This window comes from Salarias fasciatus, chromosome 14 (genome assembly GCF_902148845.1).
Source record: "Salarias fasciatus chromosome 14, fSalaFa1.1, whole genome shotgun sequence".
Classification (NCBI taxonomy): domain Eukaryota; kingdom Metazoa; phylum Chordata; class Actinopteri; order Blenniiformes; family Blenniidae; genus Salarias; species Salarias fasciatus.
In genome coordinates this window covers 3,799,202-3,870,972 of record NC_043758.1, presented here as the reverse complement: position 1 = coordinate 3,870,972, position 71,771 = coordinate 3,799,202, and the positions used below count along the sequence as shown (strand labels likewise).

General features: G+C 39.7%; 2 protein-coding genes across 5 annotated transcripts; both read left to right on the top strand.

Moving 5' to 3' along the window:
- Positions 1-14,784: 14,784 nt before the first annotated feature.
- Positions 14,785-40,774, top strand: LOC115400389 (uncharacterized). Of its 3 annotated transcripts, none has more exons than XM_030108231.1 (3): positions 14,785-20,292; positions 20,392-20,464; positions 39,927-40,774. In XM_030108231.1, exon 1 carries the CDS (start codon positions 14,920-14,922, stop codon positions 19,333-19,335), a length of 4,416 nt encoding a protein of 1,471 aa, XP_029964091.1. In that variant the 5' UTR covers positions 14,785-14,919; the 3' UTR covers positions 19,336-20,292; positions 20,392-20,464; positions 39,927-40,774. The 3 variants fall into 3 exon arrangements, with proteins under 3 accessions (XP_029964091.1, XP_029964090.1, XP_029964089.1); XM_030108230.1 differs by lacking the exon at positions 39,927-40,774 and adding an exon at positions 20,538-21,161; XM_030108229.1 differs by lacking the exon at positions 39,927-40,774 and adding an exon at positions 20,541-21,160.
- A 5,857-nt stretch (positions 40,775-46,631) lies between these two features.
- On the top strand, positions 46,632-56,665 carry LOC115400388 (uncharacterized). Of its 2 annotated transcripts, XM_030108228.1 has the most exons (4): positions 46,632-46,659; positions 48,555-49,350; positions 49,428-49,442; positions 49,510-56,665. In XM_030108228.1, exons 2-4 carry the CDS (start codon positions 49,186-49,188, stop codon positions 56,152-56,154), a joined length of 6,825 nt encoding a protein of 2,274 aa, XP_029964088.1. In that variant the 5' UTR covers positions 46,632-46,659; positions 48,555-49,185; the 3' UTR covers positions 56,155-56,665. The 2 variants fall into 2 exon arrangements, with proteins under 2 accessions (XP_029964088.1, XP_029964087.1); XM_030108227.1 differs by having other exon boundaries at positions 48,555-56,665.
- The last annotated feature ends 15,106 nt before the right edge of the window (positions 56,666-71,771 follow it).

Here is a 71,771-nt window from a genome sequence, read left to right as displayed (position 1 = left end):
TTGAAGTGGATGGGAAAACCCTTCAACTGACCGTTCAACTCCTTCAACTTTGAACCCTTAAAACTTTGTCATACTTTGGCGTAGACAAGTCATTTAACTTTTAAAACGTAGGCATTTTTGTCCTCTATTCAGGTATGTAATATCATTTCAAGATCTTTTACCAAATTTAAACTGTGAGCCTTCAAGTACGGAGAGAATTTCAGCCGTTTTTGGAGTTTACAATGGGTGTGTATTGGAAAAGCTAGAGTGGGAGAAAGGAATTTAGAGTGCGGGAGGCTCTGAATTTCAATCCCAAAAAAAATTATTTTCTCGTCCGTATGGCCACATTTCTGGCTCAATCTGCACAATAACCCCTCAAAACGTAGGCATTTTTCTTGTGACCTGTACAATTGAGTCACTTTGTCTCAATCTCAAACGGTTCTCTCTCCAGAGGCATTTGTTTGAGGAGAGTGCAGAATTTTCTCCCATCCGCTCCAATGCATTTTCGAGACGCATGAATCCGAAACTTCACTCGTGTTCGCACAATTGCCGTGGCTGAATGGATGATCCTACAGACATGATTCCTGCACCATTAAATTCATGAAAGGCTTCTGAATCTGACTGTGTGAAAATCTTTTGCAATTTCACATCTTGGTCCCCGAGAAATGCCATTTCTTCAACCATGCGCACTCCATTAAAAAGTGCTGATTCACTGTCATGGCTGCTGTGCAGCTGGTCTCCATAGCAACAGACACACCTGTTGTGCTGCTGCTGCTTGATTAGTCTGGATTTTTCCATTAAGACTGGAGCTCTATTGATCCTCTGTTACTCTGACACTGACTCTACTGATGTCTACTGCTTCTTTTTCAACTTTCTGCAGCGTTTTCAACATTTTTGAACCTTTTTCAACTTTTTGGAGCGTTTTCAACCTTTTTCAACATTTTTCAAGTGTTTGCAGCCTTTTCAAACTTTTTCAACCTTTTTCAACTTTTTGCAGCGTTTTCAAACTTTTTCAACCTTTTTCAACTTTTTGCAGTGTTTTCAACATTTTTCAACCTTATTCAACTGTTTTCAACTTTTTGCAGAGTTTTCAAACTTTTTCAACCTTTTTCAACATTCTTGCAGCGTTTTCATACTTTTTCAACCTTTTTCAACTTTTTGCAGTGTTTTCAACCTTTTTCAACTTTTTGCTGTATTTTCAACTTTTTTTTTAACTTTTTGCAGCGTTTTCAAACTTTGTCAACCTTTTTAACTTCTTTCAACTTTTTGCAGTGTTTTCAAACTTTCACCGCCTTTTTCTACTCTTTTCAACTTTTTGCAGCGTATTCAACCCCTTTCAACTTTTTGCAGTGTTTTCAACCTTTTTCAGCTTTTTGCAGCGTTTTCAAACTTTTTGACCCTTTTTCAACTTTTTGCAGTGTTTTCAACCTTTTTCAACTTTTTGCTGTATTTTCAACTTTTTTTTTTAACTTTTTGCAGCGTTTTCAAACTTTGTCAACCTTTTTAACTTCTTTCAACTTTTTGCAGTGTTTTCAAACTTTCACCGCCCTTTTCTACTCTTTTCAACTTTTTGCAGCGTATTCAACCCCTTTCAACTTTTTGCAGTGTTTTCAACCTTTTTCAGCTTTTTGCAGCGTTTTCAAACTTTTTGACCCTTTTTCAACTTTTTGCAGTGTTTTCAAACTTTCACCACCTTTTTCTACTCTTTTCAGCTTTTTGCAGCGTTTTTAACCTTTCTCAACCTTTTTCAACTTTTTGCAGTGTTTTCAACCTTTTTCAACTTCTTTCGAATTTTTGCAGCGTTTTCAAATTTTTACAATCTTTCTCAACTTTTTGCAGCGTTTTCAACCTTTTTCAACTTTTTGCAGATTTTCAAATTTTTCAACCTTTTTCAACTTTTCATCTTGAGCTTCTTGAGCTTTTTCTGCATTACAGTTTAGCATTTTCAGCTCAGCATTCACACTTGCAGTTTCTTCAGGAACTGCAAATTTTTTCTAGTTGTGTGAATGCTGAAGGCATTCACACCTTTATTTTCCTGTTTCTTTATTATTGTGTGAATGCTGAAGGCATTCACACCTTTATTGTGTGAATGCTGAAGGCATTCACACCTTTACATTCCAAATCTTTAATATTATTGTGTGAATGCCTGAGGCATTCACACGTTTATTTTCCTGTTTCTTTATTATTATTATTATTCTGACTTCTTCCGCCGTTTTTTGACACGCTTCTACTCCTTCAAATCTTGTCCGATTTGAACCATTCATATATCAAATTGTGCAGCTTTTTAAGGACAGCCTGGCAATGTTCTAACCTTTTAATATCTTTTCAACTTTTTGAAATATTTCAACTTTTGTGCAACTTTTTGCCCCATGTTAACGGATGGAGATTTTTTCAAACTTTGGAACCTTATAACTTCTTCAAATCTCAACCGATTTTAACCATTCAACTTTTAAAATATTCAACTTTTTAAACTCTTTCTTCAACCTTTTTCAACTTTTTCAACTTTCTTCAACTTTTTGAAATATTTCAACTTTTTAAAATTATTTTTAACATTGAAGTCAATGGGAAAACCCTTCAACGGACCTTTGAACTCCTTCAACTTTGACCCCTTACAACTTTGTCATACTTTGATGTGGACACTTCATTTTACTTGCAAAATGTAGGCATTTTTGTCCTCTATTTAGGTATGTTATATCATGTCCACATCTTTTACCAAATTCAAACTGTGAGCCTTCAAGTATGGAGAGCATTTCAGCCGTTTTTGGAGTTTACAATGGGTGTGTATTGGAAAAGCTAGAGTGGGAGAAAGGAATTTAGAGTGCGGGAGGCTCTGGATTTAAACCAAAAAAATAATTCTTTTCTCGTCCCCCTGGCCACATTTCTGGCTCAATCTGCACAATTACCTCTCTAAACGTAGCCACTTTTCTTGTGACCCGTACAATTGAGTCATTTTGTCTCTATCTCAAACGGTTCTCTCTCCAGCTGCATTTCTGTGAGGAGAGCGCAGGATTTTCTCCCATCCGCTCCAATGCATTTTGGAGAGAGATTTTCTCACTCAAATCCAAAACTTCGCTCATGTTCGTACCATCACAGTGGCTGAATGGATGATCCTACAGACATGATTCCTGCACCATTACATTCATGAAAGACTACTGAATCTGATTGTGAACAAATCTTTTTCAATGTCACCTCTGGGTCCTCGAGGAATGACATTTTCTCAACCATGCGCACTCCATAAGAACTGCTGGTTCACTGTCTTGGCTGCTGTTCAGCTGGTCTCCATAGCAACAGACACACCTGTTGTGCTGCTGCTGCTTGATGAGTCTGGACTTTTCCATTCAGACTGGAGCTCTATTGATCCTCTGTTACTCTGACACTGACTCTGCAGTTTCTTCAACTTTCTTAAAGTTTTTCCAACTTTTTGCAACGTTTTCAAACTTTTTCAACCTTTTTCAACTTTTTGCAGTGTTTTCAACATTTTCAACCTTTCTCAACTGTTTTCAACTTTTTGCAGTGTTTTCAAACTTTTTCACCATTTTTACAGTGTTTTCAAACTTTTTCAACCTTTTTCAACTTTTTCAACTTTTTGCAGCGTTTTCAAACTTTTTCAACCTTTTTCGACTTTTTCAACTTTATGCAGCGTTTTTCAACTTTTTCAATGATTTTCAACTTTTTACAGCGTTTTCAAACTTTTTCAATCTTTTTCAACCTTTTTCAACTTTTTGCAGTGTTTTCAACATTTTCAACCTTTCTCAACTGTTTTCAACTTTTTGCAGTGTTTTCAAACTTTTTCACCATTTTTACAGTGTTTTCAAACTTTTTCAACGATTTTCAAGTTTTTGCAGCGTTTTCAAACTTTTTCCACTTTTTTCAAGTTTTTGCAGCGTTTTTGAACTTTTTCAACGATTTTCAACTTTTTGCAGCGTTTTCAACTTTTCTCAACTTTTTACAGTGTTTTTCAACTTTTTGAAGTGTTTTCAACCTTTTTCAACTTTTTAGAGTGTTTCCAACCTTTTTTAAAACTTTTTCAACTTTTTGCAGTATTTTCAACCTTTTTCAACTTTTTGCAGCGTTTTCACCTTTTTCAAGGTTTTTCAACTTTTTGCAGTGTTTTCAAAGGTTTTCAACCTTTATCAACCTTTTTCAAGTCTTTGCAGTGTTTTCAAGCTTTGTCAAAATTTTTCAACTTCCTTTTCAACCTTTCTTCTTGAACTTCTTCTGCATTACAGTTTAGCATTTTCAGCTCAGCATTCACACTTGCAGTTTCTTCAGGAACTGCAAATTTTTCTAGTTATTATTATTCTTCTGACTTCTTCCGCTGATTTTTGACGCTTAACTACTCCTACAAATTTTGTCCAATTTGAACTATTCATATATCAAATTGAGCAGCTTTTTAAGGACATTCCTGCTATGTTCTAACTTTTTAATATCTTTTAAACTTTTTGAAATATTTCAACTTTTGTGCAACTTTTTGCCCCATTTTAACGAATGGAGATTTTTTCAAACTTTGGAACCTTATAACTTCTTCAAATCTTAAACAATTTTAACCATTCAACTTTTAAAATATTCAACTTTTTAAACTCTTTCTTCAACCTTTTTCAAATTTTTCAACTTTGTTCAACTTTTTGAAATATTTCAACTTTTAAATATTTTTTTTAACATTGAACTGGATGGGAAAACCCTTCAACTGACAGTTTAACTCCTTCAAATGTGGGCCATTATAACTTTGTCATACTTTCACTTAGAAAAGTCATTTTACTTTTAAAACGTGGGCATTTTTGTCCTCTATTATGGTTTGTAATATAATTTCAAGATCTTTTACCAAATTTAAACTGTGAGCCCTCAAGTATGGAGAGAATTTGAGCCGTTTTTGGAGTTTACAATGGGTGTGTATTGGAAAAGCTAGAGTGGGAGAGTGGCAGTTGGAGTGCGGGAGGCTCTGAATTTTAACCAAAAAAAAAATTCTTTTCTCGTCCGTACGGCCACATTTCTGGCTCAATCTGCACAATAACCCCTCAAAACGTAGGAATTTTTCTTGTGACCCGTACAATTGAGTCACTTTGTCTCTATCTCAAACGGTTCTCTCTCCAGAGGCATTTGTTTTAGGAGAGTGCAGAATTTTTTCCCATCCGCTCCAATGCATTTTGGAGACGCCTGAATCCAAAACTTCACTCGTGTTCGCACAATCGCCGTGGCTGAATGGATGATCCTACAGACATGATTCCTGCACCATTACATTCATGAAAGGCTTCTGAATCTGACTGTGTGAAAATCTTTGTCAATTTCACGTCTTGGTCTCCGTGAAATGCCATTTCTTCAACCATGCGCACTCCATTAAAAAGTGCTGGTTCACTGTCATGGCTGCTGTGCAGCTGGTCTCCATAGCAACAGACACACCTGTTGTGCTGACTGCTGCTTGATTAGTCTGGATTTTTCCATTAAGACTGGAGCTCTATTGATCCTCTGTTACTCTGACACTGACTCTACTGTTTCTTCAACCTTTGTCAACTTTTTCAGTGTTTTCAACTTTTAGCAGCGTTTTCAAACTGTCACATCTTCTTTCTACTGTTTCCCATGTTTTGCAGTGTTTCAAACTTTTTTAACCTTTTTCAACGTTTTGCAAAGTTTTTACCCTCTTTTAACCTTTTTCAACATCTTTCAACCTTTTTCACCTTTTTTTTAAAACTTTTTTCAGTGGTATTCAGTGTGTTCAACCTTTTGCAACGTTTTTGTGCTTTTTTCAACTTTTTGTAGTGTTGTCACACTTTTTCAACCTTTAACTTTTTTTTAACTTTTTGCAGTATTTTCAACCTTTTTCAACTTTTTTCAACTTTTTGCAGCGTTTTCAAGCTTTCTCAACCTTTTTTTTTAACTTTTTTCAACTTACTGCAGTAATTTCAAAATGTTTAAACCCTATCCAACTTTTTCAATCGTTTTCAACTTTTTGCAGCGTTTTCCACCTTTTTCAACGTTTTGCAGTGTTTTGCAATTTTTCAAATTTTTTTCAACGTTTTTGAACTTTTTGCAGCGTTTTCAAACTTTCTAAATAAACTTTTTCAAACTTTTTAAAGTTTTTTCAACTCTGCAGCGTTTTTAAACTTTGTCAACCTTTTCAAATTCTTTAAATTTTTTCCGTGTTTTCAAACTTTTTCAACCTTTTTCAAGTGTTTTCAACTTTTTGCAGCTTTCAAACCTTTTCAACCTTTTTCAACCTTTTTTAACCTTTTTTAACTTTATGCAGTGTGCTGACTGCTGCTTGATTAGTCTGGATTTTTCCATTAAGACTGGAGCTCTATTGATCCTCTGTTAGTCTGACACTGACTCTACTGCTGTTTACTGCTCTCTTCTGCTTTTTCAGGTTGTAACCTTTTTCAAAAATTTTCAGCTTTTAATAACTTTTTTCAACTTTTTTAAACTTTATCAAGTTTTTACAACATTTCTTCAACTCTTTCAAACCTTATCAACATTTTTTTTCGCTTTTCAACCTTTTTTGAGTTTTGTCAACTTTTTCCAACTTTTTTTAACTTATTCAAACTTTTTCAACCTTTTAACTTTTTAGACATTCAACTTTTTATGCAAATTAATGCATTTTTCACAGTATTTAAAAGTTTTATGTGCTGTTTTCTTTTTGTCAAGTTATTCAGGTTTTCCAGATTTTTATAACTTTTAATGTCTTTTGTTCCTTCATTGAACTTCTTGGAGTTTTCTTAAATTTCTACACTTTTTTTAAGCTGTTTTCACCTGTTTGATTTATTTCAAACTATTTTTTAACTTGCTAACCCTCTATTCTAAATCTCTATTCAGTTTTGTTCAACTTTGTCATTGTTTTCAAATTATTTGAACTTTGTTTTGACAATCACACTTTTCAAGGTCTTTATTTCTTTTTTCATTTTTTAATATGGTTTCAGATTTTCATGGATAATTGAAAATTTTAATTACGACTTTTATTACAGCGCAGTGATCCATCCAGGCAAGCTGGGAACAGAGACACCCGCAATGGAGTGCTTTGTTCCGGCTGCCGCTGTGGAGCCAACAGAAAGAAAGCCATGTCCAGATTCCTCCAGAGTGCGATCCGGGTCGCTCAGGTCTGCAGAGCAACGTTGTGATGTTTACAGCCCAGTGATTCCACTGCAAGCAGCTCATAACATCAGTATGTCCAATTTGGGCTCCTATGTCCAGGAGCACCTGTCCACAGAGGACCGGGGCTCAGCCTCCACCACGGACCGTGTCTGATGCTCAGAATAGCGAGCGCTCCGCAGGGAGGGACGCCATGACTCCTCCAACAGAAACTACGAGCAAAGTGACTGTGCTCCCTTAAAACTACAAGTGATGAATGAAACACCTGTTAACTTTACACAAAGAACCCAGACAGTGGAAAAACAGCCGGCATCAATGTGTAGAAATATCAAATCAACACTCAAACTTCTCCAAGCACGACAAAGCTCTCTCTCTCTCTCTCTCTCTCTCTCTCTCTCTCTCTCTCTCTCTCTCTCTCTCTCTCTCTCACACACACACACACACACACACACACTTGTCCGTGGTGTTGAACTCCTCTGTTTCATGATTTGAGCACTGTCTGAAAGTTGATAGCTATTAGTGCTTGTTTAGAAAATATCTAATATATCATCGATACAAAGATAGAAAGACAGATAGATAAACAGACAGACACACAGACAAACAGATGTGAGATCTCTCTCTCTCTTTCTCTCTCTCTCTCTCACACTCACTCACACACTCACTCACTCACTCACACGCATGCACGCACACACACACACACACACACACACACTCGCTGTCCGTTGTGCTGAACTCCTCTGTTTCATGATTCGAGCATGTGTCTGACAGAAGGAAGCTATTAGTGCTTGCTTTACAAAAAATTATAATAATGAGTGATAATAATATATTGTGACAGATGATAGATAGATAGAACACTAGATGGATAGCCAAACAGACAGATATCAGGAAATATAGTGTGTGTGTGTGTGTGTGTGTGTGTGTGTGTTTATATGTTCCTCATTTGCTTTGTGTAAAAGAAAAAGTAATGCACAGTATGCAGTCATCCATTTCCTGAGTGAAAAAATAAAAAAAATGATATTTGTAGATGCAAGCTTGACATGTGTTTTTTTTTCCATTAAAGTTTATCCATTTTCTGTATCTTTGCAATGTTTTATTGGACCAGAAAAACTTTATTTGGTTGAAAAAAGCCCAGAAACTGAATTTTTCCGTTGACGGTCTGTTGTCCAGAGCGTCCCTGAACGCACCGCGCTCCGTCAGCCTGTCACTCCGCTGCTGCAGCTGAGAGGTGAGTAGCAGCTCCTCTGAAAAACTCGGTCAAAACTCACTTTAAACTTCATAAAACAGCATGTGTCTCGCTTCCACTGACTTAAGAGAGCCTCTCCAGTCTCTGGGCTTTCTCTTGGGTCAAATGAATGAGAGTTATGTTTTCTCTAAAAGCGTGTTTGATGATGGTAATGACGGCTAATGCTCTAGCTAGCAGGCGCTGCTAGCAGAAGCTAAGTGGCTAACATGAAGCCAGCTTGGTGGTGTTAATTCATGTTTCAGGTGTGTTAAAGTGTTCATTCCTGTCTCTAAAGCTTAGCTTCATTGTGAGCTTTTCCCCTCAGCTGCTGTTGTTGGTATGAGCTGTCAACATTAGGGTTTAAAGGAGCATATAGCATGACTCAGCAGTTTTCTTCATCTGTTTCCTGCTGACCAGAGGTTTAATTCATGTCTCTCTTCACACAGAGAACTGTCTGCCTCTGCTGTTGGATTTGGTGAGTGTCAAACTTCACACAGATGACTGTTTAACAGTGCTTGAGTTATTTTTATTCAAATAGAGACATATTTTCAGTCTCTGCTCTGTGTGGCTCAGTGAGTCCAGCCTGCTTCAACACACCTGCTGCAGTAACAGGCTGTTAGTGGCTCTGCTGGGAGCTGCTGAGGACACAGTCATTAGACTCAGGTGTGTTGAAGCAGAGATTGAGCTGGAAGCTGCTGGGTAGAGGCTCTGCAGGAACAGGGCCACAGAACACTGGTGTGGACCAGGAAGACAAACAGTTTCTCTCTGGGATCAAGAAATAATTGTCTTCTATTGAACCAGTGAACACATTTCATCCTCTTTCTGTACTGCAACAAAAAAAAAAGCCCACTGCTCTTTGAGGCATGCTGGTGGAGAAAACAATGTCACCATCCTGAAGGGACAAGGTACCTTTTGTCAGTTTGATTTTTTTGTTAAATTGACATAATCAGGAAGGGAAATATGGCCAAATACTGTTATATTTCTTGTACCTGCTCTGGAAAGGAGAAACTCTCCAATCTCATTGTAGACTGTATAACAACAATGATAAGACCATTCTGACTATAATGGCTCCAGTTTCAGTGTTCATGTCATACGTGGAAATCAATTATAATGCGTCTCTGTCAGAAGTAGCATTTGACATGTGTATTGGAGCCTGCGTGTGTCTTGGTTTTTTGATACTTACAAGGTAAAAACATGAAAATAATATAACAATAATCTGGATAACTCCACTGTGTTTCTCCACTGATCACAGATGAAGAGGCTACAGTCCAGTGAGGCTGGATTAATTGGAAATAACTGCATGAGATGTTTTTATTTTTCAGCATATCAACAACTCTGTTGATTATTTCAGACATTAAATGTGTAAATTCGGAGTGATGAGGAGAGCAATACAGAGTGACCCCTCTGGTCATTTTTTTAACTGCTTTCATTTCGTCAAGAGTCGAAAAAATGCCGTTTAGCGTCGGACAATTAGAACCCAAGAGCAGCAACGCACAGAGTGAGCTTCTTCGTGTAACACTAATACAACTTTTATGAGTTATTTACAGTCCTGACAGGAGGTTGAGCAGCAGTCAGACATTTGCTACTGTGTTAGGAACAGCTTTACTTTGAGAGCGGCGTCACGCTGGGAACGCACTGGATGCGTACGTGTAGCAGAGGCGCCGCGCACGTCTCTGCGCCGGCGCTTGGCTGTTCGCACTGGAGGCGTATCTGCTGCCTGTGCTCTCCGCGCTGGTCACATGGACTGCACTTGGCTGGATCCGTCTGCTCTTGGTTTTGTCATTTGTTCCCTCTGTCTCGCTCTGCCAGCATGGATGTGTGTGTTCTGGTGACCTGTGGAGAGACTTTTTCTCCTCCTGTCCTCTTTTTTTTTGCATCACACGAGTCTCTGTAGGTGTGTGTGTGTGTGTGTGTGTGTGTGTGTGTGTGTGTGTGTGTGTGTGTGTGTGTGTGTGTGTGTGTGTGTGTGTGTTTGATTGGTTGCGTACGTGCATATGTCTGTGTGTGTGTCCATCTCTCTTGTGACCCAAGTGACAGACGGACGAGCAACACCATAACTAATCATCATTGAATTTATTTCATTTTAAAAATTCACTGGATTCTCTTGCCTTTTCTGTTTCTGACTTCCTGTCTGGTCCAATCTGCTTGATCCAGCTTGACAATTGCCGCTCGCGGCTCGCATAAAAAATATAACGAAGCAGAGTGGGCGCTGCAGAGCGCGAGCCGCGGCGCGCACGGTGCCCCCCTGCGCGTTGTGTGCAGCAGTCAGATAGGTTAACATGGGGGGCGATCAGAAGCGCCGTGTGCAGCGCTTCCGCGTTCAGGCCGTGAGCCCCGCCCACCTGTCAAACAGGAAATAATGAGTAAAAAATCTGTTTTGTCAGTCAGGACGGTAAAACGAGTTGAATTCTTTTTTTTCATTTTTGCCTTTTGGCAAAAAAGCGAGAAAATGGCCCTTTTATTGGAATCTGATTATGTCAATTTAACAGAAAATCAAACTGACAAAAGGCACCTCGTCCCTTCAGGATGGTGACATTTTCTCCACCAGCACACCTCAAAGAGCAGTGTTCAACGCAGCTAACAGGGATAATCTGATTGGTCAAAGCGAGCCGGCTGTCTATTGGTTGACAGCGTTGATACACAAAAAATCCGAGAGCAGAGCAGAGATCTGTGAGCACAAGTTCCGTGAGAGCAAGAGGAGGAGTTTGAGCGCAGGAAATCTGCACGAGCAGCATCGTGACCGATCGCGAGGACACAGTTTGAGCACGACAGGGCAAATTCGAGCACGAGAGCAGAGTTCTGAGAGACAATATAACGAAATCCGAGAATGAAATCGATAAATGCTGCCGTCAAATATATTTAAAATGCTCTTGAATTTTGATAGGGATTTCATTCCATAAGCACGGACTGGCGCATTAGGAAACCTTCCAGCATTATTTAATTCTCTGAATGCACACCACGTCCTCTGGCTCCAGCTCTTACTACTGCTCTCCTGACCACACACAGAAGTGTTGTACAGCGGCAACTGGTTCACTGGTACTGAGAACTCACTGGTTGACGTGTTGTCGGTATCGCTTGCTGTCATGAGCCAGTATTTAACGAGTATAGCAAAATAGGCCAGTATTGGAGCGAGTACATCCCCAGAGAAGACTCTACTGAAACGTACATGTCCTCAACTGAAGGTTAAATTATCCCTCTTGACTAAATATCACATTTTAAATCTTGGAACATGTCAAGAGTGAGAGCATGAATTCTGGGTTGTTGTCATGGTTTTGCCTTCAGTGACAGATTGTTCTGATCATTTTGTCTGCTGGTTCTGCTGTTTCCTTAAACAGTCTACTCATTTTATTGTTTCTGTCCTGCAGGTACCCGGATCAACTCCACTCATCTTCATTGAAGACCTCTTCTCCTCTACATTTCTGTCTTGCTGTCCATCTCCCCCTGTCCCTCTAATCTATCCCACTCTGTCTAAAAAACAATCTCTGTCTTTCCTGTCATTCTCCTGCTCTGTCTGAACACTCTATCTGTCCTGTCATTCTCCTCCTCTGTCTGGACCTCTGTCTAGCTGTCCATCTCCTCTGTCCCTCTCCTCTGTCCCACTCTGCCTGATTTTTTGTTTTATTTTTGTCACTTTTGTCTTGGCATATTAATTTTTTCTGTCAAGCTGTGCTGGCGGCAACTCAATTTATTGGGGAAACATACCGCCGTCATCTCAATTTATTGGGGCCCTTCTGAACTTGGGACTCGACCCGAATTTTGAGTGTCCCCCCAACAAAAAACCCTTCTATTTCAAAAACAAACAAACAAACAAAAAACTGATATCAAACTACTTGTGTTGACATAATACATTCTGTGTTGATCTACACTTGTCTGCCTTCTTTATATTTTCCAGTTTTGTTGTCACAATGCCTCGCACCAACAAGAGATCTCAAGCTCAGAAACGTCGGTTCCAGCAGCAGACTGAATCCCACGATCCAACTCCTGAGTCAGCAGAAGGTTCTTCTAATCTCTGTGAGAACATGGCAGCTGTCTCACTGGTTCCTGATGAAGTCAAAGATGTGAGCAGTGAGGTGATGATGACCCCATGTGATGAAGGTAATGTGATAATAACAGAACTGCCTTCTGAGATTCGCCTGTGTGCTTCCCGCAGCCAGAGCTCTGCCAGGTATGGTGACAATGGAAACAAACAGTGTACATGTAACTCTCTGACATTTCTGGCTTTCCTCCATGAGAACGAGACGATCTCAAAAGCAGACCTGGACCTTGTTCTGGATAAAGGGAACATTTTATATCAACAGGTTATAAACACCCCGGACATCCACACTGATGGTTCTGGACATTTGGCCTCTGATGAACTCCCTAACCTCGTTCCTTCTCGCAGCTCTACTCTCACAGCTGATCTCTCCATACTTCCTGTCTTTGGCACCTTTGGAAACCCACCAGCTGGATGTATGGATACCTACCTTTCCCTGTCTTCCAGGCTGAACTGTTTGACTGATGATGTGCAGTATGCTCTGTTGATCATGACGAGGTTGTGTATTGCAGTGTTCAGGACTCCCAGTGGCAGATATGGCTTCTTTGATCCTCACTCCAGAAAAGACGATGGTTCATACAAAGAGCCTGGAACAGCTGTGATGGTGACGTTCAAACATCTCCAAGACATGGTGAATCGACTCCTCCGCTGCTACAGAGAGCATGGCGCCTCATCCACGACCCAGTATGAGTTCAAACCTGTGACGTTTGTCAGCATCAGACCTGTAAGTCCACAACCTGCTGCTTCACACTCTGCACAGACACCTGTTGTTGATGAATCAAACTCACACAGTCTGAACACAACGACCACTGAGGTTTGTTTGGAAAGCAGCTCAATTCAAGTGTCAGTGTCCCTGAATCAACAAGTTGATGTCCCTTCAGTGCAACTAGAGAATGAAAGCCCAGCTGTGGTGAAAGAAACCTCTGATAAACTGGCAAAACATAGTAAACATGAAAGAAGAAAGATTCAGAGAAGGTTGGCTTCAGGAAAGAATTCTCTGAGAAAAGATGATCGAAATCGTAAACATAGAGAGATGTATGCTTCAAACCAAACATACAGAGAAACTAAAAAGTGTTATTCCAGAAGAAGTTATGCAACTGAAACACTGAAAGAGAGAAAGAGAAATCAAGCGAAAAAGTCCTACAGAAACAATCCTGCTGTCAGACAAAAACACAGAGATTTAATGAGAAATTTATACAGAAATAATGCTGTAATCCGACAAAAGAAAAGACAGTACTTGAGAGAACTCTATAGAAATGACCTTTTAATCCAGCAGAAGAAAAAACAATACATCAGAGACCAGTACAGACGTGATCCTGTTTTCCAACAGAAACAAAAACAATATATTAAAGACCTGTACAGAAGTGATCCAGTTTTCCAAAAGAAACATAAACAATATATTAAAGACCTGTACAGAAGTGATCCTGTATTCCAGCAGAAACAGAAACAATACATCAGAGACCATTATAGAAGTGATCCTGTATTCCAACAGAAACAAAAAGAATACATCACGTCACGTTACAGAATCTCTGAAATCTTCAGACAACGACAGAAATCTTATATGACACAACGTTATTTGCAGGACAAAACTTTCAGAAGGAAACACAGGCTGCTAATGAGAAAGATCATGCAAGACCGGTATCAAAACAATCTGGCATTTAGAACAATGCATAATATGAGATGTGCCTTAAATATCAGACGTAAATACCGTCAGATTCACCGACAACCTCAGCAACAAGATAACAGTTTGACTGGACAGGCCATTTCCATTTTCAGGTCTCAGATCAAGGCTGGACCAACATTTGTATGTACTGTGTGTCATAAAGCTTCATTTCCTAATCAAGTCAAAGTTTGTACCAGAACAAAGTATTTGAAAAATCCGAACTTGGTGGCATCTTGTCTCACTGGAAAGTTTGTTCATCACTGTAATGAGAGCTGCAGAAGTGAAGAACAGTGCAAAGTTCCTGATGAAAGGAAGAAAGAGTGGATCTGTCATACCTGCCATGATCACCTGAGACGTGGAGCCATGCCCTCCCTGGCTGTACACAATAACCTGGAGCTTGTTGACATCCCATCAGAGCTGTCAGACTTGAACATATTAGAGAGACATCTGATCAGCAAGTGCATCCCTTTTGCTAAGATCATTCCTCTTCCTAAAGGCAGACAGAGTGCAATCCGTGGAAATGTGGTGTGTGTCCCATCTGAGATCCAGGAAACAGTTGAAGCTTTGCCCAGACTGAGAAGTGAATCCCAGGTCATGAGAGTGAAACTGAAGAGACGCCTGTGTTACCGAGGACATCAGCTCTTCCAGACTGTCACCTGGTCTAAACTGATGCAGGCCCTGCATAAACTCAAACAGATCCACCCACAGTATTCTGAAATCACTATCAGAGATGCAGCTGAGCTGTGTGACCCCACCCTGCCTGATGATGATGATGATGATGATGATGAAAGAATGGAGGAGGAGTTTGATGAAGCAGACTTGATTGAGATTGACAGGTTTGAGAAAGATGCTCTGTGTGAAAATGAGGCTGAGGATGGTTTAGATGTTCTGTCATGTGATGGTGAAGAACCAGAGAACAGACCTGAAGAACAGCAGGAAGGTGACATGCCCAATGGTGGCTTTGCTCTGGAATCTTGTCTTCAGCCTCCTAATGTAGCAGAGGAAATCATGTCTTTCAGTGAAGGAATCTACTGTGTTGCTCCTGCTGAGAGAAACAGTCCAGTTGGCTTTTTTAAGACCCCTAAACTTGAGGCCATGGCTTTCCCTGTACAGTTTCCTACAGGTCAAAACACCCTGGATGAGAGCAGACGTGTCAAACTATCACCCAGCAGTTACTTCAAATCCAGACTTTTCTCCATTGATGACAGATTTGCCAGAGACTCAAATTATTTGTTCTTTGCACAGTTTGTGATTGAGGTTCACCTGGCTACCAACAGCATGACCATCCAGTTGAGAAAAGGCAAACCCATGACCAGAGATGGACGAAAAATAACCTCAGGGATGCTGCAAGACAGACGTGAAGTAGAGAAACTAGTGAGAAACCGCGAGGCTTTTCGCTTCATGAGAGCATTACGTGGTACTCCGGCCTACTGGCACCAGAAAACCAGTGAACTGTTTGCCATGATAAGACAGCTGGGCACTCCCACCTTCTTTTGCACGTTTTCAGCTGCTGAGATGCGATGGCCTGAAGTGATTGAAGCAATCAAGAGACAACAAGGTGAGGATGTGAATTTTGAAGAGCTTGACTGGTCAGAAAAATGTGACATCCTGAGAAGTAATCCTGTGACAGCAATGCGCATGTTTGATAAGCGAGTGGAGGCCTTATTCAGAGATTTGCTGCTTTCGCCTGCTCAGCCACTGGGTAAAGTTGTGGACTTCTTTTATCGAGTGGAGTTTCAGCACAGAGGAAGTCCTCACATTCACTGCCTGCTCTGGGTTGAAGGTGCCCCTGTGTTTGAAAAGGATGATGATCAGACTGTGTGTGATTTTGTGTCCAGATACATCACAGCTCAGCTCCCTGACCCTCACACTCAACCTGACCTGCACAAGAAAGTCAGTGAAGTCCAGAAACACAGTCGTACACACACCAAGACATGTTTCAAAAGTGTTGGCTCTGGGTGCCGTTTCGGGTTTCCCAAACCTCCCTGCAGAAACGTAATGATCACGAGACCTGATGGTGGTAAATATACTGCAACTGCAAAGACTAAGCTGAGACCTCTGAACAGATTCCTGAATGAACCTGAAGCAGCTTCCATGAGTTTAGATCAGCTTCTGGCTCAGTGTGATTTAACCGTGGCTGAATATGAGTTCTACCTGAATGAACTGAACAAATCCAGTGCTGTCCTGCTGAAGCGAGATCCAAAGGATTGCTGGATCAATGCCTACAATCCACACCTGCTCACAGCCTGGGATGCCAACATCGACGTGTCCTACATCCTGAATGCTTATGGCTGTATTCATTATCTGACCAAGTACATCACCAAGAAGGAAGCTGGACTCTCAGAGTACCTGAAAACAGTGATCAATAACTCCAACAGCAGCAACGTGAATGACAGTGAGGAGATGAAAGCAGTCATGCAGGCCTACTCCAAGAAACGAGAAATCAGTGCACAAGAATGTGTTGCCAGAGCGTGTGGACTGAAGATGAAGAAGTGTTCCCGAGCTGTAGTTTTCATACCAACAGATGAGAACCCTCTGAGAATGAGTCGCCCTCTGTCTTTCCTTGAGAACACCACTGATGAATGTACAAACATCTGGATGACATCTTTGGCAGATAAGTATAAGAACAGACCAGAAACGCCAGAGTTTGAGGAAATGTGCATGGCTGAGTTTGCTGCCACCTGCAGGTTTGTCCGTGAGAGCAAAGGAACAGATGTGTTTCCACTGCTGAATGACATGGGCTTTGTACAGAGGAGGAAGAACGATAAGCCAGCTGTGATCAGATATTACCGCTGCTCAGAGGAAAGAGATTCTGAGAACTTCCATGGCAGATTACTGAAGCTGTACCTTCCACATCGATCAGATGAGGATCTAAAGAGATCAGGCTTTCCAACCTACCAGAGCTTTTACAGAGCCGGCTGGGTGCAGCTGCCAGGCTGGAACCACGGCCGGTCAGTGGAAGTGATCGTCAAACAGAACAGAGAAAAATATGAGAAAAACAGTGAAGAGATTGAGAAAGCTGTTGAAGAGTTTCAAGAGAATCAAGGTGTGATGGATGAGTGGTGTAACCTTGCTCCTCAGTCTGAAGTTGTGAGACTGGACTACGATGATGATGCAGAACAACCACATCCTGATGATCCTGAGCAGGAAAATGTCCCTGAGTACAGCCGTCAAGTTGATGCAGTCAGTGAAGCCAGAGTGACCAGAGAGCCTCCTGTGATCGACCCAGCTGTGTTAAGACACATGTATCAGAGTCTCAACCTAAAGCAGGCTGGTTTCTTTTACACTGTGAGAGAATGGTGCATTCACAGAGTCTGTGGCCTTCGTCCAGAGCAGTTCTTCTATTACATTAATGGAGGTGCTGGGACAGGTAAATCCCATCTCATCAAATGTATTCACTCAGAAGCATCGAAGATCCTGAGAAATGTTCCACGACATTGTGACGAGGTTGACATCAGTAAGCCTACTGTCCTGCTGACGGCTTTCACTGGAACAGCAGCGTTTAACATTTCAGGTTCAACTCTCCATTCACTGCTGAAGCTTCCCAGAAGTCTCAAACCTCCAATCCAAGGTCTTGGTAACAAGCTGGATGAAGTCAGAGCAGAGTTCCTCAACACTGAAATCCTGATCATTGACGAGGTGTCCATGGTTTCCAGGCCGTTGTTTGTCTACGTTGATGCTCGACTAAAGCAGATCAAAGGCAGTCAGAGACCTTTTGGAGGAGTTTCTGTCATTGCTGTTGGAGATTTTTATCAACTTCCTCCAGTGAGGCATTCCACTCCTCTGTGTGTGTTTGACCCCTCTGAAATCGACTTGTGGCACGAGCACTTCCAGATGATCACTCTGACTGAGATCATGCGGCAGAAAGATGATGTTGCTTTTGCAGAGATGCTGAACAGGATCCGAGTCAAAGACAAGTCTGCTGAGTTGTCTGAAGCTGACAGAGCTTTGATTTATCAGACTGTAACAGAACCAGCTCTTTGTCCAACTGATGTCCTGCACATCTATGCTACAAACAAACAGGTGGATGCACACAACTCTGCAAGGCTGGCTGAACTGTTTGACAACATAATCACCATTGATGCAGATGACTTCGAGAAAGATCCTCAGACTGGCAGAATGACACGGAAACAAACACCAATCAAAGGAGGCAGAAATGAGCTACCAGACTCTCTACAGGTTGCTGAGGGCGTTCGAGTCATGCTGACCAGAAACATTGATGTGCAAAGTGGTCTTGTCAATGGAAGTTTTGGCACTCTGGTGCGGTGCGTCTCAGAAAATGATCATGTCACTAAGCTGGGTCTCCGAATGGACAGCCATGTGTCTTCAGAGCAAAATGATGATGTGGTTTATATTCAGAGAGAGGAAGACAACCTGAAGCAGAAAGGTGTGGTGCGCAGACAGTTCCCCATCAAGCTGGCTTTTGCATGTACCATCCACAAGGTCCAGGGAATGAGTATGCAGTCTGCTGTGGTGTCACTGAAGAACATCTTTGAACCTGGGATGGCTTATGTTGCTGTGAGCAGAGTCACTTCCCTCGGTGGACTCTACATTGTAGACATGGATGAGAGTAAGTTCTACGCCAGTCAACAGATCACTGCAGCCCTGGAGAGCATGAGACAAGCCAGTCCAGCTGAGATGATGCCCCTTCTACAGATGAGAGAAACCCTGAGCAGACCTGATACCCTGACCATCATCCACCATAACACTGAGGGATTACCGGCTCACATCAATGACATCAAGAACCACCATGAAATGTGTTTGGCTGACATCCTGTGTCTAACTGAAACCCATCTGCAGGGCTCCTTTGTTGCAGACAGTCTTCAGTTACCAGGCTACAACCTGTTCAGACGTAACAGACACCTGTCCTACAGCAACTTCCCTCAGATTGCCAGCAGAGGTGGTGGAGGAGTAGCCATCTATGTGAGAAACCACATCCAAGCTCGAGAGAAGCAGTATCTGCTGAATGTCACTGATCTTGAGTTTGTGGCCTTGAAGCTTGATGCTCCAGTGAGTGCTATCATCGCAGCAGTGTACAGACCTCCTAACTATGACATGACTTCTTTCCTGGCTAATCTCAGCAGCCTTCTGGACTCTCTGGAGATTCTCGACTGTCAGCCCATCATTGTCTGTGGAGACTTTAATGAAAACCTTTCATCCACAGCCAAGAAGCCCATTCTGGAGCTGTTTCAGACCAGAGGTTACGCTCAACTCATCACTGCTTCCACCACAGAGAAGAACACACTGCTGGACCTGATTTTCATTTCACAGCCCGACCACTGTGTCCAGTCTGGTGTCCTGAGAACATATCACAGCTATCATGATCCTGTTTACTGTGTCCTGACTTTCAGCTACGTGTGAAGCAGAGAAAGACTTCGGATGTCCTTTTTCTTCATTTCATTCAATAACCTGATCAGTGTTCTAATCATTTATTGTTTTCCATTCAGACTGTAGGTGCCTGATGAGGCCTTTGTTAATTAACAGAACTGAATCATGCCTAACTTTTTTATTTTATTGTTTCAATTATGTGTTTGACAGCATATGAATGAGGTAAGGTATGTGAAAAACTGTTTTTGAAGAAATCATGCTTTTTTTGAAGTGATTGTTGAAGTGATTGTTGAATTAAATTCCTTAACTGTGAATAACCTTTTTCTGATGTTTCAGTTCTGTGTTTGACCATTCATGAATTAGGGAAGGTGTGTGAAAATCTTCAAAGGTAACTATGTTTTTCTTGAAGTGATTATTGCATTGAGATCCCCACTTTCTAATTGACAATATTTAAATCTAAAGTTCAATGACTAAAAGACTGTAGGCCTGTGCATTCATCATCTGGGTGGGTCTGGGTCAGGGTTGGTGAATGCACAGGCCACAACACTCTTCTGGGTCAGAGCTTCATTCAGTCACATGCTCTGTGGTGTAACTAACACCTGCCCAGTAGTTTGAATCCTTCTTCAGTCCCCTTTGAGGACTGGAGCTGGACGACCTCCAGACTGTCCACTGTGGGGTCCTCTGAGTCACCTGTCTGAGCCGTCTCCAAGAGTGCCTGTCAGATTCACCTGTCAGGTCCTGCAGAGCATCAGTGTCTTCAGTCCCAGCATGTCCATCAGCCATCAAGCAGTCATCAGTACTGGACATGAGAGAGACGTGGACGTCCCTGGTACCACCAGACATTCTCCAGCGAGTGAGACGGGACGGTGCCTGCCAGCCTTCATTCTCCCCTGAGAACAGAGGACGTCCTGCTGCTCTGAGGACACTGCTGGATGTCCAGACCAGACGTCCTCCAGTCAGTCCCCATGTGTCCTCTCAGCGGAGCTGCAGGTACTTCACCAATCCTGAAACATGCAGTGAGATTGTTCCCACATGTCTCATGAATCCTCACTCATCTGTCCTCTGTCCGTCCTGCCTTGTTGTCTGCAGACACTCTGACTGAACCAAGAGGAACAAACTTCAACTCCAGTCCTGACGTGGGCCTGCACTGCAGCGTCTCGAGGTATTTCATGGATTGTTGAAGGTGGAACCTCTGAATGTGTCTTGTTCTCCCACTAACATCCACCTTCTGTCAGCAGGATGGAGTGTTTCCCTCTGCCCTCCACCTTCACCTCAGAGGAGCCTCCATGCTGACGCCCTCACTGTGGAGCTGCTGCTGCTGCAAGTCTCTCCTCATCAAAGTGACGGGACTCTGCAGCGCTGATGAACAGGAGGACTGATTCCTGTTTCCTCCATCATGACCAACTCAACCACAACAGGGTTCCGTCTGGGTCTCCTGTTCTCTCTGCCTCTCCCACAACATGGACAAGAGCTGTGAGAACAGCAGCCGTCCAGCCAAGGACAGAACAAGCTTCATCTGGAGGAACAGCTGGTCTGAGCTGCTGGACATTTAGAACTCAGTCTGACTCTTGAAGGACTCAGAAGAGGAAAGCTGTCCTGACTGTTTGATCTGGGAGGTACGACGAGCCTCTACTGCATGTTCTTCTTTGTCCCTGAAGCCCAACCGGAATAGCAGAAAGCCGCCACCTCTGAGCCTGGTTCTGCAAAGGTTTCTTCCTGTTAACAGGGAGTTTTTCCTTTCCACTGTCGCTGATGCTTGCTCATGTGGATCTGTTGGGTTTCAGTTACATATGTTGTCTTTTACAACAAGATAAATGACAGTTTTGTTGGCCTATTCACTGAAACGTCAAATTGTGAGATGTTAACACTAAATATATGCTATTTTCTTTTATCAATGTTCAAGTTTAGAACTGTTGAATAATTAATAAAATGTTTGTATTTTACATGAAAACTGCTGCCTTATTTTAGACGTTTCCAAAATATATTCTGCCTTTAACTTTGAACATGGCATGACATCAAATTAGTTTTATAACAATTTAAGTTTTAATTCAGATTTTAACATCAAACTTTATGACACAACTTTGTTTCTTTAAACTGTTGAAAACAGTGCAGCTATATTTATGCTTATATACACTTTTCCGAGTTTTTTCCTTTTTTCAATTTTGAAGCAACCTTTTCATTTCTGAACTGAGTAAACATTTTAAACTTCTTCATATTTTTGAATATTTTTCAGTATTTTTCTACATTAGTTTTTTCTAACTTTTTCAGGTTTTTTTCAAATTTTTCAGCTTTTTCAACCGGAATAAATTATTCAACCTTTTTGAGCTTTTACTACCTTTTTCTTGTTTTTTCAACTGTTTTCAAGTGTTTCAATTTTTTTCAACTTTGAGTTTTTTTTCAGGCTTTTGTAATGTCAACCTTTTTAAACTATTCCAACTTGTAATTTTTTTATTTTTTTTTACTTTTCTCACCTTTTTCAAATTTTTTCAGCCATTTTCCACTTTTATCACCTTTTTGGAACTTTTCACAGGTGTTTTCAACCTTTTCATTGTTTTTCAACTTTGTTTCAGGTTTTTTCAACTTTTCCTCTTGAACTTCTTCTGCATTACAGTTTAGCATTTTCAGCTCAGCATTCACACTTGCAGTTTCTTCAGGAACTGCAAATTTTTTCTAGTTTTCCTGTTTCTCTTTAATATTATTCTGACTTCTTCCGCCGTTTTTTGACGCTTAACTCCTCTTACAGTTTTTGTCCGATTTGAACCATTCAAGTATCAAAATGTTCAGCTTTTAAAGGACATTCCTGCTATGTTCTAGCTTTTTAAAACCTTTTAAACTTTTTGAAATATTTCAACTTTTGTGCAAGTTTTTGCCCCATGTTAACGGATGGAGATTTTTTCAAACTTTGAAACCCTTTAACTCCTTCAAATCTTAACCGATTTTAACCATTCAACTTTTAAAATATTCAACTTTTTAAACCCTTTCTTAAACCTTTTTAAACTTTTTAAACTTTTTTAAACTTTTTGAAATATTTCAACTTTTTAAAATTTTTTTTAACATTGAAGTGGATGGAAAACCCCTTCAACTGACCTTTCAACTCCTTCAACTTTGAACCCTTACTACTTTGTCATACTTTCACGTAGACAAGTAATTTTACTTTTAAAACGTAGGCATTTTTGTCCTCTATTCACGTATGTAACATCATTTCAAGATCTTCTACCAAATTTAAACTGTGGGCCTTCTAGTACGGAGAGAATTTCAGTTGCTTTTGGAGTTTACAATGGGTGTGTATTGGAAAAGCTAGAGTGGGAGAGTGGCAGTTAGAGTGCGGGAGGCTCTGAATTTTAACCAAAAAAAAAATTCTTTTCTCGTCCTCTTGGCCACATTTCTGGCTCAATCTGCACAATAACCCCTCAAAACGTAGGAATTTCTCTTGTGACCCGTACAATTGTGTCACTTTGTCTCTATCTCAAACGGTTTTCTCTCCAGAGGCATTTGTTTGAGGAGAGTGCAGAATTTTCTCCCTTCCGCTCCAATGCATTTCGAGACGCCTGAATCCAAAACTTCACTCGTGTTCGCACAATCGCCGTGGCTGAATGGATGATCCTACAGACATGATTCCTGCACCATTACATTCATGAAAGGCTTCTGAATCTGACTGTGTGAAAATCTTTTCAATTTCACATCTCGGTCCCCGAGAAACGCCATTTCTTCAACTATGCGCACTCCATTAAAAAGTGCTGATTCACTGTCATGGCTGCTGTGCAGCTGGTCTCCATTGCAACAGACACACCTGTTGTGCTGCTGCTGCTTGATTAGTCTGGATGTTTCCATTAAGACTGGAGCTCTATTGATCCTCTGTTACTCTGACACTGACTCTGTTGTTTCTTCAACTTTCTTAAAGTTTTTTCAACTTTTTGAGACGTTTTCAAACTTTTTCAACGCTTTATAACTTTTTGCAGTGTTTTCAAACTTTTTTAACCCTTTTCAACTTTTTGCATTGCTTTTAACATTTTTCAAACTTTTTCAACTTTTTACAGTGTTTTGAACCTTTTTCAAACTTTTTCAACTTTTTGCAGTGTTTTCAACCTTTTTTCAACTTTTTTAAAACTTTTTCAACTTTTTCCAGTGTTTTCAACATTTTTCAACCTCATTCAACCCTTTTCAACTTTTTGCAGTGTTTTCAGCCTTTTTCAACGTTTTTCAACTTTTTGGAGCGTTTTCAACCTTTTTAGACATTTTTTAACTTTTTGCAGTGTTTTCAACCTTTTTCAAAATTTTTCAACCTTTTTCAACTTTTTTCAAACCTTTTCAACTTTTTGCAGTGTTTTCAACATTTTTCAACATTTTTCAACTTTTTGCAGTGTTTTCAACCTTTTTCAACATTTTTCAACTTCTTGCAGTGTTTTCAAACTTTTTCAACTTTTGTCAACTTTTTGCAGTCTTTCTAACTTTTTCAACCTTTTTGCAGTGTTTTCAAACTTTTTCAACCTTTTTCAACTTTTTGCAGTGTTTTCAACCTTTTTCAACTTTTTTCAACTTTTTGCAGCACTTTCATACTTTTTCAAACTGTTTCAACTTCATTTCAGGGTTTTTCAACTTTGCTTATTGAGCTTTTTCTGCATTACAGTTTAACATTTTCAGCTCAGCATTCACACTTGCAGTTTCTTCAGGAACTGCAAATTTTTTCTAGTTGTGTGAATGCTGAAGGCATTCACACCTTTGTTTTTCAAATCTTTAATATTATTGTGTGAATGCTGAAGGCATTCACACCTTTACATTCCAATTCTTTAATATTATTATTCTGACTTCTTCCCCTGTTTTTTGACGCTTAACTCCTCCTTCAAATTTTGTCCGATTTGAACCATTCAAGTATCAAAATGTTCAGCTTTTTAAAGACATTAGTGCTATGTTCTAGCTTTTTAAAACCTTTTAAACTTTTTAAAATATTTCAACTTTTGTGCAACTTTTTGCCCCATGTTAACGGATGGAGATTTTTTCAAACTTTGGAACCTTATAACTCCTTCAAATCTTAACCAATTTGAACCATTCAACTTTTAAAATATTTACCTTTTTAAACCCTTTCTTAAACCTTTTTAAACTTTTTTAACTTTGTTCAACTTTTTGAAATATTTCAACTTTTTTAAATTATTTTTAACATTGAAGTGGATGGGAAAACCCTTCAACTGAGCTTTCAACTCCTTCAACTTTGAACCCTTAAAACTTTGTCATACTTTGACGCAGATATGTCATTTAACCTTTAAAACGTAGGCATTTTTGTCCTCTATTCAGGTATGTAATATCATCTCAAGATCTTTTACCAAATTTAAACTGTGAGCCTTCAAGTACGGAGAGAATTTCAGCCGTTTTTGGAGTTTACAATGGGTGTGTATTGGAAAAGCTAGAGTGGGAGAAAGGAATTTAGAGTGCGGGAGGCTCTGAATTTTAACCAAAGAAAAAATTCTTTTCTCGTCCGTACGGCCACATTTCTGGCTCAATCTGCACAATAACCCCTCAAAACGTAGGAATTTTTCTTGTGACCCGTACAATTGAGTCACTTTGTCTCTATCTCAAACGGTTCTCTCTCCAGAGGCATTTGTTTGAGGAGAGTGCAGAATTTTCTCCCATCCACTCCAATGCATTTTCGAGACGCCTGAATCCAAAATTTCACTCGTGTTCGCACAATCGCCGTGGCTGAATGGATGATCCTACAGACATGATTCCTGCACCATTACATTCATCAAAGGCTTCTGAATCTGACTGTGTGAAAATCTTTTTCAATTTCACATCTGGGTTCTCCAGGCACGACATTTTCTCAACCATGCGCACTCCATTAAAAAGTGCTGATTCACTGTCATGGCTGCTGTGCAAACATACTGGGCTATACAAAAATAAATTGATTGCTTGATTGATTGATTGATTGCAGCTGGTCTCCATTGTAACAGACACACCTGTTGTGCTGACTGCTGCTTGATTAGTCTGGATTTTTCCATTAAGACTGGAGCTCTATTGATCCTCTGTTACTCTGACACTGACTCTCCTGCTTCTTCTACCTTTTTCAACCATTTTCAACTTTTTGCAGTGTTTTCAAACTTTTTAAACCTTTTTCAACATTTTTCTACTTTTTGCAGTGTCTTCAAACATTTTCAAACTTTTTCAACCTTTTTCAACTTTTTGCAGTGTTTTCAACCTTTATCAACCTTTATTAACTTTTTGCAGTGTTTTCAACCTTTATCAACATTTTTCAACTTTTTGCAGTGTTTTCAACCTTTATCTACATTTTCAACTTTTTGTAGTGTTTCAAACTTTATCAACCTTTTTCAACTTTTTACAGTGTTTTGAACCTTTTTCAACCTTTTTCAACCTTTATTAACTTTTTGCAGTGTTTTCAACCTTTATCAACATTTTTCAACCTTTTTCAACTTTTTTAACTTTTTGCAGTGTTTTCAACCTTTATCAACATTTTTCAACCTTTTTCAGCCTTGTCAATATTTTTCTTTTTTTTGTAGTGTTTTCAAAATTTTTCAACCTTTTTCAACTTTTTGTCAATTCTTTGCAGCGTTTTCAAACTTTTTCGACTTTTTTCAACTTTTTCCAGTTTTTGCAGTGTTTTCAATCTTTTTCAACCTTTTTCAATTTTTTTAACCTTTTGCAGTGTTTTCAACATTGTTCAACCTCATTCAACTGTTTTCAACTTTTTGCAGCGTTTTCAAACTTTTTCAACCTTTTTCAACTTTTTTTCAACTTTTTGCAGTGTTTTCAAACTTTTTTCAACCTTTTTCAACTTTTTGCAGTGTTTTCAAACTTTTTCAGCTTTTTTTAACCTTTTTCAACTTTTTTCAGTGTCTTCAAACTTTTTCAACCTTTTTCAACTTTTTTTTCAACTTTTTGCAGTGTTTTCAAACTTTTTTCAACCTTTTTCAACTTTTTGCAGTGTTTTCAAACTTTTTCAGCTTTTTTTAACCTTTTTCAACTTTTTTCAGTGTCTTCAAACTTTTTCAACTTTTTTCAACTTTTTCACAGTCTTTTCAAAGTTTGTCAACATTTGAACTTTTTTCAACTTTTTGCAGTGTTTTCAACATTGTTCAACCTTATTCAACTGTTTTCAACTTTTTGCAGCGTTTTGAAAAATCTTCAACTATTTTTAACTTTTTGCAGTGTTTTCAACCTTTTTCAACTTTTTGCAGCGTTTTCAACCTTTTTCAACATTTTTCAGCGTTTTTCAATGTTTTCCAGGTTTTTCACCTTTTTAAAAGTTTTTCAAGTCTTTTCAGCTTTTTCTGATTTTTTTTCCTTTTTTCAACTTTTTCAGCAGTATTTTACCTCATTTTTGAGTTTTTTCAACTTTTTTTACCTTTTCTTTTTTACTTTTTTAACCTTTTTAAAACTTTTCCAATGTTTTTCAATTTCGTTGAATTCTTTTCAACTTTCTCATATCTGTTTTTGCTTATTTTCGAGTGTTTTTCCATGATTTTACTCTTTTCAACTTCTTATAATAAGTTCAAGTGTTTCATGTTTTCAGCTTCTACAAAAAACTTTTCATGTTTTCAAGATTTTCAAAGGTATTTTAAGTTTTACTTTATTATCATGAAGCATTCAACTTTTTAATTGATTTTAATGCTTGCTTCAAGTTTTTTCAGATTTTTACCTTTACATGTTAATTTTTCAGTGTATTTTGACATTTTTTTACTTTTTCATTTAAACTTTTAAGACTTCCAACTTTTTCAGTTTTTTTCTTTTTTTTAATTTTACACTTCTTCATGCCATTGTCTTCTTCATTTCAGTAATTTGAATGTTTTTTTCTGGATTTTTAACAATATCTTAACTTTCACAATTCCACTTTTAAGACATTTAACTTTTTATGCATATTAATGCTTTGTTCATCTTTTCTTGAAGATCTGTATGTGTGTGTGTGTGTGTGTGTGTGTGTGCGCGTGCACGCGTGTGTGTATGTGTGTGTGTCAGTATGTGTCTGAGTGTGTGTGAACATGTGTGTGAATATAAGTGTATGTCAGTCTGTCTCTGTGTGTGGTGTGTATGTGTCTCTGTGATGTATGTGTGTGTCTGTATGTGTCTGTCAGTCTGTATGTGTGTGTGTGTCTGTCTGCCTGTCAGTCTCTGTGTGGTGTGTGTGTGTGTGTGTGTGTCAATCTGTATATGCGTGTGTGTGTGTGTGTGTGTGTGTGTGTGTGTGTGTGTGTGTGTGTGTGTGTGTCAGTCTCTCTCTTTGTGTGGTGTGTGAGTCGGTCTGTCTGTGGTATGTCAGTCTGTCTCTGATATGTGTCAGTCTGTGTGTGTGTGTGATGTGTGTTCGTGTGTGTCAGTGTTTACAGATTATTTAAACTATGTTTAAAAACCACACTATTTAAGCTTTTTACTTATTCTATCAACTTTTTTATGGTTTCAGTCTTTCATGGATATGTCAAAATTTGTATTGCAGCTTTTGTGACAGCGGAGCGCTCTGTCCTGGTGACCTGCTGCCGCTGAGGATGTCTCTGCTGCCGGCTCATCAGGACGGAGCGCTCTACTGCTTTAAACGTTCACGCGCCGCGGCCCATGGAGCCAATGCAGGACGCTCTCTGTTCAGACGTTGTTGACATTTATGTCCCACGTGTCCACAATCAAAGCCATAAGTCCAGAGCTGACAGACAGACTGTCTATCCAGATTCCTCCAGAGTGTGATCCGGGTTGCTCAGAAACATGAAGGCCTGTCTGCAGAGCAACGCGTGGTGTTTACAGCCCAGTGGTTTCACTGAAAGCAGCTCATAACATTAATATGTCCCATCTGAGCTCCTATGTCCAGGAGCACCTGTCCACAGAGGACCGGGGCTCAGCCTCCACCCTGGACCCTTGTCTCATGGTCAGAGACAGTGAGCGCTCCATGACTCCTCCATGAAAGTATGAGAAAAGTGACTGTGCTCCCTTTAAGCTACAAGTGATGAATGAAACACCTGTTAACTTTACACTATGAACCCAGACAGTGGAAAAACAGTCAGTATTAATATGTAGAAATATCAAATCAACACTCAGACTACTCCAAGCACAACACCTCTCTCTCTCTCTCTCTCTCTCTCTCTCTCTCTCTCTTAGTCTGTCTGTGTCTCAGTCTGTCTCTGAGATGTGTGTGTGTGTTCCTCATTTGCTTTGTCAGAAAGAAAAAGTAATGCACAGCATACATTCATCCATTTTCTTAGTGGAAAATAAAAACTGTATATTTTGTAGATGCAAGCTGAACATTTTTTGTATTATTATTGTTTTAATGAAGTATATCCAGGTTCCGTATCTTCACGATATTTTTTTGGACCAGAAAAACTTTATTTGATTGAAAAAAGCTCAGAAATTGAACTTCTCTGTTGACGCTCTGTTCTCGGAGCGTCCCTGAACGCACCGCGCTCCGTCAGCCTGTCACTCCGCTGCTGCAGCTGAGAGGTAAGTCCGCAGCTCCTCTGAAAAACTCTGTCGAAACTCGGTTTTAACTTCATAAACAGCGTGTGTCTTGCTTCCACTGGCTTCAGAGAACCTCTCCAGTCTCTGGAGTCTCTCTTGGGTCGAATGAATGAGAGTTACATTGTCTCTAAAGTGTGTTTGATGATGCTGATGACGGCTAACGCTCTAGCTAGCAGGCGCTGCTAGCAGAAGCTAGGTGGCTAACATGAAGCCAGCTTAGTGGTGTTAATTCATGTTTCAGGTGTGTTAAAGTGTTCATTGCTGTCTGTAATGCTTTGCTTCATTGTGAGCTTTTCCCCTCAACTGCTGTTGTTGGTATAAGCTGTCAACAGTAAGTTTTAAAGGAGCATGTAGCATGACTCAGCAGTTTTCTTCATCAGTTTCCTGCTGACCAGAGGTTTAATTCATGTCTCTCTTCACACAGAGAACTGCCTTCCTCTACTGTTGGACTGGTGAGTGTCAAACTTCACACACATGACTGTTTCATAGAGCTTCAGGTATTTTTATTCAAATAGAAGCATATTTTCAGTTTCTGCTCTGTGTGGCTCAGTGGAGTCCAGCCTGCTTCAACACACCTGCTGCAGTAACAGGCTGTTAGTGGCTCTGCTGGGAGCTGCTGAGGACACAGTCATTAGACTCAGGTGTGTTGAAGCAGAGACTGAGCTGGAAGCTGCTGGATAGAGGCTCTGCAGGAACAGGGCCACAGAACACTGGTGTGGACCAGGAAGACAAACAGTTTCTCTCTGGGATCAAGAAAGTATTGTCTTCTATTGAACCACTGAACACATTTCATCCTCTTTCTGTACTGCAACAAAAATTAAGCCCACGTATGAGATAGAAATAGAGTTTATGTGACTGAAATTACTTCAACTAATCAAAATATGTCTGTGTAGGAAATATATTTTATTGGAGAAGAAATATTGAAATAAGATTTTTAAATGTAGAAATTTGTCAGACAAGTATCCAAGAGTTGACATACTTTTTTTAATAAAACAGATTTTTAGATTAAAAAAAAAAAACTTAACTAAATAGTAAACTATAAACAATTGATTCTGTTTTTTTTTTTAAAGAAATGTTCTTTTTTCTCTATTCGCGCAGTTTAAAACAGGATTTGGTGACCTCTTATTTTGTTTAACAATAAGACACAAAAACTGTATCTGTATTTTTTTATTTTAAGTAAGATTTTGAGGAATTATTTGTTTACTTAACAATATAAATCTTTTTTAAATCACTGTTCAGCATTTTGGCTGAGATCCAGTGTGTGTGAAATCTAATTATGAGCAGTAATCTGTCTCTATTGTTCTTATTACTGAAGCTTCTTCCAAGGTTTTAGTGATGTTTACTTCATAGAAAAGTTTCTCTTAAAACAGTAAAGGAAGGTTTTTAATAAATGCCTGGTTCATAAAGCTACTCTGTTCTTTTAATAAGTCTGGATGTTCTTACAATGTCTCCAGGAGGGTTTCTGACAGAAAACTGTAAATGAAATATATATTTTTTGTGTGAAAACCAAAAATCAGAAATATAAGATGAAATAATTCCGGAACCTCCTAAATATTTCAATCCCATTGTCAACACTGAACATGTCATCATATGATGAGTTGTGAGGAAAGTTGTCTGGTTTCTCTTTTATGATGTTGGTCATGCTTGAAGTCAGTTGTTGTATTTTGAAAGAATTCCTTTTGTATGATTCTTATTTCAAGCTACTCGTCCTGTTACTGAATCTTGAAACATGTTTGGGGAAAAACAAGTGAAACAACAGTTTTTTACCCTGTTATAAGATCCCCAGCCCAACAGAGACTTGAAGTTATGTTCAGTCTTTACTGATAAAGCACCTTTCATATCATAAAAGCAACAGCATTTCAAAAGATAAGATAAAACTTATTGGTTCCATGATGGGAAGGAAAGAAAGAAGAAAAAAAATTAAAACATTACAAAATAAACCCATCCCTCCCACCCACAAGATATACAGTATTTACAGTATATACCGCATACAAACGTGCACACACTCACACACACTCAGAGGAGCCACATGCAGGTACCACACAGGCACACATGCAACACACACCCTCAGGGTGTTAATCAAAACAAACCAACCATCTTTTGTCCTCCTCTCATGCTGCTGTCCTGAAAGACAGCTTAAAAAATCCAGAGAGCAGCGACAGAGCGGCAGCAGGTAGACAGAAAAAAACATAAAAAACAAAACGAACCCCAACATGCAGCTAGCAGGCCAAGCACGGACCGGCTGTTTTCATAGTTTTGCCTTCAGTGACAGATTGTTCTAATCATTTTGTCTGCTGGTTCTGCTGTTTCCTTAAACAGTCACTCATTTCTTTCTTTCTGTCCTGCAGGTACCTGGATCATCTCCTACCCATCTTCACTAAAGATCTCTTCTTTCTGTCTTGCTGTCCATCTCCTCTGTCCCTCTCCTCTGTCCCCTTCTGTCTAAAACCAATCTCTGTCTTTCCTGTCATTCTCCTGCTCTGTCTCAACCTCTGTCTTTCCTGTCAGTCTCCTCCTCTGTCTGGACCTCTGTCTAGCTATCCCTCTCCTCTGTCCCTCTCCTCTGTCCCACTCTGTCTGATTTTTTTATTTTATTTTTGGTCAAAAGTTACTTGACTCATAAATTTTTTCCAGTCAAGCTTGTGTGTCGACCTACTCAATTTATTGGGAACACGCCTCCGTCGACAACTCAATTTATTGGGGCCGTTGTGAAATTTGGGGACTCGTTCAATTTTTTGAGTCCCACCCGAGAGACCTGGTGGTCCTCCAACGAATGATTGGGATAAACCTGCAGGAAATCCCACCTGCGCATTCATTTGAGAAATACTGAAAAGCAATACTGTGATTCCTGTTTGTGTGTTGACGCCTCAGCGTTGTCAGTCAGTTGTTGAGTGTTTCCTGTTGTGAATCTGGTAACGTTGTTTGGAGTGTCTCTCTACATCTGCTTCACTTCATTATACTTTAGGTTTGCCTGTGAAAATGCCTCGCTCTAACAAGAGATCTGAAGCTCAGAAACGTCGGTTCCAGCAGCAGACTGGATCCCATGGTGCAACTCCTCAGTCAGCAGAAGGTTCTGCTGATCTCTGTGAGAACATGGCGGCTGTGGTGCTGAATCCTGAAGAAGTGAAAGATATGAGCAGTGAGGTGATGATGGCCCCATGTGATGAAGGTAATGTGATAACAGAACTGCCTTCTGAGATTCGACTGTGTGCTTCCCGCAGCCAGAGCTCTGCCAGGTATGGTGACAATGGAAACAAACAGTGTACATGTAACTCTCTGACATTTCTGGCTTTCCTCCATGAGAACGAGACGATCTCAAAAGCAGACCTGGACCTGGTTCTGGACAAAGGGAACATTTTATATCAACAGGTTATTAACACCCCGAACATCCACACTGATGGTACTGGACATTTGGCCTCTGATCAGCTCCCTAACCTCGTTCCTTCTCGCAGCTCTACTCTCACAGCTGATCTCTCCATGCTTCCTTACAATGGCAGCTTTGGAAACCCACCATCTGGATGTATGGATACCTACCTTTCCCTGTCTTCCAGGCTGAACTGTTTGACTGATGACGTGCAGTATGCTCTGTTGATCATGGCCAGGTTGTGTATTGCAGTGTTCAGGACTCCCAGTGGCAGATATGGCTTCTTTGATCCTCACTCCAGAAAAGACGATGGTTCAAAGAAAGAGCCTGGAACAGGTGTGATGGTGACGTTCAAACATCTCCAGGACATGGTGAATCGACTCCTGCGCTGCTACAGAGAGCATGGCGCCTCATCCACAACCCAGTATGAGTTCAAACCTCTGACGTTTGTCAGCATCAGACCTGTAAGTCCACAACCTGCTGCTTCACACTCTGTACAGACACCTGTTGTTGTTGATGAATCACACTCACACAGTCTGAACACAACGAACACTGAGGTTTGTTTAGAAAGCAGCTCAAGCCAAGTGTCAGTGTCCCTGAATCAACAAGTTGATGTCCCTTCAGTCCAACCAGAAACTGAAAGACCAGCTGTGGTGAAAGAAACCTCTGATAAACTGTCAAAATTTAACAAAGACAAAAGAAGAAAGATTCAGAGAAGGTTGGCTTCAGGAAAGAATTCCATCAGTAAAGATCAAAACAGGAAACGAAGAGAGAAGTATGCTTCAAACCAAACATACAGAGAAAGTAAAAAGTGTTATTCCAGAAGAATTTATGCAAATGAAACACAGAAAGAGAGAAAGAGAAGTCAAGTTAAAAAGTCCTACAGAAACAATCCTGCTGTCAGACAAAACACAGAGATTTGGTAAGAAATTTATACCGAAACAGTGATGTAATCCAACAAAAGAAAAGACAGTACATCAGAGACCAATACAAAAGTAATCCTGTATTCCAGCAGAAACAGAGACAATACATCAGAGACCAATACAAAAGTAACCCTGTATTCCAGCAGAAACAGAGACAATACATCACGTCAAAATACAGAAACTCTGAGGTCTTCAGACAACGGCAGAAATCTTATATGACACGTTATTTCCAGGACCAAGCATTCAGAAGTAAACACAGGCCTGCTCATGAGAAGGATAATGCAACACCGGTATCAAAACAATCTGGCATTTAGAACAATGCATAGAATGAGATGTGCCTTAAATATAAGACGTAAATACCGTCATGTTAACCGACAACTTCAACAACAAGACAACAGTTTGATTGGACAGGCCATATCCATTTTCAGGTCTCAGATCAAGGCTGGACCAACATTGGTATGTACTGTGTGTCATAAAGCTTCATTTCCTAATCAAGTCAAAGTTTGTACCAGAACAAGGTATTTGAAAAATCCCAACTTGGTGGCAGCTTGTCTCACTGGAAAGTTTGTTCATCACTGTAATGACAGCTGCAGAATTGAAGAACAGTGCAAAGTTCCTGATGAAAGGAAGAAAGAGTGGATCTGTCACACCTGCCATGATCACCTGAGACGTGGAGCCATGCCCTCCCTGGCTGTACACAATAACCTGGAGCTTGTTGACATCCCATCAGAGCTGTCAGACTTGAACATATTAGAGAGACATCTGATCAGCAAGTGCATCCCTTTTGCTAAGATCATTCCTCTTCCTAAAGGCAGACAGAGTGCAATCCGTGGAAATGTGGTGTGTGTCCCGTCTGAGATCCAGGAAACAGTTGAAGCTTTACCGAGACTGAGAAGTGAATCCCAGGTCATGAGAGTGAAACTGAAGAGACGCCTGTGTTACCGAGGACATCAGCTCTTCCAGACTGTCACCTGGTCTAAACTGATGCAGGCCCTGCATAAACTCAAACAGATCCACCCACAGTATTCTGAAATCACTATCAGAGATGAAGCTGAGCTGTGTGACCCCACCCTGCCTGATGATGATGATGATGAAGATGATGATGGCATGGAGGAGGAGTTTGATGAAGCAGACTTGATGGAGATTGACAGGTTTGAGAAAGATGCTCTGTGTGAGGATGGAGATGTTCTGTCATGTGATGGTGAAGAACCAGAGAACAGACCTGAAGAACAGCAGGAAGGTGACATGTCCAATGGTGGCTTTGCTCTGGAATCTTGTCTTCAACCTCCTAATGTAGCAGAGGAAATCATGTCTTTCAGTGAAGGAATCTACTCTGTTGCTCCTGCTGAGAGAAACAGTCCAGTCGGCTTTTTTAAGACCCCTAAACTTGAGGCCATGGCTTTCCCTGTACAATTTCCTACAGGTCAAAACACCCTGGATGAGAGCAGACGTGTCAAACTATCACCCAGCAGTTACTTCAAATCCAGACTTTTCTCCATTGATGACAGATTTGCCAGAGACACAAACTATTTGTTCTTGCACAGTTTGTGATTGAGGTTCACCTGGCTACCAACAGCATGACCATCCAGTTGAGAAAAGGCAAACCCATGACCAGAGATGGACGAAAAATCACCTCAGGGATGCTGCAAGACAGACATGAAGTAGAGAAACTAGTGAGAAACCGCGAGGCTTTTCGCTTCATGAGAGCATTACGTGGTACTCCGGCCTACTGGCACCAGAAAACCAGTGAACTGTTTGCCATGATAAGACAGCTGGGCACTCCCACCTTCTTTTGCACGTTTTCAGCTGCTGAGATGCGATGGCCTGAAGTGATTGAGGCAATCAAAAGACAACAAGGTGAGGAGGTGAATTTTGAAGAGCTTGACTGGTCAGAAAAATGTGACATCCTGAGAAGTAATCCTGTGACAGCAATGCGCATGTTTGATAAGCGAGTGGAGGCCTTATTCAGAGATTTGCTGCTTTCGCCTGCTCAGCCACTGGGTAAAGTTGTGGACTTCTTTTATCGAGTGGAGTTTCAGCACAGAGGAAGTCCTCACATTCACTGCCTGCTCTGGGTTGAAGGTGCCCCTGTGTTTGAAAAGGATGATGATCAGACTGTGTGTGATTTTGTGTCCAGATACATCACAGCTCAGCTCCCTGACCCTCACACTCAACCCGACCTGTACAAGAAAGTCAGTGAAGTCCAGAAACACAGTCGTACACACACCAAGACATGTTTCAAAAGTGTTGGCTCTGGGTGCCGTTTTGGGTTTCCCAAACCTCCCTGCAGAAACGTAGTGATCACGAGACCTGATGGTGGTAAATATACTGCAACTGCAAAGACTAAGCTGAGACCTCTGAACAGACTCCTGAATGAACCTGAAGCAGCTTCCATGAGTTTAGATCAGCTTCTGGCTCAGTGTGATTTAACCGTGGCTGAATATGAGTTTTACCTGAATGAACTGAACAAATCCAGTGCTGTCCTGCTGAAGCGAGATCCAAAGGATTGCTGGATCAATGCCTACAATCCACACCTACTCACAGCCTGGGATGCTAACATTGACGTGTCCTACATCCTGAATGCTTATGGCTGTATTCATTATCTGACCAAGTACATCACCAAGAAGGAAGCTGGACTCTCAGAGTACCTGAAAACAGTGATCAATAACTCCAACAGCAGCAACGTGAATGACAGTGAGGAGATGAAAGCAGTCATGCAGGCCTACTCCAAGAAACGAGAAATCAGCGCACAAGAATGTGTTGCCAGAGCATGTGGACTGAAGATGAAGAAGTGTTCCCGAGCTGTAGTTTTCATACCAACAGATGAGAACCCACTGAGAATGAGTCGCCCTCTGTCTTTCCTTGAGAACACCACTGATGAATGTACAAACATCTGGATGACATCTTTGGCTGATAAGTATAAGAACAGACCAGAAACACCAGAGTTTGAGGAAATGTGCATGGCTGATTTTGCTGCCACCTGCAGGTTTGTTCGTGAGAACAAAGGAACAGATGTGTTTCCACTGCTGAATGACATGGGCTTTGTACAGAGGAGAAAGAACGATAAGCCAGCTGTGATCAGATATTACCGCTGCTCAGAGGAAAGAGATCCTGAGAACTTCCATGGCAGATTACTGAAGCTGTACCTTCCACACAGATCAGATGAGGAACTGAAGAGACCAGGCTTTCCAACCTACCAGAGCTTTTACAGAGCGGCTGGGTGCAGCTGCCAGGCTGGAACCACGGCCGGTCGGTGGAAGTGATCGTCAAACAGAACAGAGAAAAATATGAGAAAAACAGTGAAGAGATTGAGAAAGCTGTTGAAGAGTTTCAAGAGAATCAAGGTGTGATGGATGAGTGGTGTAACCTTGCTCCTCAGTCTGAAGTTGTGAGAGTGGACTACGATGATGATGCAGAACAACCACATCCTGATGATCCTGAGCAGGAAAATGTCCCTGAGTACAGCCGTCAAGTTGATGCAGTCAGTGAAGCCAGAGTGACCAGAGAGCCTCCTGTGATCGACCCAGCTGTGTTAAGACACATGTATCAGAGTCTCAACCTAAAGCAGGCTGGTTTCTTTTACACTGTGAGAGAATGGTGCATTCGCAGAGTCTGTGGCCTTCGTCCAGAGCAGTTCTTCTATTACATTAATGGAGGTGCTGGGACAGGTAAATCCCATCTCATCAAATGTATTCACTCAGAAGCATCGAAGATCCTGAGGAATGTTCCACGACATTGTGACGAGGTTGACATCAGTAAGCCTACTGTCCTGCTGACGGCTTTCACTGGAACAGCAGCGTTCAACATTTCAGGTTCAACTCTCCATTCACTGCTGAAGCTTCCCAGAAGTCTCAAACCTCCAATCCAAGGTCTTGGTAACAAGCTGGATGAAGTCAGAGCAGAGCTCCTCAACGCTGAAATCCTGATCATTGACGAGGTGTCCATGGTTTCCAGGCCGTTGTTTGTCTACGTTGATGCTCGACTAAAGCAGATCAAAGGCAGTCAGAGACCTTTTGGAGGAGTTTCTGTCATTGCTGTTGGAGATTTTTATCAACTTCCTCCAGTGAGGCATTCCACTCCTCTGTGTGTGTTTGACCCCTCTGAAATCGACTTGTGGCACGAGCACTTCCAGATGATCACTCTGACTGAGATCATGCGGCAGAAAGATGATGTTGCTTTTGCAGAGATGCTGAACAGGATCCGAGTCAAAGACAAGTCTGCTGAGTTGTCTGAAGCTGACAGAGCTTTGATTTATCAGACTGTAACAGAACCAGCTCTTTGTCCAACTGATGTCCTGCACATCTATGCTACGAACAAACAGGTGGATGCACACAACTCTGCAAGGCTGGCTGAACTGTTTGACAACATAATCACAGTTGATGCAGATGACTTCGAGAAAGATCCTCAGACTGGCAGAATGACACGGAAACAAACACCAGTTAAAGGAGGCAGAAATGAGCTACCAGACTCTCTACAGGTTGCTGAGGGCGTTCGAGTCATGCTGACCAGAAACATTGATGTACAAAGTGGTCTTGTCAATGGAAGTTTTGGCACTCTGGTGCGCTGCATCTCAGAAAATGATCATGTCACTAAGCTGGGTCTCCGAATGGACAGCCATGTGTCTTCAGAACAAAATGATGATGTGGTTTATATTCAGAGAGAGGAAGACAACCTGAAGCAGAAAGGTGTGGTGCGCAGACAGTTCCCCATCAAGCTGGCTTTTGCATGTACCATCCACAAGGTCCAGGGAATGAGTATGCAGTCTGCTGTGGTGTCACTGAAGAACATCTTTGAACCTGGGATGGCTTATGTTGCTGTGAGCAGGGTCACCTCCCTCGGTGGACTCTACATTGTAGACATGGATGAGAGTAAGTTCTACGCCAGTCAACAGATCACTGCAGCACTGGAGAGCATGAGACAAGCCAGTCCAGCTGAGATGATGCCCCTTCTACAGATGAGAGAAACCCTGAGCAGACCTGATACCCTGACCATCATCCACCATAACACTGAGGGATTACCGGCTCACATCAATGACATCAAGAGCCACCATGAAATGTGTTTGGCTGACATCTTGTGTCTCACTGAAACCCATTTGCAGGGCTCCTTTGTTGCAGACAGTCTTCAGTTACCGGGCTACAACCTGTTCAGACGTAACAGACACCTGTCCTACAGCAACTTCCCTCAGATTGCCAGCAGAGGTGGTGGAGGAGTAGCCATCTATGTGAGAAACCACATCCAAGCTCGAGAGAAGCAGTATCTGCTGAATGTCACCGACCTTGAGTTTGTGGCCTTGAAGCTTGATGCTCCAGTGAGTGCTATCATCGCAGCAGTGTACAGACCTCCTAACTATGACATGACTTCTTTCCTGGCTAATCTCAGCAGCCTTCTGGACTCTCTGGAGATTCTCGACTGTCAGCCCATCATTGTCTGTGGAGACTTTAATGAAAACCTTTCATCTACAGCCAAGAAGCCCATTCTGGAGCTGTTTCAGACCAGAGGTTATGCTCAACTCATCACTGCTTCCACCACAGAGAAGAACACACTGCTGGACCTGATTTTCATTTCACGGCCCGACCACTGTGTCCAGTCTGGTGTCCTGAGAACGTATCACAGCTACCATGATCCTGTTTACTGTGTCCTGACTTTCAGCAACGTGTGAAGCAGAGAAAGACTTCGGATGTCCTTTTTCTTCATTTCATTCAATAACCTGATCAGTGTTCTAATCATTTATTGTTTTCCATTAAGACTGTAGGTGCCTGATGAGGTAAGGCCTTTGTTAACAGAACTGAATCATGCATAACCTTTTTTATTGTTTCAATCATGTTTGACAGCATATGAATGAGGTAAGGTATGTGAAAGCCATCATGCTCTCCTTGAAGTGATCCTTTAATTGAATTCCTTCAGTGTGAATAACAGATTTCTGATTTTTCACTGTCATGTTTGATCATCCATAATTGAGGCAACAATGTTCTTTAATATTTTTTTTAAAATTGATTAATGAATTGAGATCCCCACTTTCTAATTGACATCATGTAAAACTAATCTGTAAATGTCTAAAATAATCCTGTAATCATGTTAAAGTGATTATTGCTTTGATATCCCTCCTTTCCTAATTGATTATAGATATATCTGATGTTTAATGACTAAAACTCTGTAGGCCTGTGCATTCATCATCTGGGTGGGTCTGGGTCAGGGTTGGTGAATGCACAGGCCACAACACTCTTCTGGGTCAGAGCTTCATTCAGTCACATGCTCTGTGGTGTAACTAACACCTGCCCAGTAGTTTGAATCCTTCTTCAGTCCCCTTTGAGGACTGGAGCTGGACAACCTCCAGACTGTCCACTGTGGGGTCCTCTGAGTCACCTGTCTGAGCCGTCTCCAAGAGTGCCTGTCAGATTCACCTGTCAGGTCATGCAGAGCATCAGTGTCTTTAGTCCCAGCATGTCCATCAGCCATAAAGCAGTCATCAGTGCTGGACATGAGAGAGACGTGAGACGGGACGGCGCCTGCTGGCCTTTATTCTGCATTGAGAGCAGAAGACGTCCTGATGCTCTGAGGACACTGCTGGGATCATCTCAGCTGCATCGTGTCCAGACCAGAGGTCCTCCAGTCAGTCCCCATGTGTCCTCTCAGCGGAGCTGCAGGTACTTCACCAATATTGAAACATGCAGTGAGATTGTTCCCACATGTCTCATGAATCCTCACTCATCTGTCCTCTGTCCGTCCTGCCTTGTTGTCTGCAGACACTCTGACTGAACCAAGAGGAACAAACTTCAGCTCCAGTCCTGACGTGGGCCTTCACTGCAGCGTCTCAAGGTATTTCCATGGATTGTTGAAGATGGAACCTCTGAATGTGTCTTGTTCTCCCACTAACATCCACCTTCTGTCAGCAGGATGGAGTGTTTCCCTCTGCCCTCCACCTTCACCTCAGAGGAGCCTCCATGCTGACGGCCTCACTGTAGAGCTGCTGCTGCTGCAAGTCTCTCCTCATCAAAGTGACGGGACTCTGCAGCGCTGATGAAGAGGAGGACTGATTCCTGTTTCCTCCATCATGAACAGCTCAACCACACAGCAGGGTTCCGTCTGGGTCTCCTATTCTCTCTGAACAACATGGACAAGAGCTGTGAGAGCAGCAGCCGTCCAGCCAAGGACAGAACAAGCTTCATCTGGAGGAAACAGCAGGTCTGAGCTGCTGGACATTCAGAACTCAGTCTGGAGGTTGTGAGTTCAATTCCTGTCTCCCACTGTCTGCATGTCGAAGTGTCCTTGGGGAAGACACTGAACCCTGAATTGCCCCCACTGTTGTACGTCGCTTTGGACAAAAGCGTCTGCTCAGTAAAATTGTGTGAAAAAAGTCTGACTCTTGAAAGACTCAGAAGAGGAAAGCTGTCCTGACTGATTGATCTGGGAGGTACGACAAGCCTCTACTGCATGTTCTTCTTTGTCCCTGAAGCCCAACCGGAATAGCAGAAAGCCGCCACCTCTGAGCCTGGTTCTGCAAAGGTTTCTTCCTGTTAACAGGGAGTTTTTCCTTTCCACAGTCGCTGATGCTTGCTCATGTGGATCTGTTGGGTTTCAGTTCTGTTTGCTGTCTCTTAAAACAAGACAAATGGAGACAACTATGTTCTTTTATTCATTGCAATGTCAGACTGAGCGCTGGTTAACACTAAATATATTATATTTTCTGTTGTAAATGTTTAAGTTTTGATCTTGTTGAACAGTTAATAAAATGTGTATTTTACTTCAACATTGCTGCCTATTTTTAGGCGTATCCAAAATTATTCAGCCTTTAACTCTGTTTTAACAAGACATTATATGAAATTACTTTTAAATCAATTTAACTTTGATTAAATATTTAACATTCAAACTTTTAAGACAGAACGTTATGATGCTTCTTTAACCTCTACAGCGTCAAACTTTTATACTTTTGTAAACTTCTTCAGTTTTTCAACTTTAAAACTTTTTTAGGTTTTTTTGAAAAATGTTCAACCTTTTTCAGCGTTTTTCATGTCTTTCTAACTTTCAGCTTTTTCAAAATTTGATAACTATCATTTTTTCAGCTTTGTTTCAGCTTTTTTTTCAGATTTTTTAATCTTTTCCAACTTAAGTATTTCTAAACCTTTTTAAGTTTTTTTATTTTTTTTACTTAAACTGTTTTTCAGGTCTTTCTAACTTTGTCAACTTTTTCAACCTTTTGCAAGTTTTACAACCTTCAGGTTTTTTAACTTTATCAGGTTTTTTAAGATTTCCTCAACTTTTTTCAGGTTTTTTCAATTTTTTTCAACCTTTATCAAAGTTTTCCAACTTTTTGCAGCGTTTACAAACTTGTCCAACCTTTTTGAAGTCTTTTCAACTTTTTGCAGCGTTTTCATACTTTGTCAACCTTTTTCAATTAATTTCAAAACTTTTTCAACCTTTCTGCTTGAACTTTTTCTGCATTACAGTTTAACATTTTCAGCTCAGCATTCACACTTGCAGTTTCTTCAGGAACTGCAAATTTTTGTGTGAATGCTGAAGGCATTCACACCTTTATTTTCCTGTTTCTTTATTGTGTGAATGCTGAAGGCATTCACACGATTACATTCCTCTTCTGACTTCTTCCGCCGTTTTTTGGCACGCTTCTCCTCCTACAAATTTTGTCCGATTTGAACCATTCATATATCAAATTGTGCAGCTTTTTGAGGACATGGGTGCTATGTTCTAGCTTTTTAAAATCTTTTAAACTTTTTGAAATATTTCAACTTTTGTGCAACTTTTTGCCCCATGTTAACGGATGGAGATTTTTTCAAACTTTGGAACCTTATAACTTCTTCAAATCTTAACCGATTTTAACCATTCAACTTATAAAATATTCAACTTTTTAAACCCTTTCTTCAACCTTTTTAAACTTTTTCAACTTTCTTGAACTTTTTGAAATATTTCAACTTTTTAAATTATTTTTAACATTGAAGTGGATGGGAAAACCCTTCAACTGACCCGTCAACTCCTTCAACTTTGAACCATTATAACTTTGTCATACTTTCACGTGGACAAGTCATTTTACTTTTAAAACGTAGGCATTTTTGTCCTTTATTCAGGAACGTAATATCATTTCAAGATCTTTTACAAAATTTAAACTGTGAGCCTTCAAGTACAGAGAGAATTCCAGCTTTTTTTGGAGTTTACAATGGGTGTGTATTGGAGAGGCTAGAGTGGGAGAGTGGCAGTTAGAGTGCGGGAGGCTCTGAATTTTAACCAAAAAAAAAATTCTTTTCTCGTCCGTATGGCCACATTTCTGGCTCAATCTCCACAATAACCCCTCAAAACGTAGGAATTTTTCTTGTGACCCGTACAATTGAGTCACATTGTCTCTATCTCAAACGGTTCTCTCTCCAGAGTCATTTGTTTGAGGAGAGTGCAGGATTTTCTCCCATCCGCTCCAATGCATTTTGGAGATGCCTGAATCCAAAACTTCACTCATGTTCGCACCCTCGGTGTGGCTGAATGGAAGATCCTACAGACATGATTCCTGCACCATTAAATTCATGAAAGGCTTCTGAATCTGGCTGTTTGAAAATCTTTTTCAATTTCGAATCTCGGTCACCGAGAAAAGCCATTTCTTCAACCATGCGCACTGCATTAAAAAGTGCTGATTCACTGTCATGGCTGCTCTGCAGCTGGTCTCCATTGCAACAGACACACCTGTTGTGCTGACTGCTGCTTGATTAGTCTGGATTTTTCCATTAAGACTGGAGCTCTATTGATCCTCTGTTACTCTGACACTGACTCTCCTGCTTCTTCTACCTTTTTCAACCATTTTCAACTTTTTGCAGTGTTTTCAAACTTTTTAAACCTTTTTCAACATTTTTCTACTTTTTGCAGTGTCTTCAAACATTTTCAAACTTTTTCAACCTTTTTCAACTTTTTGCAGTGTTTTCAACCTTTATCAACCTTTATTAACTTTTTGCAGTGTTTTCAACCTTTATCAACATTTTTCAACTTTTTGCAGTGTTTTCAACCTTTATCTACATTTTCAACTTTTTGTAGTGTTTCAAACTTTATCAACCTTTTTCAACTTTTTACAGTGTTTTGAACCTTTTTCAACCTTTTTCAACCTTTATTAACTTTTTGCAGTGTTTTCAACCTTTATCAACATTTTTCAACCTTTTTCAACTTTTTTAACTTTTTGCAGTGTTTTCAACCTTTATCAACATTTTTCAACCTTTTTCAGCCTTGTCAATATTTTTCTTTTTTTTGTAGTGTTTTCAAAATTTTTCAACCTTTTTCAACTTTTTGTCAATTCTTTGCAGCGTTTTCAAACTTTTTCGACTTTTTTCAACTTTTTCCAGTTTTTGCAGTGTTTTCAATCTTTTTCAACCTTTTTCAATTTTTTTAACCTTTTGCAGTGTTTTCAACATTGTTCAACCTCATTCAACTGTTTTCAACTTTTTGCAGCGTTTTCAAACTTTTTCAACCTTTTTCAACTTTTTTTCAACTTTTTGCAGTGTTTTCAAACTTTTTTCAACCTTTTTCAACTTTTTGCAGTGTTTTCAAACTTTTTCAGCTTTTTTTAACCTTTTTCAACTTTTTTCAGTGTCTTCAAACTTTTTCAACCTTTTTCAACTTTTTTTCAACTTTTTGCAGTGTTTTCAAACTTTTTTCAACCTTTTTCAACTTTTTGCAGTGTTTTCAAACTTTTTCAGCTTTTTTTAACCTTTTTCAACTTTTTTCAGTGTCTTCAAACTTTTTCAACTTTTTTCAACTTTTTCACAGTCTTTTCAAAGTTTGTCAACATTTGAACTTTTTTCAACTTTTTGCAGTGTTTTCAACATTGTTCAACCTTATTCAACTGTTTTCAACTTTTTGCAGCGTTTTGAAAAATCTTCAACTATTTTTAACTTTTTGCAGTGTTTTCAACCTTTTTCAACTTTTTGCAGCGTTTTCAACCTTTTTCAACATTTTTCAGCGTTTTTCAATGTTTTCCAGGTTTTTCACCTTTTTAAAAGTTTTTCAAGTCTTTTCAGCTTTTTCTGATTTTTTTCCTTTTTTCAACTTTTTCAGCAGTATTTTACCTCATTTTTGAGTTTTTTCAACTTTTTTTACCTTTTCTTTTTTACTTTTTTAACCTTTTTAAAACTTTTCCAATGTTTTTCAATTTCGTTGAATTCTTTTCAACTTTCTCATATCTGTTTTTGCTTATTTTCGAGTGTTTTTCCATGATTTTACTCTTTTCAACTTCTTATAATAAGTTCAAGTGTTTCATGTTTTCAGCTTCTACAAAAAACTTTTCATGTTTTCAAGATTTTCAAAGGTATTTTAAGTTTTACTTTATTATCATGAAGCATTCAACTTTTTAATTGATTTTAATGCTTGCTTCAAGTTTTTTCAGATTTTTACCTTTACATGTTAATTTTTCAGTGTATTTTGACATTTTTTTACTTTTTCATTTAAACTTTTAAGACTTCCAACTTTTTCAGTTTTTTTCTTTTTTTTAATTTTACACTTCTTCATGCCATTGTCTTCTTCATTTCAGTAATTTGAATGTTTTTTTCTGGATTTTTAACAATATCTTAACTTTCACAATTCCACTTTTAAGACATTTAACTTTTTATGCATATTAATGCTTTGTTCATCTTTTCTTGAAGATCTGTATGTGTGTGTGTGTGTGTGTGTGTGTGCGCGTGCACGCGTGTGTGTATGTGTGTGTGTCAGTATGTGTCTGAGTGTGTGTGAACATGTGTGTGAATATAAGTGTATGTCAGTCTGTCTCTGTGTGTGGTGTGTATGTGTCTCTGTGATGTATGTGTGTGTCTGTATGTGTCTGTCAGTCTGTATGTGTGTGTGTGTCTGTCTGCCTGTCAGTCTCTGTGTGGTGTGTGTGTGTGTGTGTGTCAATCTGTATATGCGTGTGTGTGTGTGTGTGTGTGTGTGTGTGTGTGTGTGTGTGTGTGTGTGTGTGTGTCAGTCTCTCTCTTTGTGTGGTGTGTGAGTCGGTCTGTCTGTGGTATGTCAGTCTGTCTCTGATATGTGTCAGTCTGTGTGTGTGTGTGATGTGTGTTCGTGTGTGTCAGTGTTTACAGATTATTTAAACTATGTTTAAAAACCACACTATTTAAGCTTTTTACTTATTCTATCAACTTTTTTATGGTTTCAGTCTTTCATGGATATGTCAAAATTTGTATTGCAGCTTTTGTGACAGCGGAGCGCTCTGTCCTGGTGACCTGCTGCCGCTGAGGATGTCTCTGCTGCCGGCTCATCAGGACGGAGCGCTCTACTGCTTTAAACGTTCACGCGCCGCGGCCCATGGAGCCAATGCAGGACGCTCTCTGTTCAGACGTTGTTGACATTTATGTCCCACGTGTCCACAATCAAAGCCATAAGTCCAGAGCTGACAGACAGACTGTCTATCCAGATTCCTCCAGAGTGTGATCCGGGTTGCTCAGAAACATGAAGGCCTGTCTGCAGAGCAACGCGTGGTGTTTACAGCCCAGTGGTTTCACTGAAAGCAGCTCATAACATTAATATGTCCCATCTGAGCTCCTATGTCCAGGAGCACCTGTCCACAGAGGACCGGGGCTCAGCCTCCACCCTGGACCCTTGTCTCATGGTCAGAGACAGTGAGCGCTCCATGACTCCTCCATGAAAGTATGAGAAAAGTGACTGTGCTCCCTTTAAGCTACAAGTGATGAATGAAACACCTGTTAACTTTACACTATGAACCCAGACAGTGGAAAAACAGTCAGTATTAATATGTAGAAATATCAAATCAACACTCAGACTACTCCAAGCACAACACCTCTCTCTCTCTCTCTCTCTCTCTCTCTCTCTCTCTCTTAGTCTGTCTGTGTCTCAGTCTGTCTCTGAGATGTGTGTGTGTGTTCCTCATTTGCTTTGTCAGAAAGAAAAAGTAATGCACAGCATACATTCATCCATTTTCTTAGTGGAAAATAAAAACTGTATATTTTGTAGATGCAAGCTGAACATTTTTTGTATTATTATTGTTTTAATGAAGTATATCCAGGTTCCGTATCTTCACGATATTTTTTTGGACCAGAAAAACTTTATTTGATTGAAAAAAGCTCAGAAATTGAACTTCTCTGTTGACGCTCTGTTCTCGGAGCGTCCCTGAACGCACCGCGCTCCGTCAGCCTGTCACTCCGCTGCTGCAGCTGAGAGGTAAGTCCGCAGCTCCTCTGAAAAACTCTGTCGAAACTCGGTTTTAACTTCATAAACAGCGTGTGTCTTGCTTCCACTGGCTTCAGAGAACCTCTCCAGTCTCTGGAGTCTCTCTTGGGTCGAATGAATGAGAGTTACATTGTCTCTAAAAGTGTGTTTGATGATGCTGATGACGGCTAACGCTCTAGCTAGCAGGCGCTGCTAGCAGAAGCTAGGTGGCTAACATGAAGCCAGCTTAGTGGTGTTAATTCATGTTTCAGGTGTGTTAAAGTGTTCATTGCTGTCTGTAATGCTTTGCTTCATTGTGAGCTTTTCCCCTCAACTGCTGTTGTTGGTATAAGCTGTCAACAGTAAGTTTTAAAGGAGCATGTAGCATGACTCAGCAGTTTTCTTCATCAGTTTCCTGCTGACCAGAGGTTTAATTCATGTCTCTCTTCACACAGAGAACTGCCTTCCTCTACTGTTGGACTGGTGAGTGTCAAACTTCACACACATGACTGTTTCATAGAGCTTCAGGTATTTTTATTCAAATAGAAGCATATTTTCAGTTTCTGCTCTGTGTGGCTCAGTGGAGTCCAGCCTGCTTCAACACACCTGCTGCAGTAACAGGCTGTTAGTGGCTCTGCTGGGAGCTGCTGAGGACACAGTCATTAGACTCAGGTGTGTTGAAGCAGAGACTGAGCTGGAAGCTGCTGGATAGAGGCTCTGCAGGAACAGGGCCACAGAACACTGGTGTGGACCAGGAAGACAAACAGTTTCTCTCTGGGATCAAGAAAGTATTGTCTTCTATTGAACCACTGAACACATTTCATCCTCTTTCTGTACTGCAACAAAAATTAAGCCCACGTATGAGATAGAAATAGAGTTTATGTGACTGAAATTACTTCAACTAATCAAAATATGTCTGTGTAGGAAATATATTTTATTGGAGAAGAAATATTGAAATAAGATTTTTAAATGTAGAAATTTGTCAGACAAGTATCCAAGAGTTGACATACTTTTTTTAATAAAACAGATTTTTAGATTAAAAAAAAAAAACTTAACTAAATAGTAAACTATAAACAATTGATTCTGTTTTTTTTTTTAAAGAAATGTTCTTTTTTCTCTATTCGCGCAGTTAAAACAGGATTTGGTGACCTCTTATTTTGTTTAACAATAAGACACAAAAACTGTATCTGTATTTTTTTATTTTAAGTAAGATTTTGAGGAATTATTTGTTTACTTAACAATATAAATCTTTTTTAAATCACTGTTCAGCATTTTGGCTGAGATCCAGTGTGTGTGAAATCTAATTATGAGCAGTAATCTGTCTCTATTGTTCTTATTACTGAAGCTTCTTCCAAGGTTTTAGTGATGTTTACTTCATAGAAAAGTTTCTCTTAAAACAGTAAAGGAAGGTTTTTAATAAATGCCTGGTTCATAAAGCTACTCTGTTCTTTTAATAAGTCTGGATGTTCTTACAATGTCTCCAGGAGGGTTTCTGACAGAAAACTGTAAATGAAATATATATTTTTTGTGTGAAAACCAAAAATCAGAAATATAAGATGAAATAATTCCGGAACCTCCTAAATATTTCAATCCCATTGTCAACACTGAACATGTCATCATATGATGAGTTGTGAGGAAAGTTGTCTGGTTTCTCTTTTATGATGTTGGTCATGCTTGAAGTCAGTTGTTGTATTTTGAAAGAATTCCTTTTGTATGATTCTTATTTCAAGCTACTCGTCCTGTTACTGAATCTTGAAACATGTTTGGGGAAAAACAAGTGAAACAACAGTTTTTTACCCTGTTATAAGATCCCCAGCCCAACAGAGACTTGAAGTTATGTTCAGTCTTTACTGATAAAGCACCTTTCATATCATAAAAGCAACAGCATTTCAAAAGATAAGATAAAACTTATTGGTTCCATGATGGGAAGGAAAGAAAGAAGAAAAAAAATTAAAACATTACAAAATAAACCCATCCCTCCCACCCACAAGATATACAGTATTTACAGTATATACCGCATACAAACGTGCACACACTCACACACACTCAGAGGAGCCACATGCAGGTACCACACAGGCACACATGCAACACACACCCTCAGGGTGTTAATCAAAACAAACCAACCATCTTTTGTCCTCCTCTCATGCTGCTGTCCTGAAAGACAGCTTAAAAAATCCAGAGAGCAGCGACAGAGCGGCAGCAGGTAGACAGAAAAAAACATAAAAAACAAAACGAACCCCAACATGCAGCTAGCAGGCCAAGCACGGACCGGCTGTTTTCATAGTTTTGCCTTCAGTGACAGATTGTTCTAATCATTTTGTCTGCTGGTTCTGCTGTTTCCTTAAACAGTCACTCATTTCTTTCTTTCTGTCCTGCAGGTACCTGGATCATCTCCTACCCATCTTCACTAAAGATCTCTTCTTTCTGTCTTGCTGTCCATCTCCTCTGTCCCTCTCCTCTGTCCCCTTCTGTCTAAAACCAATCTCTGTCTTTCCTGTCATTCTCCTGCTCTGTCTCAACCTCTGTCTTTCCTGTCAGTCTCCTCCTCTGTCTGGACCTCTGTCTAGCTATCCCTCTCCTCTGTCCCTCTCCTCTGTCCCACTCTGTCTGATTTTTTTATTTTATTTTTGGTCAAAAGTTACTTGACTCATAAATTTTTTCCAGTCAAGCTTGTGTGTCGACCTACTCAATTTATTGGGAACACGCCTCCGTCGACAACTCAATTTATTGGGGCCGTTGTGAAATTTGGGGACTCGTTCAATTTTTTGAGTCCCACCCGAGAGACCTGGTGGTCCTCCAACGAATGATTGGGATAAACCTGCAGGAAATCCCACCTGCGCATTCATTTGAGAAATACTGAAAAGCAATACTGTGATTCCTGTTTGTGTGTTGACGCCTCAGCGTTGTCAGTCAGTTGTTGAGTGTTTCCTGTTGTGAATCTGGTAACGTTGTTTGGAGTGTCTCTCTACATCTGCTTCACTTCATTATACTTTAGGTTTGCCTGTGAAAATGCCTCGCTCTAACAAGAGATCTGAAGCTCAGAAACGTCGGTTCCAGCAGCAGACTGGATCCCATGGTGCAACTCCTCAGTCAGCAGAAGGTTCTGCTGATCTCTGTGAGAACATGGCGGCTGTGGTGCTGAATCCTGAAGAAGTGAAAGATATGAGCAGTGAGGTGATGATGGCCCCATGTGATGAAGGTAATGTGATAACAGAACTGCCTTCTGAGATTCGACTGTGTGCTTCCCGCAGCCAGAGCTCTGCCAGGTATGGTGACAATGGAAACAAACAGTGTACATGTAACTCTCTGACATTTCTGGCTTTCCTCCATGAGAACGAGACGATCTCAAAAGCAGACCTGGACCTGGTTCTGGACAAAGGGAACATTTTATATCAACAGGTTATTAACACCCCGAACATCCACACTGATGGTACTGGACATTTGGCCTCTGATCAGCTCCCTAACCTCGTTCCTTCTCGCAGCTCTACTCTCACAGCTGATCTCTCCATGCTTCCTTACAATGGCAGCTTTGGAAACCCACCATCTGGATGTATGGATACCTACCTTTCCCTGTCTTCCAGGCTGAACTGTTTGACTGATGACGTGCAGTATGCTCTGTTGATCATGGCCAGGTTGTGTATTGCAGTGTTCAGGACTCCCAGTGGCAGATATGGCTTCTTTGATCCTCACTCCAGAAAAGACGATGGTTCAAAGAAAGAGCCTGGAACAGGTGTGATGGTGACGTTCAAACATCTCCAGGACATGGTGAATCGACTCCTGCGCTGCTACAGAGAGCATGGCGCCTCATCCACAACCCAGTATGAGTTCAAACCTCTGACGTTTGTCAGCATCAGACCTGTAAGTCCACAACCTGCTGCTTCACACTCTGTACAGACACCTGTTGTTGTTGATGAATCACACTCACACAGTCTGAACACAACGAACACTGAGGTTTGTTTAGAAAGCAGCTCAAGCCAAGTGTCAGTGTCCCTGAATCAACAAGTTGATGTCCCTTCAGTCCAACCAGAAACTGAAAGACCAGCTGTGGTGAAAGAAACCTCTGATAAACTGTCAAAATTTAACAAAGACAAAAGAAGAAAGATTCAGAGAAGGTTGGCTTCAGGAAAGAATTCCATCAGTAAAGATCAAAACAGGAAACGAAGAGAGAAGTATGCTTCAAACCAAACATACAGAGAAAGTAAAAAGTGTTATTCCAGAAGAATTTATGCAAATGAAACACAGAAAGAGAGAAAGAGAAGTCAAGTTAAAAAGTCCTACAGAAACAATCCTGCTGTCAGACAAAAACACAGAGATTTGGTAAGAAATTTATACCGAAACAGTGATGTAATCCAACAAAAGAAAAGACAGTACATCAGAGACCAATACAAAAGTAATCCTGTATTCCAGCAGAAACAGAGACAATACATCAGAGACCAATACAAAAGTAACCCTGTATTCCAGCAGAAACAGAGACAATACATCACGTCAAAATACAGAAACTCTGAGGTCTTCAGACAACGGCAGAAATCTTATATGACACGTTATTTCCAGGACCAAGCATTCAGAAGTAAACACAGGCTGCTCATGAGAAGGATAATGCAACACCGGTATCAAAACAATCTGGCATTTAGAACAATGCATAGAATGAGATGTGCCTTAAATATAAGACGTAAATACCGTCATGTTAACCGACAACTTCAACAACAAGACAACAGTTTGATTGGACAGGCCATATCCATTTTCAGGTCTCAGATCAAGGCTGGACCAACATTGGTATGTACTGTGTGTCATAAAGCTTCATTTCCTAATCAAGTCAAAGTTTGTACCAGAACAAGGTATTTGAAAAATCCCAACTTGGTGGCAGCTTGTCTCACTGGAAAGTTTGTTCATCACTGTAATGACAGCTGCAGAATTGAAGAACAGTGCAAAGTTCCTGATGAAAGGAAGAAAGAGTGGATCTGTCACACCTGCCATGATCACCTGAGACGTGGAGCCATGCCCTCCCTGGCTGTACACAATAACCTGGAGCTTGTTGACATCCCATCAGAGCTGTCAGACTTGAACATATTAGAGAGACATCTGATCAGCAAGTGCATCCCTTTTGCTAAGATCATTCCTCTTCCTAAAGGCAGACAGAGTGCAATCCGTGGAAATGTGGTGTGTGTCCCGTCTGAGATCCAGGAAACAGTTGAAGCTTTACCGAGACTGAGAAGTGAATCCCAGGTCATGAGAGTGAAACTGAAGAGACGCCTGTGTTACCGAGGACATCAGCTCTTCCAGACTGTCACCTGGTCTAAACTGATGCAGGCCCTGCATAAACTCAAACAGATCCACCCACAGTATTCTGAAATCACTATCAGAGATGAAGCTGAGCTGTGTGACCCCACCCTGCCTGATGATGATGATGATGAAGATGATGATGGCATGGAGGAGGAGTTTGATGAAGCAGACTTGATGGAGATTGACAGGTTTGAGAAAGATGCTCTGTGTGAGGATGGAGATGTTCTGTCATGTGATGGTGAAGAACCAGAGAACAGACCTGAAGAACAGCAGGAAGGTGACATGTCCAATGGTGGCTTTGCTCTGGAATCTTGTCTTCAACCTCCTAATGTAGCAGAGGAAATCATGTCTTTCAGTGAAGGAATCTACTCTGTTGCTCCTGCTGAGAGAAACAGTCCAGTCGGCTTTTTTAAGACCCCTAAACTTGAGGCCATGGCTTTCCCTGTACAATTTCCTACAGGTCAAAACACCCTGGATGAGAGCAGACGTGTCAAACTATCACCCAGCAGTTACTTCAAATCCAGACTTTTCTCCATTGATGACAGATTTGCCAGAGACACAAACTATTTGTTCTTTGCACAGTTTGTGATTGAGGTTCACCTGGCTACCAACAGCATGACCATCCAGTTGAGAAAAGGCAAACCCATGACCAGAGATGGACGAAAAATCACCTCAGGGATGCTGCAAGACAGACATGAAGTAGAGAAACTAGTGAGAAACCGCGAGGCTTTTCGCTTCATGAGAGCATTACGTGGTACTCCGGCCTACTGGCACCAGAAAACCAGTGAACTGTTTGCCATGATAAGACAGCTGGGCACTCCCACCTTCTTTTGCACGTTTTCAGCTGCTGAGATGCGATGGCCTGAAGTGATTGAGGCAATCAAAAGACAACAAGGTGAGGAGGTGAATTTTGAAGAGCTTGACTGGTCAGAAAAATGTGACATCCTGAGAAGTAATCCTGTGACAGCAATGCGCATGTTTGATAAGCGAGTGGAGGCCTTATTCAGAGATTTGCTGCTTTCGCCTGCTCAGCCACTGGGTAAAGTTGTGGACTTCTTTTATCGAGTGGAGTTTCAGCACAGAGGAAGTCCTCACATTCACTGCCTGCTCTGGGTTGAAGGTGCCCCTGTGTTTGAAAAGGATGATGATCAGACTGTGTGTGATTTTGTGTCCAGATACATCACAGCTCAGCTCCCTGACCCTCACACTCAACCCGACCTGTACAAGAAAGTCAGTGAAGTCCAGAAACACAGTCGTACACACACCAAGACATGTTTCAAAAGTGTTGGCTCTGGGTGCCGTTTTGGGTTTCCCAAACCTCCCTGCAGAAACGTAGTGATCACGAGACCTGATGGTGGTAAATATACTGCAACTGCAAAGACTAAGCTGAGACCTCTGAACAGACTCCTGAATGAACCTGAAGCAGCTTCCATGAGTTTAGATCAGCTTCTGGCTCAGTGTGATTTAACCGTGGCTGAATATGAGTTTTACCTGAATGAACTGAACAAATCCAGTGCTGTCCTGCTGAAGCGAGATCCAAAGGATTGCTGGATCAATGCCTACAATCCACACCTACTCACAGCCTGGGATGCTAACATTGACGTGTCCTACATCCTGAATGCTTATGGCTGTATTCATTATCTGACCAAGTACATCACCAAGAAGGAAGCTGGACTCTCAGAGTACCTGAAAACAGTGATCAATAACTCCAACAGCAGCAACGTGAATGACAGTGAGGAGATGAAAGCAGTCATGCAGGCCTACTCCAAGAAACGAGAAATCAGCGCACAAGAATGTGTTGCCAGAGCATGTGGACTGAAGATGAAGAAGTGTTCCCGAGCTGTAGTTTTCATACCAACAGATGAGAACCCACTGAGAATGAGTCGCCCTCTGTCTTTCCTTGAGAACACCACTGATGAATGTACAAACATCTGGATGACATCTTTGGCTGATAAGTATAAGAACAGACCAGAAACACCAGAGTTTGAGGAAATGTGCATGGCTGATTTTGCTGCCACCTGCAGGTTTGTTCGTGAGAACAAAGGAACAGATGTGTTTCCACTGCTGAATGACATGGGCTTTGTACAGAGGAGAAAGAACGATAAGCCAGCTGTGATCAGATATTACCGCTGCTCAGAGGAAAGAGATCCTGAGAACTTCCATGGCAGATTACTGAAGCTGTACCTTCCACACAGATCAGATGAGGAACTGAAGAGACCAGGCTTTCCAACCTACCAGAGCTTTTACAGAGCCGGCTGGGTGCAGCTGCCAGGCTGGAACCACGGCCGGTCGGTGGAAGTGATCGTCAAACAGAACAGAGAAAAATATGAGAAAAACAGTGAAGAGATTGAGAAAGCTGTTGAAGAGTTTCAAGAGAATCAAGGTGTGATGGATGAGTGGTGTAACCTTGCTCCTCAGTCTGAAGTTGTGAGAGTGGACTACGATGATGATGCAGAACAACCACATCCTGATGATCCTGAGCAGGAAAATGTCCCTGAGTACAGCCGTCAAGTTGATGCAGTCAGTGAAGCCAGAGTGACCAGAGAGCCTCCTGTGATCGACCCAGCTGTGTTAAGACACATGTATCAGAGTCTCAACCTAAAGCAGGCTGGTTTCTTTTACACTGTGAGAGAATGGTGCATTCGCAGAGTCTGTGGCCTTCGTCCAGAGCAGTTCTTCTATTACATTAATGGAGGTGCTGGGACAGGTAAATCCCATCTCATCAAATGTATTCACTCAGAAGCATCGAAGATCCTGAGGAATGTTCCACGACATTGTGACGAGGTTGACATCAGTAAGCCTACTGTCCTGCTGACGGCTTTCACTGGAACAGCAGCGTTCAACATTTCAGGTTCAACTCTCCATTCACTGCTGAAGCTTCCCAGAAGTCTCAAACCTCCAATCCAAGGTCTTGGTAACAAGCTGGATGAAGTCAGAGCAGAGCTCCTCAACGCTGAAATCCTGATCATTGACGAGGTGTCCATGGTTTCCAGGCCGTTGTTTGTCTACGTTGATGCTCGACTAAAGCAGATCAAAGGCAGTCAGAGACCTTTTGGAGGAGTTTCTGTCATTGCTGTTGGAGATTTTTATCAACTTCCTCCAGTGAGGCATTCCACTCCTCTGTGTGTGTTTGACCCCTCTGAAATCGACTTGTGGCACGAGCACTTCCAGATGATCACTCTGACTGAGATCATGCGGCAGAAAGATGATGTTGCTTTTGCAGAGATGCTGAACAGGATCCGAGTCAAAGACAAGTCTGCTGAGTTGTCTGAAGCTGACAGAGCTTTGATTTATCAGACTGTAACAGAACCAGCTCTTTGTCCAACTGATGTCCTGCACATCTATGCTACGAACAAACAGGTGGATGCACACAACTCTGCAAGGCTGGCTGAACTGTTTGACAACATAATCACAGTTGATGCAGATGACTTCGAGAAAGATCCTCAGACTGGCAGAATGACACGGAAACAAACACCAGTTAAAGGAGGCAGAAATGAGCTACCAGACTCTCTACAGGTTGCTGAGGGCGTTCGAGTCATGCTGACCAGAAACATTGATGTACAAAGTGGTCTTGTCAATGGAAGTTTTGGCACTCTGGTGCGCTGCATCTCAGAAAATGATCATGTCACTAAGCTGGGTCTCCGAATGGACAGCCATGTGTCTTCAGAACAAAATGATGATGTGGTTTATATTCAGAGAGAGGAAGACAACCTGAAGCAGAAAGGTGTGGTGCGCAGACAGTTCCCCATCAAGCTGGCTTTTGCATGTACCATCCACAAGGTCCAGGGAATGAGTATGCAGTCTGCTGTGGTGTCACTGAAGAACATCTTTGAACCTGGGATGGCTTATGTTGCTGTGAGCAGGGTCACCTCCCTCGGTGGACTCTACATTGTAGACATGGATGAGAGTAAGTTCTACGCCAGTCAACAGATCACTGCAGCACTGGAGAGCATGAGACAAGCCAGTCCAGCTGAGATGATGCCCCTTCTACAGATGAGAGAAACCCTGAGCAGACCTGATACCCTGACCATCATCCACCATAACACTGAGGGATTACCGGCTCACATCAATGACATCAAGAGCCACCATGAAATGTGTTTGGCTGACATCTTGTGTCTCACTGAAACCCATTTGCAGGGCTCCTTTGTTGCAGACAGTCTTCAGTTACCGGGCTACAACCTGTTCAGACGTAACAGACACCTGTCCTACAGCAACTTCCCTCAGATTGCCAGCAGAGGTGGTGGAGGAGTAGCCATCTATGTGAGAAACCACATCCAAGCTCGAGAGAAGCAGTATCTGCTGAATGTCACCGACCTTGAGTTTGTGGCCTTGAAGCTTGATGCTCCAGTGAGTGCTATCATCGCAGCAGTGTACAGACCTCCTAACTATGACATGACTTCTTTCCTGGCTAATCTCAGCAGCCTTCTGGACTCTCTGGAGATTCTCGACTGTCAGCCCATCATTGTCTGTGGAGACTTTAATGAAAACCTTTCATCTACAGCCAAGAAGCCCATTCTGGAGCTGTTTCAGACCAGAGGTTATGCTCAACTCATCACTGCTTCCACCACAGAGAAGAACACACTGCTGGACCTGATTTTCATTTCACGGCCCGACCACTGTGTCCAGTCTGGTGTCCTGAGAACGTATCACAGCTACCATGATCCTGTTTACTGTGTCCTGACTTTCAGCAACGTGTGAAGCAGAGAAAGACTTCGGATGTCCTTTTTCTTCATTTCATTCAATAACCTGATCAGTGTTCTAATCATTTATTGTTTTCCATTAAGACTGTAGGTGCCTGATGAGGTAAGGCCTTTGTTAACAGAACTGAATCATGCATAACCTTTTTTATTGTTTCAATCATGTTTGACAGCATATGAATGAGGTAAGGTATGTGAAAGCCATCATGCTCTCCTTGAAGTGATCCTTTAATTGAATTCCTTCAGTGTGAATAACAGATTTCTGATTTTTCACTGTCATGTTTGATCATCCATAATTGAGGCAACAATGTTCTTTAATATTTTTTTTAAAATTGATTAATGAATTGAGATCCCCACTTTCTAATTGACATCATGTAAAACTAATCTGTAAATGTCTAAAATAATCCTGTAATCATGTTAAAGTGATTATTGCTTTGATATCCCTCCTTTCCTAATTGATTATAGATATATCTGATGTTTAATGACTAAAACTCTGTAGGCCTGTGCATTCATCATCTGGGTGGGTCTGGGTCAGGGTTGGTGAATGCACAGGCCACAACACTCTTCTGGGTCAGAGCTTCATTCAGTCACATGCTCTGTGGTGTAACTAACACCTGCCCAGTAGTTTGAATCCTTCTTCAGTCCCCTTTGAGGACTGGAGCTGGACAACCTCCAGACTGTCCACTGTGGGGTCCTCTGAGTCACCTGTCTGAGCCGTCTCCAAGAGTGCCTGTCAGATTCACCTGTCAGGTCATGCAGAGCATCAGTGTCTTTAGTCCCAGCATGTCCATCAGCCATAAAGCAGTCATCAGTGCTGGACATGAGAGAGACGTGAGACGGGACGGCGCCTGCTGGCCTTTATTCTGCATTGAGAGCAGAAGACGTCCTGATGCTCTGAGGACACTGCTGGGATCATCTCAGCTGCATCGTGTCCAGACCAGAGGTCCTCCAGTCAGTCCCCATGTGTCCTCTCAGCGGAGCTGCAGGTACTTCACCAATATTGAAACATGCAGTGAGATTGTTCCCACATGTCTCATGAATCCTCACTCATCTGTCCTCTGTCCGTCCTGCCTTGTTGTCTGCAGACACTCTGACTGAACCAAGAGGAACAAACTTCAGCTCCAGTCCTGACGTGGGCCTTCACTGCAGCGTCTCAAGGTATTTCCATGGATTGTTGAAGATGGAACCTCTGAATGTGTCTTGTTCTCCCACTAACATCCACCTTCTGTCAGCAGGATGGAGTGTTTCCCTCTGCCCTCCACCTTCACCTCAGAGGAGCCTCCATGCTGACGGCCTCACTGTAGAGCTGCTGCTGCTGCAAGTCTCTCCTCATCAAAGTGACGGGACTCTGCAGCGCTGATGAAGAGGAGGACTGATTCCTGTTTCCTCCATCATGAACAGCTCAACCACACAGCAGGGTTCCGTCTGGGTCTCCTATTCTCTCTGAACAACATGGACAAGAGCTGTGAGAGCAGCAGCCGTCCAGCCAAGGACAGAACAAGCTTCATCTGGAGGAAACAGCAGGTCTGAGCTGCTGGACATTCAGAACTCAGTCTGGAGGTTGTGAGTTCAATTCCTGTCTCCCACTGTCTGCATGTCGAAGTGTCCTTGGGGAAGACACTGAACCCTGAATTGCCCCCACTGTTGTACGTCGCTTTGGACAAAAGCGTCTGCTCAGTAAAATTGTGTGAAAAAAGTCTGACTCTTGAAAGACTCAGAAGAGGAAAGCTGTCCTGACTGATTGATCTGGGAGGTACGACAAGCCTCTACTGCATGTTCTTCTTTGTCCCTGAAGCCCAACCGGAATAGCAGAAAGCCGCCACCTCTGAGCCTGGTTCTGCAAAGGTTTCTTCCTGTTAACAGGGAGTTTTTCCTTTCCACAGTCGCTGATGCTTGCTCATGTGGATCTGTTGGGTTTCAGTTCTGTTTGCTGTCTCTTAAAACAAGACAAATGGAGACAACTATGTTCTTTTATTCATTGCAATGTCAGACTGAGCGCTGGTTAACACTAAATATATTATATTTTCTGTTGTAAATGTTTAAGTTTTGATCTTGTTGAACAGTTAATAAAATGTGTATTTTACTTCAACATTGCTGCCTATTTTTAGGCGTATCCAAAATTATTCAGCCTTTAACTCTGTTTTAACAAGACATTATATGAAATTACTTTTAAATCAATTTAACTTTGATTAAATATTTAACATTCAAACTTTTAAGACAGAACGTTATGATGCTTCTTTAACCTCTACAGCGTCAAACTTTTATACTTTTGTAAACTTCTTCAGTTTTTCAACTTTAAAACTTTTTTAGGTTTTTTTGAAAAATGTTCAACCTTTTTCAGCGTTTTTCATGTCTTTCTAACTTTCAGCTTTTTCAAAATTTGATAACTATCATTTTTTCAGCTTTGTTTCAGCTTTTTTTTCAGATTTTTAATCTTTTCCAACTTAAGTATTTCTAAACCTTTTTAAGTTTTTTTATTTTTTTTACTTAAACTGTTTTTCAGGTCTTTCTAACTTTGTCAACTTTTTCAACCTTTTGCAAGTTTTACAACCTTCAGGTTTTTTAACTTTATCAGGTTTTTTAAGATTTCCTCAACTTTTTTCAGGTTTTTTCAATTTTTTTCAACCTTTATCAAAGTTTTCCAACTTTTTGCAGCGTTTACAAACTTGTCCAACCTTTTTGAAGTCTTTTCAACTTTTTGCAGCGTTTTCATACTTTGTCAACCTTTTTCAATTAATTTCAAAACTTTTTCAACCTTTCTGCTTGAACTTTTTCTGCATTACAGTTTAACATTTTCAGCTCAGCATTCACACTTGCAGTTTCTTCAGGAACTGCAAATTTTTGTGTGAATGCTGAAGGCATTCACACCTTTATTTTCCTGTTTCTTTATTGTGTGAATGCTGAAGGCATTCACACGATTACATTCCTCTTCTGACTTCTTCCGCCGTTTTTTGGCACGCTTCTCCTCCTACAAATTTTGTCCGATTTGAACCATTCATATATCAAATTGTGCAGCTTTTTGAGGACATGGGTGCTATGTTCTAGCTTTTTAAAATCTTTTAAACTTTTTGAAATATTTCAACTTTTGTGCAACTTTTTGCCCCATGTTAACGGATGGAGATTTTTTCAAACTTTGGAACCTTATAACTTCTTCAAATCTTAACCGATTTTAACCATTCAACTTATAAAATATTCAACTTTTTAAACCCTTTCTTCAACCTTTTTAAACTTTTTCAACTTTCTTGAACTTTTTGAAATATTTCAACTTTTTAAATTATTTTTAACATTGAAGTGGATGGGAAAACCCTTCAACTGACCCGTCAACTCCTTCAACTTTGAACCATTATAACTTTGTCATACTTTCACGTGGACAAGTCATTTTACTTTTAAAACGTAGGCATTTTTGTCCTTTATTCAGGAACGTAATATCATTTCAAGATCTTTTACCAAATTTAAACTGTGAGCCTTCAAGTACAGAGAGAATTCCAGCTTTTTTTGGAGTTTACAATGGGTGTGTATTGGAGAGGCTAGAGTGGGAGAGTGGCAGTTAGAGTGCGGGAGGCTCTGAATTTTAACCAAAAAAAAAATTCTTTTCTCGTCCGTATGGCCACATTTCTGGCTCAATCTCCACAATAACCCCTCAAAACGTAGGAATTTTTCTTGTGACCCGTACAATTGAGTCACATTGTCTCTATCTCAAACGGTTCTCTCTCCAGAGTCATTTGTTTGAGGAGAGTGCAGGATTTTCTCCCATCCGCTCCAATGCATTTTGGAGATGCCTGAATCCAAAACTTCACTCATGTTCGCACCCTCGGTGTGGCTGAATGGAAGATCCTACAGACATGATTCCTGCACCATTAAATTCATGAAAGGCTTCTGAATCTGGCTGTTTGAAAATCTTTTTCAATTTCGAATCTCGGTCACCGAGAAAAGCCATTTCTTCAACCATGCGCACTGCATTAAAAAGTGCTGATTCACTGTCATGGCTGCTCTGCAGCTGGTCTCCATTGCAACAGACACACCTGTTGTGCTGACTGCTGCTTGATTAGTCTGGATTTTTCCATTAAGACTGGAGCTCTATTGATCCTCTGTTACTCTGACACTGACTCTACTGATGTCTACTGCTTCTTTTTCAACTTTTTGCAGCGTTTTCAACATTTTTGAACCTTTTTCAACTTTTTGGAGCGTTTTCAACCTTTTTGAACTTTTTCAACTTTTTGCAGCGTTTTCAACCTTTTTCAACATTTTTCAAGTGTTTGCAGCCTTTACAAACTTTTTCAACCTTTTTCAACTTTTTGCAGCGTTTTCAAACTTTTTCAACCTTTTTCAACTTTTTGCAGTGTTTTCAACATTTTTCAACCTTATTCAACTGTTTTCAACTTTTTGCAGTGCTTTCAAACTTTTTCAACATTTTTCAACTTTTTGCAGCGCTTTCAACCTTTTTCAACATTTTTGCAGCGTTTTCATACTTTTTCAACCTTTTTCAACTTTTTGCAGTGTTTTCAACCTTTTTCAACTTTTTGCTGTATTTTCACCTTTTTTTAACTTTTTGCAGCGTTTTCAAACTTTGTCAACCTTTTTTAACTTCTTTCAACTTTTTGCAGTGTTTTCAAACTTTCACCGCCTTTTTCTACTCTTTTCAACTTTTTGCAGCGCATTCAACCCCTTTCAACTTTTTGCAGTGTTTTCAACCTTTTTCAGCTTTTTGCAGCGTTTTCAAACTTTTTGACCCTATTTCAACTTTTTGCAGTGTTTTCAAACTTTCACCACCTTTTTCTACTCTTTTCAGCTTTTTGCAGCGTTTTTAACCTTTCTCAACCTTTTTCAACTTTTTGCAGTGTTTTCAACCTTTTTCAACTTCTTTCGAATTTTTGCAGCGTTTTCAAATTTTTGCAACCTTTCTCAACTTTTTGCAGCATTTTCAACCTTTTTCAACTTTTTGCAGATTTTCAAATTTTTCAACCTTTTTCAACTTTTCATCTTGAGCTTCTTGAGCTTTTTCTGCATTACAGTTTAGCATTTTCAGCTCAGCATTCACACTTGCAGTTTCTTCAGGAACTGCAAATTTTTTCTAGTTTTTATTCTTCTGACTTCTTCCCCCATTTTTTGACGCTTAACTACTCTTACAGTTTTTGTCCGATTTGAACCATTCAAGTATCAAAATGTTCAGCTTTTTAAGGACATTCCTGCTATGTTCTAACTTTTTAATATCTTTTAAACTTTTTGAAATATTTCAACTTTTGTGCAACTTTTTGCCCCATGTTAACGGATGGAGATTTTTTCAAACTTTGGAACCTTATAACTTCTTCAAATCTTAACCGATTTTAACCATTCAACTTTTAAAATATTCAACTTTTTAAACCCTTTCTTAAACCTTTTTAAACTTTTTCAACTTTGTTCAACTTTTTGAAATATTTCAACTTTTTAAAATTATTTTTAACATTGAAGTGGATGGGAAAACCCTTCAACTGACCTTTCAACTCCTTCAACTTTGAACCCTTACAACTTTGTCATACTTTCACGTAGACAAGTCATTTTACTTTTAAAACGTAGGCATTTTTGTCCTCTATTCAGGTATGTAATATCATTTCAAGATCTTTTACCAAATTTAAACTGTGAGCCTTCAAGTACGGAGAGAATTTCAGCCATATTTGGAGTTTACAATGGGTGTGTATTGGAGAAGCTAGAGTGGGAGAGTGGCAGTTAGAGTGCGGGAGGCTCTGAATTTTAACCAAAAAAAAAATTCTTTTCTCATCCGTACGGCCACATTTCTGGCTCAATCTGCACAATAACCCCTCAAAACGTAGGAATTTTTCTTGTGACCCGTACAATTGCGTCACTTTGTCTCTTTCTGAAACGGTTCTCTCTCCAGAGGCATTTGTTTGAGGAGAGTGCAGAATTTACTCCCATCCGCTCCAATGCATTTTCGAGACGCCTGAATCCAAAACTTCACTCATGTTCGCACAATCGCCGTGGCTGAATGGATGATCCTACAGACATGATTCCTGCACCATTACATTCATGAAAGGCTTCTGAATCTGACTGTGTGAAAATCTTTTTCAATTTTGCCTTTCGGGCCCCGAGAAATGCCATTTCTTCAACAATGCGCACTCCATTAAAAAGTGCTGATTCACTGTCATGGCTGCTGTGCAGCTGGTCTCCATAGCAACAGACACACCTGTTGTGCTGCTGCTGCTTGATGAGTCTGGATTTTTCCATTAAGACTGGAGCTCTATTGATCCTCTGTTACTCTGACACTGACTGCACTGCTCCTTCTCCGTCTATCAACTGTTTTAAGTTTTTGCAGTGTTTTCAACCTGTTTCAACTTTTTTCAACCCTTTCCAACTTTTTGCAGTGTTTTCAAACTTCTTCAGACTTTTTCAACTGTTTGCATTGTTTTCAACCTTTTTTTAACCCTTTCCAACTTTTCACAGTGCTTTCAACCTTTTTAACCCTTTTCAACTTTTTGCAGTGTTTTCAACCTTTTTCAAACTTTTTCAACTGTTTGCATTGTTTTCAACCTTTTTTTAACCCTTTTCAACTTTTTGCAGTGTTTTCAACCTTTCAAACTTTTTTTAACTTTTTGCAGTGTTTTCAACCTTTTTCAACTTTTTTCAACCCTTTTCAACTTTTTGCAGTGTTTTCAAACTTTTTCAACGTTTTTCAACCTTTTTTAACTTATTGCAGTGTTTTCAACCTTTTTCAAACTTTTTCAACTTTTTGCAGTGTTTTCAAACTTTTTCAACCCATTTCAACTTTTTGCAGTGTTTTCAAACTTTTTCAACGTTTTTCAACCCTTTTCAACCTTTTTGCAGTGTTTTCAACCTTTTCCAAACTTTTTCAACCTTTTTCAACTTTTTTCAAACTTTTTCAACTTTTTGCAGTGTTTTCAACCTTTTTCAAACTTTTTCAACTTTTTGCAGTGTTTTCAACCTTTTTCAAAATTTTTCAACTTTTTGCAGTGTTTTCAACCTTTTTCAAACTTTTTCAACTTTTTGCAGTGTTTTCAACCGTTTTCAACTTGTTTCAACTTTTTGCAGTGTTTTCAACCGTTTTCAACTTGTTTCAAATTTTTTGCAGTGTTTTCAACCTTTTTCAAGTTTTTGCAGCGTTTTCAAACTTTTACAACCTATTTTAACCTTTTTCAACTTTATGCAGTGTTTTCAAACTTTTTCAACATTTTTCAACTATTTGCAGTGTTTTCAACCTTTTTCGACTTTTTGCATTGTTTTCGACCTTTTTCAACCTTTTTCAACATTTTTCAACTTTTTGCAGTGTTTTCAACCTTTTTCAAAATTTTTCAACTTTTTGCAGTGTTTTCAACCTTTTTCAAAATTTTTCAACTTTTTGCAGTGTTTTCAACCTTTTTCAAACTTTTTCAACTTTTTGCAGTGTTTTCAACCGTTTTCAACTTGTTTCAACTTTTTGCAGTGTTTTCAACCGTTTTCAACTTGTTTCAAATTTTTTGCAGTGTTTTCAACCTTTTTCAACTTTTTGCAGCGTTTTCAAACTTTTTCAACATTTTTCAACTATTTGCAGTGTTTTCAACCTTTTTCGACTTTTTGCATTGTTTTCAACCTTTTTCAACCTTTTTCGACTTTTTGCAGTGTTTTCAAAATTTTTCAACCTTTTTCAACTTTATTTCAGGGTTTTTCACCTTGTCTTATTCAGTTTTTCTGCATTACAGTTTAACATTTTCAGCTCAGCATTCACACTTGCAGTTTCTTCAGGAACTGCAAATTTTTTCTAGTTGTGTGAATGCTGAAGGCATTCACACCTTTATTTTCCTGTTTCTTTATTATTCTTCTGACTTCTTCCGCCCTTTTTTGACACTTTACTCCTCTTACAGTTTTTGTCCGATTTGAACCATTCAAGTATCAAAATGTTCAGCTTTTAAAGGACATTCCTGCTATGTTCTAGCTTTTTAAAACCTTTTAAACTTTTTGAAATATTTCAACTTTTGTGCAACTTTTTGCCCCATGTTAACGGATGGAGATTTTTTCAAACTTTGAAACCCTTCAACTCCTTCAAATCTTAACCGATTTTAACCATTCAACTTTTAAAATATTCAACTTTTTAAACCCTTTCTCCAACCTTTTTAAACTTTTTAAACCTTTTTAAACTTTTTGAAATATTTCAACTTTTTAAAATTATTTTTAACATTGAAGTGGATGGAAAACCCCTTCAACTGACCTTTCAACTCCTTCAACTTTGAACCCTTAAAACTTTGTCATACTTTCACATAGAAAAGTCATTTAACCTTTAAAACGTAGGCATTTTTGTCCTCTATTCAGGTATGTAATATCATTGCAAGATCTTGTACCAAATTTAAACTGTGAGCCTTCAAGTACGGAGAGAATTTCAGCCGTTTTTGGAGTTTACAATGGGTGTGTATTGGAAAAGCTAGAGTGGGAGATTCGAATTTAGAGTGCCGGAGGCTCTGAATTTTAACCAACAAAAACATTCTTTTCTCGTCCGTACGGCCACATTTCTGGCTCAATCTGCACTATAACCCCTCAAAACGTAGGAATTTTTCTTGTGACCCGTACAATTGAGTCACTTTGTCTCTATCTCAAACCGTTCTCTCTCCAGAGGCATTTGTTTGAGGAGAGTGCAGAATTTTCTCCCATCCGCTCCAATGCATTTTGGAGACGCCTGAATCCAAAACTTCACTCGTGTTCGCACAATCGCCGTGGCTGAATGGATGATCCTACAGACATGATTCCTGCACCATTAAATTCATGAAAGGCTTCTGAATCTGACTGTGTGAAAATCTTTTTCAATTTCACATCTTGGTCCCCGAGAAATGCCATTTCTTCAACCATGCGCACTCCATTAAAAAGTGCTGATTCACTGTCATGGCTGCCGTGCAGCTGGTCTCCATTGCAACAGACACACCTGTTGTGCTGCTGCTGCTTGATGAGTCTGGATTTTTCCATTAAGACTGGAGCTCTATTGATCCTCTGTTACTCTGACACTGACTCTACTGCTCCTTCTACCTCTATCACCTTTTTTAACTTTTTGCAGTGTTTTCAACATTACTCAACCTTTTTCAACTTTTTGCAGTGTTTTCAACCTTTTTTAAACTTTTTGCAGTGTTTTCAACATTTCTCAACCTTTTTCAACTTTTTGCAGTGTTTTCAACCTTTTTTAAACTTTTTGCAGTGTTTTCAACCTTTTTCAACATTTTTCAACTTTTTGCAGTGTTTTCAACCTTTTTTAAACTTTTTCAACTTTTTGCATTGTTTTCAACCTTTTTCAAACTTTTTCAACTTTTTTGAACCTTTTTCAACCTTTTTCAACTTTTTGCAGTGTTGTCAACCTTTTTCAACTTTTACAGTGTTTTCAAATTTTTTCAACCTTTCTCAACATTTTTCAATCTTTTTGACCTTTTTTCAACTTTTTGCAGTGTTTTCAACCCTTTTCAACCTTTTTCAAGTTTTTAAAACGTTTTTCAAGCTTATTAAACTTTTTTCAACTTTTTGCAGCGTTTTCAAACTTTTTCAACTTTTTGCAGTGTTTTCAACGTTTTTCAACATTTTTCAACTTTTTGCAGTGTTTTCAACCTTTTTCAAACTGATTCAACTTTTTGCAGTGTTTTCAAACTTTTTCAACCTTTTTCAACTTTTGCAGCGTTTTCATACTTTTTTAAAGTTTTTCGACTTTATTTCAGGGTTTTTTATCTTTGCTTATTGAGCTTTTTCTGCATTACACTTTAACATTTTCAGCTCAGCATTCACACTTGCAGTTTCTTCAGGAACTGCAAATTTTTTTCTAGTTGTGTGAATGCTGAAGGCATTCACACCTTTACATTCCAAATCTTTAATATTATTATTATTATTCTTCTGACTTCTTCCGCTGATTTTTGACGCTTAACTACTCCTACAAATTTTGTCCGATTTGAACCATTCATATATCAAATTGTGCAGCTTTTTAAGGACATTCCTGCTATGTTCTAACTTTTTAATATCTTTTAAACTTTTTGAAATATTTCAACTTTTGTGCAACTTTTTGCCCCATGTTAACGGATGGAGATTTTTTCAAACTTTGGAACCTTATAACTTCTTCAAATCTTAACCGATTTTAACCATTCAACTTTTAAAATATTCAACTTTTTAAACCCTTTCTTCAACCTTTTTCAACTTTTTCAACTTTGTTCAACTTTTTGAAATATTTCAACTTTTTAAAATTATTTTTAACATTGAAGTTAATGGGAAAACCCTTCAACTGACCTTTCAACTCCTTCAACTTTGAACCCTTACTACTTTGTCATACTTTCACATAGACAAGTCATTTTACTTTTAAAACGTAGGCATTTTTGTCCTCTATTCAGGTATGTAGTATCATCTCAAGATCTTTTACCAAATTTAAACTGTGAGGCTTCAAGTATGGAGAGAATTTTAGCCGTTTCTGAAGTTTATAATGGGTGTGTATTGGAAAAGCTAGAGTGGGAGAATCAAATTTAGAGTGCGGGAGACTCTGAATTTTAACCAAAAAATAAATTATTTTCTCGTCCGTACGGCCACATTTCTGGCTCAATCTGCACAATAACCCCTCAAAACGTAGGAATTTTTCTTGTGACCCGTAAAATTGAGTCACTTTGTCTCTATCTCAAACGGTTCTCTCTCCAGAGGCATTTGTTTGAGGAGAGTGCAGAATTTTCTCCCATCCGCTCCAATGCATTTTCGAGACGCCTGAATCCAAAACTTCACTCGTGTTCGCACAATTGGTATGGCTGAATGGATGATCCTACAGACATGATTCCTGCACCATTAAATTCATGAAAGACTTCTGAATCTGACTGTGTGAAAATCTTTTTCAATTTCACCTCTGGGTTCTCCAGGCACGACATTTTCTCAATCATGCGCACTCCATTAAAAAGTGCTGATTCACTGTCATGGCTGCTGTGCAGCTGGTCTCCATTGCAACAGACACACCTGTTGTGCTGACTGCTGCTTGATTAGTCTGGATTTTTCCATTAAGACTGGAGCTCTATTGATCCTCTGTTACTCTGACACTGACTCCACTGCTCCTCCTAACTCTATCAACCTTTTTCAACTTTTTGTAGCGTTTTCAACCTTTTTCAACTTTTTTTCTACTTTTTTCAGTGTTTTCAACCTTTTTCAACTTTTTTCAAACTTTTTCAACCTTTTTCAACTTTTTGCAGTGTTTTCAACCTTTTTCAAAATTTTTCAACCTTTCTCAACTTTTTTCAACCCTTTTCAACTTTTTGCAGTGTTTTCAAACTTTTTCAACCTTTTTCAAACTTTTTTCAACTTTTTGCAGTGTTTTCAAACTTTTTCAACCTTTTCAACTTTTTTTTTAACCTTTAACTTCTTGCAGTGTTTTCAACATTTTTCAACCTCATTCAACATTTTTCAACTTTTTGCAGCGCTTTCAACCTTTTTCAAAATTTTTCAACCTTTCTCAACTTTTTTCAATCCTTTTCAACTTCTTGCAGTGTTTTCAAACTTTTTCAAACTTTTTTAACTTTTTTCAACGCTTTTCAACTTTTTGCAGTGTTTTCAACATTTTTCAACCTCATTCAACCTTTTTCAACTTTTTTCAGTGTTTTCAACCTTTTTCAACTTTTTTCAAACTTTTTCAACCTTTTTCAACTTTTTGTAGCGTTTTCAGCCTTTTTCAACCTTTTTCAACATTTTGCAGTGTTTTTAACATTTTTCAACTTTTTTAAACTTTTTTCAGTGTTTTCAACCTATTTCAACTTTTTTCAAACTTTTTCAACCTTTTTCAACTTTTTGTAGCGTTTTCAGCCTTTTTCAACCTTTTTCAACATTTTGCAGTGTTTTTAACCTTTTTCAACTTTTTTCAACTTTTTTCAGTGTTTTCAACCTTTTTCAACTTTTTTCAAACTTTTTCAACCTTTTTCAACTTTTTGCAGTGTTTTCAACCTTTTTCAAACTCATTCAACTTTTTACAGTGTTTTCAGCCTTTTTTAACCCTTTTCAACTTTTTGCAGTGTTTTCAACCTTTTTCAAACTTTTTCAACCTTTTATGACTTTATTTTAGGGTTTTTCACCTTTTCTTATTCAGTTTTTCTGCATTACAGTTTAACATTTTCAGCTCAGCATTCACACTTGCAGTTTCTTCAGGAACTGCAAATTTTTTCTAGTATTATTCTTCTTCTTCTGACTTCTTCCGCCGATTTTTGACGCTTAACTACTCCTCCAAATTTTGTCCGATTTGGACCATTCAGATATCAAATTGTGCAGCTTTTTAAGGACTTGGGTGCTATGTTCTAACTTTTTAAAATCTTTTAAACTTTTTGAAATATTTCAACTTTTGTGCAACTTTTTGCCCCATGTTAACGGATGGAGATTTTTTCAAACTTTGGAACCTTATAACTTCTTCAAATCTTAACCGATTTTAACCATTCAACTTTTAAAATATTCAACTTTTTAAGCCCTTTCTTAAACCTTTTTAAACTTTTTAAACTTTTTTAAACTTTTTTAAATATTTCAACTTTTTAAAATTATTTTTAACATTGAAGTGGATGGGAAAACCCTTCAACTGACCTTTCAACTCCTTCAACTTTCAACCCTTACTACTTTGTCATACTTTCACATAGACAAGTCATTTTACTTTTAAAATGTAGGCATTTTTGTCCTCTATTCAGGTATGTAGCATCATTTCAAGATCTTCTACCAAATTTAAACTGTGAGCCTTCAAGTACGGAGAGAATTTCAGACGTTTTTGGAGTTTACAATGGGTGTGTATTGGAAAAGCTAGAGTGGGAGAAAGGAATTTAGAGTGCGGGAGGCTCTGAATTTTAACCAAGAAAAACATTCTTTTCTCGTCCGTACGGCCACATTTCTGGCTCAATCTGCACTATAACCCCTCAAAATGTAGGAATTTTTCTTGTGACCCGTAAAATTGAGTCACTTTGTCTCTATCTCAAACCGTTCTCTCTCCAGAGGCATTTGTTTGAGGAGAGTGCAGAATTTTCTCCCATCCGCTCCAATGCATTTTCGAGACGCCTGAATCCAAAACTTCACTCGTGTTCGCACCATTGCCGTGGCTGAATGGAAGATCCTACAGACATGATTCCTGCACCATTAAATTCATGAAAGGCTTCTGAATCTGACTGTGTGAAAATCTTTTTCAATTTCACATCTCGGTCCCCGAGAAACGCCATTTCTTCAACCATGCACACTCCATTAAAAAGTGCTGATTCACTGTCATGGCTGCTGTGCAGCTGGTCTCCATAGCAACAGACACACCTGTTGTCCTGCTGCAGCTTGATTAGTCTGGATTTCTCCATTAAGACTGGAGCTCTATTGATCCTCTGTTACTCTGACACTGACTGCACTGCTCCTTCTACCTCTATCAACTTTTTTAAGTTTTTGCAGTGTTTTCAACCTTTTTAAACATTTTTCAACTTTTTGCAGTGTTTTGAACCTTTTTCAAATTTTTTCAACCCTTTTCAACTTTTTGCAGTGTTTTCAAACTTTTTCAAACTTTTTCAACTTTTTTCAACCCTTTTCAACTTTTTGCAGTGTTTTCAAACTTTTTCAACCTTTTCAACTTTTTTTTTAAATCTTTTTCAACTTTTTGCAGTGTTTTCAAACTTTTTCAAACTTTTTCAACTTTTTTAAACTTTTTCAACTTTTTGCAGTGTTTTCAAAATTTTTCAACCGCATTCAACCTTTTTCAACTTTTTGCAGTGTTTTCAACCTTTTTCAACATTTTTCAACTTTTTGCAGTGCTTTCAACCTTTTTCACCTTTTTTCAACCCTTTTCAACTTTTTGCAGTGTTTTCAACATTTTTCAACATTTTCCAACTTTTTGCAGTGTTTTCAACCTTTTAAAACATTTTCAAGGTTTTTTTTCCAGTGTTTTCAACCTTTTTCAAACTTTTTCAACTTTTTGCAGTGTTTTCAACCTTTTTCAACCTTTTTCAAACTTTTTCAACTTTTTGCAGTGTTTTCAACCTTTTTCAACTTTTTTCAACCCTTTTCAACTTTTTGCAGTGTTTTCAAACTTTTTCAAACTTTTTCAACTTTTTTCAACCCTTTTCAACTTTTTGCAGTGTTTTCAAACTTTTTCAACCTTTTCAACTTTTTTTTAAATCTTTTTCAACTTTTTGCAGTGTTTTCAAACTTTTTCAAACTCTTTCAACCTTTTCCAACTTTTTGCAGTGTTTTCAACCTTTTTAAACATTTTCAAGTTTTTTTCCAGTGTTTTCAACCTTTTTCAAACTTTTTCAACTTTTTGTAGCGTTTTCAACCTTTTTCAACTTTTTGCAGTGTTTTCAACCCTTTTCAACATTTTTCAACTTTTTGCAGTGTTTTCAACCTTTTTCAAAAATTTTCAACCTTTTTCAACTTTTTTCAACCCATTTCGACTTTTTGCAGTGTTTTCAACCTTTTTCAACCTTTTTCAACTTTTTGCAGTGTTTTCAACCTTTTTCAACATTTTCAAGTTTTTTTCCAGTGTTTTCAACCTTTTTTAAACTTTTTCAACTTTTTGCAGTGTTTTCAAACTTTTTCAACCTTTTTCAACTTTTTTTAACCCTTTTCAACTTTTTGCAGTGTCTTTCTACCTTTTTCAACCTTTTTCAACTTTATTTCAGGGGTTTTCACCTTTTCTTTTTCAGTTTTTCTGCATTACAGTTTAACATTTTCAGCTCAGCATTCACACTTGCAGTTTCTTCAGGAACTGCAAATTTTTTCTAGTTGTGTGAATGCTGAAGGCATTCACACTATTACATTCCGTATCTTTATTAAAATTCTTCCAACTTCTTCTGACTTCTTCCGCCGTTTTTTGACGCTTAACTACTCCTCCAAATTTTGTCCGATTTGAACCATTCAGATATCAAATTGTGCAGCTTTTTAAGGACTTGGGTGCTATGTTCTAGCTTTTTAAAATCTTTTAAACTTTTTGAAATATTTCAACTTTTGTGCAACTTTTTGCCCCATGTTAACGGATGGAGATTTTTTCAAACTTTGGAACCTTATAACTTCTTCAAATCTTAACCAATTTTAACCATTCAACTTTTAAAATATTCAACTTTTTAAACCCTTTCTTCAACCTTTTTAAACTTTTTCAACTTTTTAAACTTTTTGAAATATTTCAACTTTTTAAAATTATTTTTAACATTGAAGTGGATGGAAAAACCCTTCAACTGACCTTTCAACTGCTTCAACTTTGAACCCTTACTACTTTGTCATACTTTCACATAGACAAGTCATTTTACTTTTAAAACGTAGACATTTTTGTCCTCTATTCAGGTATGTAGTATCATCTCAAGATCTTTTACCAAATTTAAACTGTGAGGCTTCAAGTATGGAGGGAATTTTAGCCGTTTCTGAAGTTTATAATGGGTGTGTATTGGAAAAGCTAGAGTGGGAGAATCAAATTTAGAGTGCGGGAGGCTCTGAATTTTAACCAAAAAAAAAATTATTTTCTCGTCCGTACGGCCACATTTTTGGCTCAATCTGCACAATAACCCCTCTAAACGTAGGAATTTCTCTTGTGACCCGTACAATTGAGTCACTTTGTCTCTATCTCAAACGGTTCTCTCTCCAGAGGCATTTGTTTGAGGAGAGTGCAGAATTTTCTCCCATCCGCTCCAATGCATTTTCGAGACGCCTGAA

Excerpts from the sequence above, each read along its gene's own strand:
- LOC115400389 (XM_030108231.1), top strand. The coding sequence starts at position 14,920 with ATGCCCAATGGTGGCTTTGCTCTGGAATCTTGTCTTCAGCCTCCTAAT.
- LOC115400388 (XM_030108227.1), top strand. The coding sequence starts at position 49,186 with ATGCCTCGCTCTAACAAGAGATCTGAAGCTCAGAAACGTCGGTTCCAG.